General features: G+C 45.3%; 2 protein-coding genes across 2 annotated transcripts; one reads left to right on the forward strand and one right to left on the reverse strand.

Moving 5' to 3' along the window:
* The first annotated feature begins 8,604 nt into the window (after positions 1–8,604).
* TMPRSS6 (transmembrane serine protease 6) lies at positions 8,605–37,922 on the forward strand. The gene is made up of 18 exons (XM_083573934.1): positions 8,605–8,647; positions 10,568–10,725; positions 12,910–13,046; positions 13,714–13,781; positions 15,743–15,927; positions 22,782–22,823; positions 24,551–24,755; positions 25,884–26,020; positions 27,785–27,897; positions 28,534–28,643; positions 30,974–31,119; positions 31,648–31,746; positions 32,765–32,878; positions 33,937–34,053; positions 34,880–35,048; positions 35,662–35,933; positions 36,443–36,579; positions 36,765–37,922. The coding sequence occupies exons 2-18, from the start codon at positions 10,578–10,580 to the stop codon at positions 36,924–36,926; spliced, it is 2,361 nt and encodes a 786-aa protein (XP_083430060.1). The 5' UTR covers positions 8,605–8,647; positions 10,568–10,577; the 3' UTR covers positions 36,927–37,922.
* A 682-nt stretch (positions 37,923–38,604) lies between these two features.
* KCTD17 (potassium channel tetramerization domain containing 17) lies at positions 38,605–60,440 on the reverse strand. Its single transcript, XM_083573981.1, has 6 exons — positions 60,201–60,440; positions 56,943–57,051; positions 47,637–47,728; positions 45,698–45,793; positions 44,926–45,051; positions 38,605–42,292 (listed from the first exon to the last, which is right to left on the reverse strand). Exons 1-6 carry the CDS (start codon positions 60,414–60,416, stop codon positions 42,155–42,157), a joined length of 777 nt encoding a protein of 258 aa, XP_083430107.1. The 5' UTR covers positions 60,417–60,440; the 3' UTR covers positions 38,605–42,154.
* Between the last annotated feature and the right edge of the window lie 508 nt (positions 60,441–60,948).

Genomic DNA, 60,948 nt, shown 5'->3' on the forward strand with positions numbered 1-60,948 from the left:
GTGGTTCGCCTGTTAATATTGTGCTTGCTGCAGTGTGAGGCTAACCTCAGTTGTTTCCTATGCTCTTTGTTGTAAAAACAGGAAGTGTGTGTCAACACATTTAATTTTTGATGGTACTGATACAATAACAAGCACACACTGTGTACAGACAGGTCTGTTTGTTTGTTTGTTTGTTTGTTTGTTTGCTTGCTTGCTTGCTTGCTTGCTTGCTTGCTTGCTTGCATGTATGGGCATTCACAGGGCTGGATTTAGGTTTGATGAGGCTCTAAGCTACTGAAAGTAATGGGGCCCTTTATATATCCAGCTGTCCTTTGTCAACAACAAATTGTCACTGTTTTTTGTGTTGAATATATGCTATATGGTAATTTATGGACCTAATAGGCATCTAAAGCCATTTGCACATAACAAAATATGTATTTTATCCAAGTAATTATTGAACTGAAATACAATTAAGAAAAAGTATATTAATAGTGAAATGGGGGGGGGCAAGAGAGTGGGGCCCGTAGTAGTAGTAGTAGTAGTAGTAGTAGTAGTAGTAGTAGTAATTTATTATTTATACTCCGCCCATCTGGCTGGGTTTCCCCAGCCACTCTGGGCGGCTTCCAACAAAATATTAAAATACAATAGTCTATTAAACATTAAAAGCTTCCCTAAACAGGGCTGCCTTCAGATGTCTTCTGAAAGTCTGGTAGTTGTTGTTCTCTTTGACATCTGGTTCACTGTAACCTGGCTTCTTGCAATGAGGGAACCACCAGAAGGCCCTCGTCGCTGGACCTCAGTGTCTGGGCAGAACGATAGGGGTGGAGACGCTCCTTCAGGTATACTGGGCCGAGGCCATATTTCTCTAGCTTGTTTAGCTTATACGTAAATCCGGCACTGGGTGTTCATTTGCACACTAGAGATGATTAAAAGAACCATTGAAGATGTATGAAGAAGTAGAGAATTTACTGACAGGATGGCTACAGTACCACCAAATTAATGAGATACTAAAAGAAGATAAAAAGAGGCTGGGATTTGAGGACAAGAAATCAAAATTTCATGTAGACATTATAGAAGGTAAAAACAAATTACTGTAAAAAATGTATGATTTATTGTTGAACTGGTATACTAAAGATGAGGAGGTAAAAGAAGCCATGATTAAGTGGGCCATTGATTTTGGGCATAACATTGAATTAGAAGCATGGCATGAATTGTGGAATGTAAATTTGAAATTTACGGCCTGTACGACATTGCAAGAGAATATATGGAAAATGATATATAGGTGGCATCTTATACCGGTAAAACTGGCAAAGATGTCAGAAATCTTGGAAATGTGGAGAGGCGGAAGGAGACCTCTACCACATGTGGTGGGACTGTGGTAAAGTGAAGGGATTTGGGGAATTAATTTACAATGAACTTAAAAAAGTTTTTAAATATACATTTCCCAAAAAAACCCCAAAGCCTTTCTATTGGGATTGTTAGGGAAGGAAATTAAAAAGGAAGATAAAAATCTCTTTCTGTATGCCACGACGGCTGCAAGAACTATGTTGGCCCAAAATTGGAAAACGGATGTAATACCAACTATTATGGATTGGCAGGTTAAAATGATGAATTACGCAGAACTGGCTAGATTATCGGAGAGAATACGAGATCAGGATGAACAGAAGTTTTATGATACTTGGAGTAAATATTTGGTGTATATAAGAGACTACTGTAAAACCTTAAAGACACTGGCAGGGTTAGATTAACTCTAACAGCATATGGTTAACCAGATAAACAAACAAAATACGCGACGTAAGAAAATGTACGATACTTACCGAAGGGGTGGAGGGAAGTCTGAACCTCGGCAGAGCCAAAGATATATGTGAAATTTATTTGTATAATGAATGTACATTTAATGAAAATCAATAAAAATTTATTGGTAAAAAAAAGTGGAGTTCTTTAATAACCCTGTAGGGGGCTTACCTCTCTCTCAGCTGTAAAGTTGACTGTGATCTTGGGTCATTCAGTCTCTCAGAGATGTTGCATGGATAAAATGTGGGAGGGGGGATCAATGTGTGCTACCCTAAGCTCCTCAGAGGAACAATGGGATGCAAATGTAGCAAATAATAAAATTCCTGTATTCAAACAAAATTGCATTTATTGTGCTAATTTCAGAACGGTTGGTTAGAGGGCAGCTCTCCCATGTCACACTGTATCTGACGATGCTTGCGATATGTCTGCATTTCCATACTGGCTGGGAATTCATTTTGACTCTCTTGGCTCTCCTCAGAAAACCTCAAAGGGGAGCTACTACCCCCCTTCACAAAACAATTCCTTTCAGGATCCTTTGCTTGGGAGCCATGGAAGTGAAAGGGACTTGGCACTAGGGTTAAGTGAAGAGATTCACTTGGCTTCTCATTTTTCTCGTCTCTCCAAATTTCTACATCAGTTTGCAATTTTCTAAAAAACACACCCTCATAAAAATTCATCATCTGTCCTAATGTACACATTTTTTAAAAGCAATTTCCCCTAACATAAAGCATTTCTGTGGTATTTTCACTAATATGTTCCATTTTCATGCACACTCTCCCTTGGGATGGGTGTTTTTGTACGCATTACTTGGCTGAAGAACTGCTTTGCAAAATTCAGATACGTGTGAATTTCAACGGAAGCCTGGGTTCCGATTTGCATATTGTTTCAGAAAATGTGAGTTTGGTAAGTTTGTATTTAATTGCAGACTGAATCAAATTTGTCCCCCATCCATACTTAGAACTGAATTAAAAGTGGCTGTGTCAACAGTCACAGTTTGGGAGATTTGTCATCACTTTGCTTCAGGGGAGGGGGACTTCAGGCCCTGGGACCAAAGTAGGTGGTGAGCCAGGGGACCTTTACAGATTATGCCTAATGACTGAATAATGCATTAAATTCAGTAAATATATGCACATTCCCTAAGGCCAGTTGGGGATTATGCACAAAGTGCATATGTACAAAGGTCAGCTGAGACATGCTCATCCCCCAAGGAGTATTGTAGGTTGTATATATTGACCGGGAAATGTGCACAATTCCCTCTTCATGGGAGGATGATGCATGCATTTTCCATGAGGCCTGGTGAATGTGCACAATGGCCAGTTTTTATGCACATTAACTGCTCAGCTTACATTCCCCTTAAGGCATAAACTCCTGCTGCAAGTAAGTGCTATGCTTCTGCTTGGTTAATAGTGTCCAATGCATCAGGGCGATGGGCCAAAACGCAACACTATACAGATCCCACAGAAGTAGAGTCAAGTGCCTGATGTTATCTACTCTTAATGCCAGTTTTGTCATCTAAACATGCCACAGCCTGAAACTTCTGCTTGAAAAAGGAATGATCTGTAGCTGGCCTTCCTTCCCAGGAAGCTGAAAGGTCTGGCATGGAAGATCTTGGGACTGTGGTGTTTCAGCACTGCCGTTTACTACACACAGTCTCCAAGGAAATGAGTGCTTGCAGAATGTCCATTAGCCCTCCTCAGGTGGGCGCCTTTGCGGGCGGGCACTGCGTCTCCTCTGTGAACTGGCCTATTGCTGGCCCAATCATACTCCTGCCGCCAAATTGGCCAATGGCAGCAGGAATCTAGGGGGCGTTCACCTGAGCGCAGTGCCAACTGATCTATAGCTGCGCTCAGCATCACGTCCAGAGGAAGGATAAATACCCGGTTGGCAGGGCCTTTCAGAGACATTGTTGGAGCAACAGGCCCGACCCTGCTAGCATGAATCAGGCATGGAAGCAGACCAATCGCACCATCGGTCGCAGAATGGAGCATTCCAATGGCCAGGTGATTCATCACCCAGACATCAATGTTAATCAGGAGGTGCTTTTCCACCGAGGTGGGGTCCACCTCTCGGATGCTGGCAATAATATTTGGCTATGCAATATAGTGGAGGGCACTGAGTGTTAGTTGCAGGCGTGAGTGCTTTGGCAGCAAGCCAAGAATGCCTCGATTGGTGGATACGCATTGGGTAAGCCAAGTCTTGGATGGAGGGGAGGTTGTAGCCTCTGCCTGCCCCTCCACAGGTAAGGGTATCCTGTTAAAAGGATCCAGGAGGAGTGGCTCCTGTCCGATGCCCAGGTGGGGGCTAGGGCCATTCCAGTCCTCCAACGTGGACCGCTTGGGGGATGCCCTGATTTGATGTAGGTCATAGGGCATTCCCTCCTCCCCCCCCCCCGGCTGGATTCACCCTTAGAAACACTCCCAGTGGACGGGCGGGAGTGATATGCGCTGTTGCTTACCTTAACGACTATGATCAAACCTTTCACATCTGTAACTGATAAAGTTGTGGCCTTATTTGATCCCCAAAGCCCAATACGCTGTGTGTTGTCTAGTTATTTGCACCTTAGGGAATAGGGTGGTCGCAGGGCCATGCGAGTAACATAAGCAAAGCTGCAAAGAGGAGTTGACAGAGCACAGCGCCTCACCAGCCATAGCAGAGAGGAGGCATTTTAATGGCTACTAGCCACAAAGTCTATGTTCTGTTTCCATGGCTGAAGGCAGTAGGCCCAGTTTACAAGAACCACAAGTATGGGAGAGTGCTGTTGTCCTCAGGTCCTGCTTTCAAGCTTCCCATCAGAGTCTGATTGGACACTGTGAGAACAGGATGCTAGACTAGAGGGGCTTCTGTAAGCAAGGCTCTTCTAATGTTCTCATCTTATTGTTTATCTTGTGGAGCAGGTGCAGCATGGGCAGGTGTGGTTTGGCATTCCCATTCAGCAACACCTTGACATCCTTGCCAGCGTGCCCTTCGCTTGTGGTGTACCCAGTGACGCACAACATTCCCATGGAAACATGGCTGTCGAGAAGCAAATTCAGCTCCGGTGGGTGGGTACAATTCCATTGCAACCGGGTCTAATTTTGGCCTGCTGTGTCCTTGTCTTATTCAGACATTTGGATACCATGGCGATGAGCAAGCTATGAACGTCTGCATAGATTCACATTTGCTTCATTTTTCTTTGATGATCAAAGGCCCAAGAAGAATGCATTCCATAAGAGCACAAGGTTTTGCAGTGGCTGACATGCAAGCCTGGTGTCAAGGGAATCTAGATCTTTTTCTACTCCCCAGGATAAGTTTTTTTAAATCTCATTTTGGTAGTTACGCCAGGGATGGCAAACTGCATCCTCTGGACTATGAATCATTTTCAGCAACAGAATATTCTTAAAATTTTACCCTACCTATTGCCTGATGCGCATCATTATCATCATCCATCTTATTCTATCCACAAAGCACCTAAGCTTATTTAAAACTTAATGTCATTTCCTCAATCGTTCCAACTGGTTGCTGCAGTTAGGGTTAGGCTTCCCCCAGCCCACAAAATATTATCAATGGCATTTTTTGTTTCACTAGTCATCCAAATTGCTCTGGGCAGTGCTTCTCCCTGTAAAGGACCACTTCTCTTCACATGAACCTATCCAGACAGTGAGATTATCATCTGCGTTTGTTCTCTATGTGCCACCTACAAATGAGATCAAGAAAGAAACCACAAAAGCCAACGACAGAGAGTGTGTCATGAGTCCCAATGAGACCTCTTGGAGGGGTTGGTCAGATCAAGATGAGGGATGAAAGGAACTGATGGAGTTATCAGTTTATGACCCTGGACATCACGCTTGCCATACTAAAATCATACCCACTCCTATATAAGGGGAACCTAGGGGCAATATTGACCATTGGACCAATGTCTTAGCTTGTGTAGTCATGCCTTGCACCTGCTGCACTCCTGGTACAGGCACTCCTGATTCGAGTGCCACAGAAGTGTGGCACTCAAATCAGAAGTTTAACACTCAAAACAGAGCACGTTCAGCTTCTGAAAAAAGTTTGCCAGCCAGAACACTTAATTCTGGGTTTGCAGTGTTTGGGTTCCAAGTTGTTTGAGTACCAAGGTGTTTGAGAACCAAGGTACCACTGTACTTTGCTGAAGTACCATGCTTATTTGAGTATTAAAAGTTTTTGGCAGGAAATGTAGCCTGAGTCCTTTGTCCAGAGGGAGCCAGGACACAGGGTCCATTCATTCTGGTTTTGTTTTCCCGAGAGCAAATTGAGGTTGATGGGGCAGTGCCACATTTGCCTTTATGGGCCAGTCTTCAATCAGCCAAAGGGGATGGCAACTTATGCATTCCCCAAAAGGAGAAAATGCATCACACCCCACCAAAGAAAAACAGGACACAGATGTGTAGAAAAGATGGCACTCAATGCTAGTCCTACCTGCTGAAGTTAATGGATGTGATTCACTTAGGTCCGTTAATAACAATGGGTCTCCCTTGAACAGCTGAAAATAGCCCCAGATTTGCCAATGTATATGAATAGACACACATTTTAAAACTATGATTACACCTTAATTAGAAATACAGTATGTGTCACTGCAGTGTATGATCTGTGTGCCTGCTCAGTCTTCTCTCCAGGTGCTAACTGCTGGTGGGCAACTTTGGTTCATCTGCAGCTCTCCTAAGAGTTCTTCATCTTTAAGCCAGACTTACTGGATAGCCCTTCAAATAAAGGACACATGCAGATAGATGAATGTCATTTGCAAAGTAGGACACATGGCCACCCTGCCTCTTTGCCTGTGATTAAACAGGTCTTGAAAGCCTATTTCTTCTATATAGGTCGCCGGTGACTGTTTCTACAGTGACGTCCTGCTGTTTTTACCTGTCATTGTGTTTCAATGGTTCTTTTATTGTTTTAAATTATTTTTGCAAGCCACTTTGCATAGATGTTATCCTGAAAGCTGGGGTAAAGGTATACACAATTTTAAAAATGCATTAAAGAAAGAATGATCGAAAGAGAAATTTATCAGCTGTGTGGCAAGTAGAAATGCAATTGGCATGGCCTGCAGATGCACAAAGGGGAAAAGATTCACTTGTTGGATTTCTGTCAGGGAAAAATAAATGTTGGCAACTCTAGTTATGAACCTCGGGGAATTTTCACAGGGCTCCAAAATAATTGCACCCAGTAGGCACTCTGACTGTATCTAAGTTGGTTAGTGGACCTATGGACCAGACATCAGTATATAGCCATAGTGGCCCACAGGGGGCAGACATCCAGTTTGCTAGAGAAATTATTTGGGGTGATCCAAAGGTTGTTTTTGGGTGAACTTTTGCTTATAGCCCAGTTCCTTTTTCAGTCAGTACCTTTTGAATGAGTAATGCACCAGGAACTGCAAATAAGGAACGAGAAACAAACACCAGCCTCATACAGAGCTATAATGAGTAAATGCGATTTTGTCTTCAAAACAGAAAGTGAGGATGAGGGAAGCAGAGACTCAAAGGGGTTCAGAATGTCAGGGCTGGTTGTCTGAGACAGACTTTTGCTTGAGCTTATCAGTGCTCTCTGTTTGGCTAGGACTCTGCCAGCCTATCGCTGCTGAGCCCATTTCATCACTCTCTCTGCTGCTCACTTCCCCTCCTTTATCCCCTCTGCTGACAGCCCTCTAGCAAGGCAGCAGAGATTTGACTGCCCCTACTCACCCCTGACTGTGCCTTTTACCAGCTGTGCAAGGTGCAGATATTTAAGGAACAAAAAGCACACTCCAGCATCTTCTTGAGGGGGAAGCTGCACCTGTTTGATTTGTGTCTGTTGCACAGCTATTGAAAGTGCAAAAGCTCTTCCAAGGGGGGAGAAACATAGCAACTCTAAGATGGACATATAGGCATTAGTTCCTAGCAGAAGGCTTCCCCTACCCACCCATTCAGCCATATTTTGACTTTATCCCCTTGGAGCAAATGAGTGTAACTAAGACAGGGAAAAGTTGCCAGGCAACTATTCAGCAGCCCTCTAGAGGGGGGACCAGAGGGAGGAGGAGGAGATGGTTGGGAGCAAGCAGTGCGTTACCTTGGCTCTTCAGAGCATCATTCATTCCACATCTTGCAAGCTGTTGTCCTCCAAACTGCCCTTCCCCACTCTCCCCAAGTGCTCTCCTCTGGCACTCCCCCATTTGAAAAGCTACAATGTCTTCCGCTTTTTGTAAGAAGAATTGCTGCAAGATTCTCATGGAATGAAAGATATCAAATAGGTAAGGGGATGGCTTTTCATTGGGAAAAACATTGTTGTTATTGTTATTATTGTTATTATTAAGATTTTTTAACTGTCCTCCACCACAAAGTCATATTTGCGCACACTCACACACACACAAACACAATTTACAATCAAAAGTCTAGAGTAGGTCCCAAAGCATCTTGCACAGGTGTCAAAAGCCCAGGTAAGGAGGTGTGTCTTCAGCATGTAATGAAAGCTATCCAGCCAAGATGCCAGATTTAGGGGCTGCCACAGAGAATGTCTTCTGCTGAGACGCCACACTGCTGAATTTCCCAGGGTGGTGAAACTACCGAGAAGGTCTCCCCACTGCCATTCTTAACACCCAAGAGGATTTTTAGGGCACTAGCCTCACATAGCTATTGAGCGACACAGAACACTTTGTGAGGAAGAATGATGTGGCATGAGAACATTTAAGCACAGCTTTCAGTGCTGATCTGGAATAGGGCAAAGGCCGAAAACAGAGGACAAAAAGCATTGGACGACAGACCGGTCACAAGGAAGACCTTGGGCTTAAGTAAATATTCAATCCTGCACAGTATTTACATTCGTGCATGTGTGTGTGTGTGTGTGTGTGTGTGATTTCAGATGAGACTGCACCAGGCCACAACCACAACGGGAAGCTGCAAAGGTAGGCCTGTCACTTTGGGGTCACACTGGTATGTAGAATTTCTCTTCCCAGTGAGGAAGAAGAGGCTTGGAGTTCTGATGCTGGGTTACAGGTGGCTATAGAGTGCAGCCCAAGTCTTCTCCTTATGGATGTGTTGGTGCAGGGCCTGCAGGAAAAAACTACAGAGGCAAAACAGGAGGCTTCACATAATGGGCGTTCCTAGGAATTTTTCTGGGGGAATGTGGCAATCGGCAAAGTAAAAGCACTGAAAGGAGGAAAGAGGCTAGTTTCTATCAAAAAGTGGTAAGAATAGAGTCTGTACATTTTGTCACATATCTCAGGTCCTACAATTGCTAGAAACTTACTCTTACTTTTAAAATGAAAGCTGGGAATTTGGAGGCTATGGTTCATTACTGGGGAGCAATTGCCCCCTTGCCTCCATGGATATCCATTCTTTTTATTCTGACTTTGCTGGCCATGAATGTGAGGAGTGAGTGATTAGTGCTGTGATTTATCAGGAACAACTGCATTATTGTGTCAGAAATAGGTTTATATCCTTGTTCTATGCCCTTTGGCAGGGGTAGGCAATGTGGACTACAACATTATCATTGACTATGCTGTGATGGGAGTTGTGGTCCACAACATCTGAAAGGCACCACACTGGCCTTCCCCGATCTGGTGCTTTCCAGATGTTTTAGGCCACAGCTCCCATTATCTGCCAACCAATGGTTGTGCCAGCTAGGGCTGATGGGAGTCATAATCAAAGCCATATGGAGGTCACCGGGTTGGGAAGGGGCTGGTATGCACATATATTTGTGTTCTGTTGCTTCTTTTCACCCTTGGTCTACCACATTTAACTCAAAACTCAAGGCTGGTTCTGTCATTGGGCAGAATGAGACAGACACCTCAGGCGGCAGATACTAGGGGGCAGGGAGCCGGACAGAAGAATTGTGCATGCCATATGCATCCCCTAGTCTAGCCTGCTACCCTCTGGTGGGATGGATGACGTTTTCTGTACAGGCAACAAAATGTATTGGGCCATCCCTGAGAAGCCTCAAATGGAGGTCAGATGTTGCTGTTTTGCCCCACTGACATCTTACGTGCTTATTAGTGACACTTGTGACAGTTACCTCCTGATTGGATCGGAGCAGGATTTTAGTCCAACAAAAGGCCACATATCCTGTGTCGCAGAGGCTGTTTTAAGGGGTTTTCGGGTGGCACTGTGGGTTAAACCACAGAGCCTAGGACTTGCCGATCAGAAGGTTGGCGGTTTGAATCCCCGTGACGGGATAAGCTCCCGTTGCTCGGTCCCTGCTCCTGCCAACCTAGCAGTTCAAAAGCACATCAAAGTGCAAGTAGATAAATAGGTACCGCTCTGGCGGGAAGGTAAACGGAGTTTCCGTGCACTGCTCTGGTTTGCCAGAAGTGGCTTAGCCATGCTGGCCACATGATCCAGAAGCTGTACGCCGGCTCCCTCGGCCAATAAAGCGAGATGAGTGCCGCAACCCCTGAGTCAGCCACGACTGGACCTAATGGTCAGGGGTCCCTTTACCTTTACCTATTTGAATGGCTGTTGGGTCCAAGTCCAATTTAAAGATAAATGGCCTAGGAAGGGGACAGCAGGGGCCTGAAGTCCCCCATCAGCTGTTAGACCTGGGCAGCAGACTGGGCAGGAGCACAGGTCCCCTGATCACAGTCTTCCCCACTATGGTAAGATGTACGACTATTATTTAAAAATGCACTCATTCTAGTGGTGGCTGCAGATTGGGATGGGAATGTGTGGGATATACAGCTGTGAACCTATGGAGATGGCATAAAATAGAGGAAGCTTGAACCCACCTTTCCACTAAGTTATCATGGTTTTATTGTGATGATTCTGACATAGAACCTCAGCTATGGAGAATGGAGAGGAGGCTGATCCTTGCTTTGCTTGTTTGGTAGGTTGTCCACAATGGAGGGAGAGGAGCAGGAGGACCATTCAGAGGTGCAGCCTCACCGAGGACACAAGCGTGGACTCTGTAACTGCCAGCAGTGCATCCCACTCTGGGTAGTCTTGGTGCTGCTGGGCTGCGCTGGAGCGCTAACTTGGTATTTCATAGGTAACTGTTTGAGTCTTTTGTTGTTCTTCTCTGGGATGGTTGGTGATCTGGGATGGGGGGAGAAATCCCATTTGGTTCACATTTAAATGTGAACTTGCCTGATTCGCACTTTCCAAAACAATTCAGGAAGCGAAACACAATGATTCTTCGAAATTCACACTTATCCCAATTTTGCATCTCTCCAGCCAAGCAATGTATAAAAACACACATATATTGAGGTGTGCATCTAAATGCATGTCTTAGTGCAAATAACATGCAAGATTGTGTATAGTAGCACTTCACACAAAACTCTGAACAGTTTTTTCTGAGGACTGTAAATAACAACAACAATAACACACACAAAAAATGTGGAGAACTGAACTCCACTAATGTGGAGAACTGAACTCCACTAATGTGGAGAACTGAACATATGAATGGGAAAATGGGAAACTGAGAGAGAGAAACCACATCCCTGTTACTGACACAGCATGGTGGGGGAATGAGGCCAGTTGAAGTATCTCAAAGACACTTCCATCTGTACCTGACCTCCTGTTTGCCGCTCACTTTTGACATGGTGAAGTCAACTCCTCTTTCATGTGGTTGAATGGTGAAGTGATTGTATGTCCCTTAAAAATGGTTTGAGGGAGAATCTGCAGCTGAGATGCAGGTCAGTTTCATGGGAAGGTTGAAACAGTCACACAATCAGTTCACCGCACCATCATGGAAGCATCTAGGTCCAGCATTATCACAAAATATGCTAATTTAACTTAATTATAGATAGCTGGCTAGAGGAAGAATCTGATATATATCCTGTTGGGATGGCTACATTTTAATTTGCTTAGGTAAGCATCAAGAGAAGTTGCCCCAAGCATTTTTCCCAAGAAGCACTGAAAGATACAAGTTTTGAATTTTATTATACATGAAAGAAGGGAGATTCTAAGTAAGTTACACTTGACATATTATGACAATGAGTTTAAAGATTTCAGGAATTAAACAGTTACATGTGGTTTAATTAAATACAGTATGCTGAAGTCTTATTTCTATTATAGCTAACTACTGCAGAATTTGTTCAATATAGCACAGTAATGATGGGGGCTGACTTTTTAGAGTGGGGGAGGGACAAGACTTGGTGCTAGAGCATCTGCCTTGCATGCAGAAGGTCCCATTCTTAATCCCCAGCATCTCCAGGTAGGATTGCAAGCCCCAACAATCAGCTGATGAGCAGTGCCTGCAAATTCCCTTTTGGCCCAGCCATGTCCTTACCTGCCCTTCGCCTGATGTCAGGTATAGGGCGGCTCCAAGAGCCAACATGGGCCTAAGGTTGCTTACAGGACAATGGTTCACCATTATTGCTGTAGACAATACAGAGTTAGGCAAGGAGTTAGGCAATATGAGGCAGCTACCTGTGTTCCTATGCTCGCTATACAATTCCGTAATCTGGCATTTATTGAATATATAATTTTGTATTTTTGATTTAAAAAAAACAACCTTGAAAAACAGACTGATGTTCTTGAAATGCATAGGGATTAAAAAAATTATGTGTCTTCCTTCCTTCCTTCCTTCCTTCCTTCCTTCCTTCCTTCCTTCCTTCCTTGGCTTTCTCTTCATTTGTTTTTCATCCTCCTTGGCGTTCATTTTTCCTCTCGTTTCTCCTTCCCAGCAGAGGATCCTGTTGCACCATAGTGTGCAGGAAGCCCTGCAACAAGAATGGGCTGGGCACCAGATTCTTTGGATCCACTGGTTCAAAAGCCCCACAGCCCCTTAGCTATTCACCAGGCAGGAGGTGTAACAGGAAGGAAGGAAGGAAGGAAGGAAGGAAGGAAGGAAGGAAGGAAGGAAGGAAGAATTGGCTTTCTCCCCCCACCTGCTCAATTTAGCACCCTGGCCAGCGCAAGCCAGCCCAGCTTAGAATGTGGCAGGGGACCTGATGTGCCACTCCCCCACCTACAGTCTGAAGTGGTACTGTCCATTCTAATACTACTTCATTCTGCAGGTTTCATTACGGTGGCCATACAGCCTGCTTTGCAGATGAGGGCCTGCCATTTATTTATTTTACTTGGATCTCACCGTTCCCCACCAGCATGGCTCCTTTGACGGAGTTGTCTGAGTGAAGTCTACCCATTTTAAGTGTGGTGCAGTGAGAGCCTCTGTGGTATCTTGGTTCCACTGTATGGAACTCATCCATGTGTCTCATCTTCCTGGCAGACTACAGACCACGCCACACAGCATCCCTGCACTTCTACTCAGGCAGCCTGAGGATCCTTAATCGACAGTTTTCCCTAGATCACGGGCGGATGGAATCCAGAGGCTTCTGGACAGAGACAACAAAGACTCAGAAGATGGTAGGGGCATGACTTCATGAGCTACAGACGGTGTTAGTGTGAGGCATTAGTACAGAGGTTATTAGTGTGCAGAATTGCTAGCTTCTCTATGGGTCCTCCTCCAGTATCTTTCAAAGCAGTTTAAGTTGTGACTTCCCCTGAGTCATTATTGGGTTTCCCCAGCAGGAAAAGCCTTGTCTGCTAAATTTCTACATTTCAGTCTGCAACAAAAGGCACATAAGCAGCCATAGGTAGTCAAGCGCCCAACTTTACAGAGGACAGTCCTCTGTTTTAAGGTGTCCTCTATTTGAAACGCCCAAGTCCAGTTTACAGATAAAGACCCGTAAGAAGGGAAAGCAGCAGACATGGCTTATTGACACGGTTAGCACCTAAACAGCAGACTGAGCAGGCCAGGCACACAGCTCACCTGGTCACAATCTTCCCCGCTATGGCAAAATGCATTGCATTGCTGCTTACATTATAGCAATTGTTTCTTTTTCATGATGCATTTCCACGTTTGGGGCAATTCAGAAGCGGCACCCTAGAGCAGAGATGGTAAAAATAAATATGGCAATACTGGTTCATGCCTGAATGCTGAATGATAGGTGAATTATATTGTGAGAGAGACTGGGTATTATTTTCTGATGACACCATTGTCTGGTAATGACTAGAGAGCATTCTTTTGCAGCTGAAAGACCTCATTCATGCCACCGATTTGGCTCCTTACTACAACTCCAGCACTGTCTATGCCTTTGGGTGAGTGAAGCATTATTAGCCTGTTTGAAAGCTGCCCTTAGAAGCTGCAGTCTGTTTATTTTACAGAGATGAAGAATCTGCCATACTTGCCCCCAAATGATTATCGGTCGTGACTTTGGGTTAATACACCTTAAAGCTGGAAATGTTTAGCTAGCTGCAGTAGCAGTGGCATGATCGCCACTATTGAAGCTGGGATAGCTCAGCTGGTAAAGCATGAGACTCTTAACCTCAGGGTCGTGGGTTTGAGCCCCATGTTGGTCAAAAGGATACCTGCATTGCATTGGACTAGATGACTCTTGTGGGTCCCATCTAACTCTATGAATTTAAGATGCGCAAATGGAAAGGGAGAAGCTTTATTCTCATTGCTATTTAATATTTATTTGAAGCTGCGGAGGGCGCTCATTGGGAGTTCTGGCGCAAGGTGCCCTCAATATGCTGGTAACATTCAGCTCCATTTCTCCATAACATCTGAATCAAGAAATGCTGTGTAGGCCCCGGACCTGTGTCTGGACAGAGCAGTGGGATGGATGAGGGAAAATAAACAGGGCTTGAATCCTAACTGGTCCACTGCCTGCCCTGGATGGGGTTGCACTTTCTGTGAAGGAGCTCTTTGGGCAAGGTAGCCATAGTTGCTAGAAGTGTCTTTTCCAGCTGAGCCTGAACTTTGACTGTTTCTAACGCAGGAGAGGCTGGCCACAATAGTCCAGGCATTGGTGACATCAAGACTGGATGACTGCAGTGCACTTTATGTGGGCTTCCCTTGAGCTTGACCCAGAAAAAGCAGTTAGTGCAAAATGTTGCAGCACAATTGCTGACAGAAGGGAGGCCTTGTCAGCATGTAACACCTCTGTTCAGAAATCTGTACTGGCTGACGATATGCTACTGGGTGCAGAGGTGGAACTAGCTCCTCCGGCACCCACAGCGGCCCACGGGGGCAGGGCTAGCCGCCCACGCGGTGCATCTGCGGCGGCACGAGTCCCAGGAGTTGTGCTGGTAGTGGGGAGCATCCCAGGGGGGGTGCTGTCCGTGGCGATGTCACCCCCCTATGGCACCCGGGGCGGACCACCCCCACTGCCCCCACCGCCCTCATCTTTTTCCACTACTGACTGTGTCAAGTTCAGGATGTTACCATTGCTATGTAAAGCCTTTAATGTATTGGGAACAGTTTACTTGCAGGAATACCTCACCCTACATGTGCCCATTTGACCGCTTTGATCTACAGAACTGGCGCTGTCACATGTGCCGCATGAGACTCGTTCTGCAGTTGTAAGAAATTGATCTTTAGGTGTGGAAGCACCTGCTCTTGGAACTCCCCACCAATTGAAATCAGGCAGGCCCTTCACTGAACATTTTTCAGCACCTGCTTAAATTATCTTTTTGTTTAGCAAGCCTATCCAGGCATGTAGATGTTTCCACATTTTAATTTCTTCTATTGTTAATTTTAATTATTTTAAATGTTTTTTGGTGGGGGGGATTATCAATGCTTTTAATCACATAGAGGTTTATTGCACTCAGGTAAAGGTAAAGGTACCCCTGACCGTTAGGTCCAGTCGCGTATGATTCTGGGGTTGCGCCCTCATCTCACTCTATAGGCCGAGGGAGCCGACGTTTGTCCGCAGACAGCTTCCGGGTCATGTGGCCAGAATGACTAAGCTGCTTCTGGCGAACCAGAGCAGTGCACAGAAACACTGTTTACCTTCACACCGGAGCGGTACCTATTTATCTACTTGCACTTTGACCTGCTTTTGTACTGCTAGGTGGGCAGGAGCTGGGACCAAGCAACAGGAGCTCACCCCATCGCGGGGATTCGAACTGCCGACCTTCCTATCGGCAAGCCCTAGGCTCTGTGGTTTAGACCACAGCGCCACCCGCGTCCCCTTTATTGTACTCAAACCTTATATAAATTTTGTTAAATGAATTAAAATAAATTAAAAAATCCATTTGTTTTCTCCATTTGCTAGGGAGGGATCTCTGACATGTTTCTTCTGGTTCGCCCTTCAAGTCCCCAAAGGGCAGCACAAGGAGATGACTGCAGAGAAAGTGAATGCCACGCTCTACAAAGAGCTTCTTGGCAGCATCGATGGAACAGGACACCTCTCATACCAGACGGAATACAAGGTTGACCCAGAATCCTTGGTTTTGCTAGGTGAGTACTAATCGCATATGTGCAGTTTCTACTCCCAAGAAGGAAGAGCTGCCTATGATACCTATATAGTCTGAAAAAAAGATTGCCTGACTCCACAGAAGAAAAAGATGAGAAGAAACACAGGGTGGAGTGAGTGTGTCTGTAAACAGCATAGGATGCTGACAATATAAGACCAAGAAAGGAAAGTTGCAGTGAGATGGATCCAGACTTAGTCATGCTTGGATTAGAGCAGATGAAATCATGAGTAACTTAAATCCCATTTATTTCAGTGGGTCTACTCTAGGGATAAGGGAGAAATTCAGTTTGTATTTTAATGTAGTCCTATCGAATGTGCACTTCCCAAAACAATGCTTGAACTGAAACACAACTATCCGTCAAAGTTTCCACTTTTCCAAATTTGGCTTTGTACTTCTCCAACCAAATAACTGTGAGCAATAATGTGTATGTTGCCGGGGGGGGGAGGAGTGTGAATTAAAATGTACCAAAAAAGCATTATATGAAGGGGAAATGCTTGCAAATTTGTATCGTAGGAGATATGCACACTAAAATGCTGGTGGACTTCCGTGAGGATTCTTAACAAATTTGCAAATGGATGTGGAAATGTGGCAAAACTGAACTTAAAACTGGAAATATGAGAAAGCAGATTTGACAAATTCTTCAATTTCTCATCTAAGCATAACTGAGTCTACATCCAACCCAATGTCTCCCCTTTTCGAAAGGAATGCTTTCTGAAGATTTATAAATCTTCCTCAAAAAAAGCATGTAATAGAAGTCCTAATTTTTATAACAACCACCACCAATGGTGTCACAGTGCTTAAAACTAATAGTATACATTCCAGCCAAAAATGACTCTTCAAAGTTCCATTGACCCAAGTGGCAAAGTTATGTAAGTTTTCCTTCTTTATCTGAACAGCTGATTATCTGGCTGCATCCTGGGCCACTTGGAAAAATGCAGATGTACTATATATTTCATACCTTATCCAGCAGAAGTATCCCCTCTTTGCTGGAGATAGTATCCCATTCCCAGATCTTTGCATGCTAAAATCTTAACCCTCCAAACAGATGGTCAGCATTGTCCGCTTCTCAGTGATCAGCTGGCTGTCACATCTGATCAGCCATCTTTTAGAGGCATGAGTAGGAAACTTGTAGCCCTCCAGATGCAGTAGGATTCCAAATCCCATCAGTCCCAGGCAACAGGGACAGTCTGCAGGGATGGTGGGAGCTGTAGCTCAACAACATCTGGAAAGCCACAAGTTCTGTTACTTAGAGGATATGCACAGGACCTAATCTATCATGGATAATGGCAGGTGCAGATCAGCTTGCTAGATGTAGCAATTAAAAAGAACAAGTACCACCCACAATGGAAACCTGTTCCCAAGACTAAATCGCACTTGCTGGCAGATAGACTTTAAACATCCCCATAAACATTCCCCCCCTCCACTGCATTGCATTGCACCTGACAGCAAACTTACGTCTCAAACTCTCTTTCAACAGTTTTGCCTTCCTCTTGTTACAGTATACCTTGCAATGTTCCCTGTGGAAAAGTTGGCTGTGTTTTTCCAGTATGTGTTTATTCACTCTCACTTCTACACTGCTGGTGAAACACTTATTCCCTCTTTTCAGAGAATGCAGAAAATTCCAGGGAGTTTTAGTATTTAGCGGTGGGAAGAGTTGGGATTTGAACAAAATATTCTCGGAATCATCTTGAATTAAAACTTGGCTTGTTTGCAAAAACAAAACAAAAGCCCATGACAAACAGTTAAATGAAATAAAGCTGATGCATTTGCACTACAACTCTAATATTTGCCTGTTTTTACAGTCTTTCCTATTTCAGTGCATTGTGCCTGCCCATAAAACTGGCCGTATTATTAGCTCTTTGTATATTAGATGCTTGCCCCTTTTGCCATTGAACATGTCAATGAATGGATTTTGGTTTCTAATTTCTCTACCTCACCGCTGGCAAAAATGTTAAATGAGACCAACTCTATATGCTTCCGAAAATCTCCCTGCTAAGAAATTGCCATCATTCATCATTACCTTTTATTTACAGTTTTTTCCATTCCTGAGGCATTCTGCGTGACGCTGCTCAGCTCTAAGTAATTTGTGTATTATAATTTTGCAAATTACACTTAGCAAAGAGCGGAAGGACACATTTCAACCTATCTAAATGACAAAGGCTATGCCCTGGCATCATCAAGTCTCAAACCCACTGTCAAATCTCGGTGGGATTACAATAGATTATGTTATCTGGAGCTTCTGAATAATCTTCAGTTTCCATCACATAGCTACCTGCCATATTGGGCTCAGACTTACTGGTGCATCCATTTTGCACAATACACTGAACGCAAAATGTTTTATATTAAAAAGTGAGGCAAAATAATTGCGCACGGGCAACAGAAAATGCGTAAGGCTGTAATGCCCCCCCCCCCGCAACACTTTTAGGATGAACCATATAAAGCCTTTAAAGCCAAATTACCCTGCATCTTTTGCCTGACAGTATGTTTCTGCATTCGTTATACTCGTTCTTTATATCTTTCTGTTCAAGTGCTTCAATCCAGCTTCTTATAAAAGCAGAAGTGAGTAAGACATAGATGTACTTTCCTTTGTTCCGTATGTCTGTGGCTTTTACATAAGAATCCCATGCAAGCCACTTGGATGTTTCAGTGCTGCTGAGAATTTAATATGTTCAAGGCTGAACATGTCAGCCTTCCACCTAAGCTGCTTCCCTCTGTTCTCTATAGCGTAAAGATGCCTGCCGTTTCAGGCCAGTCGCCCATCTAGTCAAGTTTCCTGTTCTCACAGTGGCAAACTGGATCCCTATGGGAAGTCCACAAGCAGGGGCCAAGCATGCTCTCCCTTCCAGTGGTTTCCTGCAACTGATTCTCACATCGGTGTAGCGCGGGAAGGGAGCAGAGGGGCAGTGGCCCTGGGCACAAAAGTATGAGAGGCATACAACCAGGCTGAGCTCCTACCGCCTTCCAGAGCCATGGGAGGGCAAGCCACACCCGGCCTGGGCCTTCGGGGCTGGGGCGGTGCCTCCTTCTCCACATGGCCAGTCAAGGGACTCTGACTTGCGACCTCCTCCTGGGCTGGCCAATGAGGTTAGACCAGCTCGCCCTTTCCTCCACACTGGCTCCTCCACCGCCATGCCTCCACCCCAGCTTCCCAGTCCACCAGAGGGGCATAACACTTGCCCCACCCTGGGTGCTGGCAACCCATACTTTCAGAGTCAGGTGCATGCACACAGAAGCTTATACCAAGAACAAACTTAGTTGGTCCCTAAGGTGCTACTGGACAATTATTTTATTCTTTTATATATTTCCACTTTCAGAGTATACAAGCTTACCGTATTGGCCCGAATATAAGCTGCACCTGAATATAAGCTGCAGCTTTAAAATTCGGGGGGGGGGGGGGAGAGAGAAAAAAGAAGACAATATCCAAATACAAGCCGCTCCCTTAAAATTCTGCAGGCACTCACACCTGTTTCGTTTTACCATATGTCTATTTCAGCAGCGATATTGTAAAAGCCACTTTAGGTAAGGTCACAAATTTAAGCCGTGCTTTAACTTTTCACAGACAGAGTTTGGAAAAAAAATCAGGCCAATACGGTACTTATAAAGCACATTCCCCACCCCCTAAAGAATCATGGGAGCTGTGGTTTACCCCTCACAGAGCTGCGATTCCCATAACCCTTAATAAACTACAATTTCCAGGATTCTTGGGGTGTGTACCTTAAATACATGGTGTATACACAGTCATTTTCTGCTTTGCTACCTGTATTAAGGCCATCAGTTTGCTTGGTGCCGTGCACACTGGTGGTACTGTATAAATAACAACAATAATACTTCCCTCTAATTGGAGATAATCATTGCTTTCCTTCCATGCTAAGTGCAGAGAGGCGTGATTCATTATTTAATGGGTAACTGTAAAGACTTTTGTACCTCAGAAGGAAGCCTCGCTATGATAATTGTCGTATTACATGGTATGGTGACAAATTCTTTTAAAGCTTTTAAGAGCTTCTTAACTGGAGGGATTTGTCCTGCATTAACTCTCCTGATTTTGTTTGATTTGTTAAAAATCAAGATCAGATTGTCTTTTTTAAAAAAATACTAACTAGGTTCTGAAATAAATTCTAACCATATAAATGTTGGTTCAAAAAAAATTCTTTGAGACAAAATAGGTTTAGGAATGAACCTATTAAAAGGAAATAGATTCAGAAATATATATTTAAGTGAAAAGTTTTGTAGACTTTTTGTTGCTATTTATTTTGTGTTTGGTTTAAGGAGAGAATTGCTTTAGATAAGATAAATGAATTCTCTGGATTCCCAGATCCATGTGTGAGGCAAGTACTCTTTGCTGGGGGACACGGGTGGTGCTGTGGGTTAAACCACAGAGCCTAGGACTTGCCGATCAGAAGGTCAGTGGTTTGAATCCCTACGACGGGGTAAGCTCCCTGCTCCTGCCAACCTAGCAGCTCAAAAGGACGTCAAAGTCCAAATAGATAAATAGGTACCACTCCAGCGGGAAGGTAAACGGCATTTCTGTGTGCTGCTCTGGTTTGCCAGAAGCGGCTTAGTCATGCTGGCCACATGACCCGGAAGCTGTACGCCGGCTCCCTTGGCCAATAAAGCGAGATGAGCACCGCAACCCCAGAGTCAGCCACGACTGGACCTAATGGTCAGGGGTCCCTTTACCTTTACTCTTTGCTGAAAGAGCCCCAGCAAAGATTTAAAATCATGAAACATGCAGCAAAAGTGGAAATGTAGGCTTAGACTTTTAAAATATCCCCTTTTAAGTTGCTTCCAAAGTTCCCCACTTCCCTTATCATAGAAAGAGACCTCACGCTTGATGAGTTAAAAATGGTTTACTTACAAACTCTTCAAAGGTCAGATTCATGTGCTTTCCCATACAGCAGCAAGAAAAGACAGGCAGTTTAACTTAGTTTCAAAATAGTAAGAATTTCTAAATTATTTGTATAAAAACACAAAGATGGCTGCAGCATCCAGCTTAGAACTCCTTTACTGGTAGGGTTCACATCATGGTGGAAGAAAAAAGAACGAAGTGTTTGGTAACCCTTGCTCCCAAGGTGTGGGGTTGTGGCCTGGCTAAGCCTGGCAGACAGCTTACTCTATGGTCTTAAGCCCTTAATGTGTTTATTAGAGTTAAGCATGTTGGTTACAGGAATCTGATTTATCCCAGTTTTTTTAAAAAAATTATTTTAATCAGTTTAATGTGCAAATGGGATGGAACACATGTGAAAGTGACTTGGACTGAGATTAGTCGGCTCCATCTAGCCCTAGACTGAAGGCTACCAGTTTAAAGTGCACTTTTGTGGATGTAGGATTGATTGGAAAGAATGAATTATTAATATATTTAGGACTGCCAATTCCAGCTCTGTAATCCCTTTGACTTTCATATGGAAATGGAGCGTTGTGAGACTGCAATTAGGATAAAGCACTGTGTTGGGTGCAATGTGGGATCACAATGGCCTTTCCACTTCCACTTCTTTGCACAAGTGGAATAATTCAGCATTGCTAAAGTGTTCTAGTCTGGAAGCACCTACAAAGTACAAGAATATTTCCTCTCCATTTCCTCCCCTCTAAAGACTGATATCTGGGTGTATTCCCACCCACCATTCCACTTCTTTTGACTCATCTCTATTCTTACAAAGCTGTAAAGGGGGAAAACAAAACCCAACAGCTTAATTGTCTTTTGCTTTGCTTTCCCTTGTCAAAGCCATCTGACATTAAAGAACAGCTCAGTGTCTCTTCCATTGTACATCACTCCCCCCAGCTTGTTTTTCTTCCCACATCCTCCCCGCCTCTTGTTTCCTCCCCTGCATATTCAGTTCAGTGGGAATACTTGTAGTAGAGATTTCTGAAAAAGGCATTCGATAGCTTAAAGCGTCCTCTTGATGACTGATCCCTTTGAATGACAGCATCCCCACCCACACCCACCCCAATTTTGATACCATTTAGCCCTGATTCAGGAAATGTCTATAGTTCAGTGGCAGAGCTTTGCATGCACAAGGTCCCAGGTTCAATCCCTGGTGTCTCTATGTAGGACTGGGATAGACCTTTGCCTGAAGCCCTGGAAAGCTGCTGCTAGTCAATGTAAACAATCAGTAGCGTTTCCAGGGGGGGACAGTGGCCCCAGGTGCATTTGGGGGAGGGGAGGACATTTTGCTCCTTGCCTCCCTGCCTGTCCCATGCCATTGGGTTGGAACCAGAAGCCTTGAATCTCCTTTTCTGGTGCATGCAGGAGGAGAGAAAAAGGGGGTGCTTGAGCAGGCAGACTCATACATATAGTGCTGAACCAGTGCCAGATTTACGTATACGCTAAACAAGCTATAGCTTAGGGGCCCACTCTCTTGGGGGCCCCAAAAAATATACTTCTTCTTAATTGTATTTCACTATTAATATACTTCCTTTTAATTGTATTTCAGTTCAATAATTACTTTGATAAAATACATGTTTTTTTATGTGCAAATGGCTTTAGATACCTATTAGGTCCATAAATTACCATATAGCATATATTCAACACAAAAAACAGTGACAATTTTTTTGTTGACAAAGGACAGCTGGACATATAAAGGTCCCCATTACCTTCAGTAGCTTAGGGCCTCATCAAATCTAAATCTGGCCCTGTGCTGAACTATGGTTTGGCATTCTATTCAACCAATTATTGATAATGGGAAGGGGGGAACGATTTATGGTGTGTATGGTGCAACATGAAAAATGGAAGCTGGGCATGAATGGAGTGGATCTTTCTAGCCTTTTTAAGTTTTTAGTTTTTGGTCTTGCCCGATCTCATGTGGTTTTGTTTTTTTTCTTTGTGTGTGTTTTTTCTAACAGAATCCAGTGTGAAAGACATAAAAGTCCTGAAATCCACATTGGGTAGGCTGTTTATTTCTCCCTTATTTTATGTTTCTTGCATTGAAGTGTGTGAGAGGAGTTTATTTTAAAAAATCCATAAACCAATGTGACATTTTATCTCTTGAATTTATATCCCGCCCTTCTTCTCAAAGGAGCTCAGGGTGGCAAACAAGTGATTAAACAATAAAAATATTTTGAAAACAGCAGGAACTAATAGCACTCGGCCTCATTTTCGTAGGTTGCATTCTTATATATTGTTATTGTCCTTTGTTTTGTGGGTGGATTTTTAATCTGATTCTTCTGAGCATCTTTGGGTTTACCTTCAGTAGGGAAAGGTATCATTGTGGTTGGTCCTTGTCCTCATGCATTGATTCTGTTTTTAATACCTCTAACATCAGCATAGACTTGGAGTTTGCTGTGGGTATGCAATGTGTGAAATACACATGCCTTTTTTAAAAAGCAAATGAGGAACGTCTACTTGTCTTAAAGAATATTTTTATGAGCACTTGTCATTTGTGTGTATGCATGTGGATGTTGGATGTCACACTAAACCATAGTTTAGCGTAGTGTAAATTGATCTAGCCTTCTTCCAGGCTTCTGAGCTCCTCACTCCCCTTCCCATCTCTTGCAGGACTGAGAGAAAGAGCTCAGAAGCTTTCATTTCCACTTTTGCTGAACCACAACTTACCATGTTGTCCAAGCTGGGAACCATGGTTAATAATAAATATAGCTAGTTTAAACAAGCCTGCTTCAGAAACTACCCTTCAAAGTGGTCTTGTTTTAAACTAACAATTGTTAATGCTAACCACAGTTTCACTCCAGATTACACAACAGAACCATGGTTAATTAAAAGGAAAATCTCCCCAAAGGAGGAGGGAGCATCCAAACCTGGGAGGAGGCTAGGCTTGTTAACATCATGCTAAACCATGGTTAAGCTGACATCCACAGGTTGTCTTTGCCCATGTATATGTATATGTCTTCGGGGGTTTTTAACATTTGTGCTTATACTCCAGAGTGGGGAACTGGATCTAGCTGCTGGCCAAGATTCCTAAATCCCCCAGCCTGGTGGGTGGGAGCAGCCACCTGTCTCTCACCTGATCATAATGACATAAAGTATAATACATATGCTTTGAAATAGCTACTTATTACTTTTACTATCTTGTAATTTTATTCTCCCTGTTCCTATGACTGTTTTATTAGTGCTTTAAACTTAAAAAATGTAAAATGCAAAAGATGTTTAAAAAATACTTTTGACAGTGCACTTTTAAAATGTCATTTTGTAATGAAACAGTTCGGAAATGAGCAGAAATGAAGAGCACCATTGGGTCAAAGCAAAGCATTTTTTTAATAACAATTCTGTTGATTTCAATCAGAGATTTAAGCATATCTTTCACCTTTTTCCATTGGGACAAAAGGACTTGAGCACAGTTTTTGGGGTGACAAGGACTGAGATGGCTAGCAATGCTTTAAAGAGAGAGAGTGGTGCCACTGAAGAACCAGACTGGTTACTAAATTTTGATCGCATCAAAAGAACCTGGAGGAATGCAGAATGCAAACCCCTCCTATGTTACTTCACAGGCTGCAATCCTACAGAACACTCACTTTCTTCAGAGTGAGCACCATTGAACTCAATGGGGCTTAATTCTGAGTAGGCATGTCAGTGGTGGTGCTGTAAGACCCCTTTTCTACAAGACAACTCCCCCCCTTCAGTCTAGTGGGACGCTCTGCAGTTTTGTTTCTCTTTGTAGGTTGCTACAGGTACAGCTACATCAGGGAAGATGCTGTGCTCAAGCTGAGGGGCCCGGACTACCTTGCCTCTAGCTGCCTCTGGCATCTCCATGGCCCCAAAGGCCACATGATCAAGCTGCGCCTGGAATGGACCCTCTCCGAATGCAGAGACCGACTGGCCATGTATGACGCAGCAGGACCTCTGGAAAAGCGACTCATCACTTCGTAGGTAGCTTTGATGCCATAGAAGCGTGAATGGCAAAAGATGGGGCCACGGGGCTGCTTTGCGCATCACAGTAAAGCCGTGTTTAATGGCTTATACTGAATGAGCACATAGCAACGTGGCACGACCGTCTTGGCTTGGGGCTCATCCACACTTCTGCAAAACATGGGTCCAAGAGATTTTCCAGTTGCCCGATGCTTTCTAGCCATGGATCCAAGCGGGGTTTTGTTTTGTTTTTTGTCCCACTGCTTTTCTCAGGAAAACTCACTATGTATTGCTGAATCGGAACAATCACCAATCTACAGAGAAACTGATTTGTTCCAATTCAGCAGTGAACTGAGAGTGGGACAAGCAGAAGTGTGTATGAGCCCTTGGCTGGTGTAATGTTTGAGTGGGAAATGGTGGTTCATTTCGCTGAAACATGCCAGAGTTGGGAAGCCCAAAACAATGGCTTTTTTGGAGCAAAAGGAATCACAATTTCTGCATTAGACATAACAGTAAGCCAAGGGTCATGGCCTGGTTTCCACATTAGCACTAGGGTAATATGACCAGAACTTTTGGAAAACATTCAGGAAAACTTTCTGACAGCAAGAGCTGTTCGGCAGTGGAACAGACTCCCACAAGAGGTTGTGGACTCTCCTTCCCTGGAGGTTTTTAAGCGGAAGTTGGATGGCCATCTGTCATGGATGCTTTAGCTGAGAGCCCTGCATTGCAGGGGGTTGAACTAGATGCCCCTTGGGGTCCCATCAATCTCTATGATTCTGCAAATACAAAACCCACTTTAAAAAAAACACATACACAGGCATGTTCTTTAAAAAACGTTTCTAGCCGTCCTGGTGATTAAGGGCTTATCCATACTTCCTCTTGTACCACTGCTTTCCCCCACAGAAAGCTGCTCTTTAGTGCTCAATCAGAGCAAACAGCAATTGGGGGTTTTCCCCAAAGTGGGTTTTCCCTTGGAAAGGAGCTAGGCAAGGGAGAAACTGCTCAGACCCATGCTTTCTAGCCACAGCACAAGTGGAAATGTAGATGAGTCCTCATCTCCCCCCTTCGAAGTCCCTTCGTTTTCTCTCTGCCCTTTCCCACCTTGTCAATACACTCATCTCCTCTGTTTTCACCCTCTGCCCCAGGCTGTATGGCTGCAGCCGCCAGGAGCCTGTGGTGGAGGTCCTGTCTTCAGGCCCCGTCATGTCTGTGGTGTGGAAGAAGGGGATGTACAGCTACTATGATCCTTTCATACTCTCTGCACAGGCTGTGCCCTTTGAAGGTGAGGAAGGATCCCAAGAGGTCTGGAAAGAAAAAAGAAGATGCAAACCCTTCACTTCCTTTGCCAAACATCACTCATCATAGATATAGATATTTATTACAATTTCAGCAGCCAACACCATATCTGAGATGTAGAGTAATTGCTATCTATTATGGAATGGAAGCTTTGCACAATAATTTGGCCCAATAATTCACTGATGTTTGGAAAGTAACTTAGACACTAAGATAAGAGCAACCTTTATATAAGAAGATGTAAGACAAATTTCCACCTTATACTAAAGCCAGAATCTGGGACAGAAGATTGCGCAGTAATTATCCATGCTGGCCTCTGGACAGGAGAAAGCTTAATACTTAGCACCACATCTACATAGTTCTAACACAGATGAGCCACAGAAAAGCATATCTCCTTCACATGCAAAAATATTCCAGGTTCATCTCCTGGCATTTCCAGTTAAAGTGATTTCACTTTAGGGCTGGGGAAGATCTGTGTGTGAGGAGCCAGTCATCACAGACGATACAAGGCTACATGACCCAGTGATCTGACTCTATATAAGGCAGCTTTGGGTGTTTACGCCATCACCACAGGGATTCTCTATCAAAGTTAGTATTAGGATATCCAAACAGCAACCTCTTAAATTATGGAGCGGGGAACTTGTGGCTCTCCAGATGTTGTTGGACTCCAATTCCCACCAGCCCCAACCAGTATGAGGGCCAGGTGTTGTCCACTGCTGTTCTAAGTAAAACTGCTCTGAGTGGTTCTCTATTTGCTAAAAAGAAAGTAAATGGACTTGAAGGTCCATAGCTTCTGATTTGCAAAGAAGTGAAAATGCCTCAGTCAAATGCACAGGCATGCTTCCCTGCCACACACAAACACATGTGCACATACACTGGCTATACAGAAAGGACTGTGTTAGCCAAAGAATTCCCTTATACCATGTCCAAACCATTGATCCAAGTTCCTCAATATTGTCTTCACTAACTGGCAGTGGCTCTCAAGTGTATCAGACAAGAGTCTTCCCTCAGGGCTACCAGGAGATCCCAGGGTCTGAATCTTCACCACTTCCTCTTGTTCATTGGATTGGACATCAGGGTCTGGAAATTGACAAGGTGCCTATAGGCAGTCCAAAAACACAATCAAGCATATATTTCCTCAGTATATATTCAATGTCAACATGAGGAAGCTCCTTGACATCTCCGAGATCTGTTATCAGTCTGCCATGCACAACTGCAGATTTGCTAAAAGGTAAAGGTAAAGGGACCCCTAACCATTAGGTCCAGTCGTGGCCGACTCTGGGGTTGCGGTGCTCACCTCGCTTTGTTGGCCGAGGGAGCCGGCGTACAGCTTCCGGGTCATGCTTCTGGCGAACCAGAGAGCGCACGGAAACGCCGTTTACCTTCCCGCCAAAGCGGTACCTATTTATCTACTTGCACTTTGACATGCTTTCGAACTGCTAGATAGGCAGGAGCAGGGACCGAGCAACGGGAGCTCAGCCCGTCGCAGGGATTCAAACCACCGACCTTCTGATCATCAAGCCCTAGGCTCTGTGGTTTAACCCACAGCGCCACTCGCATCCTGCAGATTTGCTAGCAACGGTTAAATCATTGCATCAACAGAAGAACTATAACTCATTTCTCCCTGAGACAAAGGACTGTCTAGTTTTATAGTGTTTCTATGAGCAGTCCCTTCCTCTGAGTGGGAAGTATAAACACGAGCAACATTTTTTTGAGTGACTCAGCTGGTGTCAGAATATTTCTGTCTTTTCAGCCTGCCAGATGAATCTAACGCTACGGGGAAGCCAGGAGATACAAGGGAACATCAGGACTCCGTATTACCCTAGTTACTATGCGCCCAATACGCAGTGCACTTGGCACATGACGGTGAGGTCTCCTTGTCCTTTGCTAGATGAAGATGGGCTGTGTGTGTTCTTCTGCAACAAAGCAATCAATTAAATTCTGTACCAAAAGAATTGCATTATGCACTTATTATTGTTATTGTTGTTACATTTGCACCGGGGTCCCTATCTTGAAGGATCGCACTCAGGGGAGTGTGCATGGCTCTCTTCCTGCAGGCTCAGATTTCATTCTCACAACCACCCTGTGAGGTTGTTTAGACTGAAAACTAGTGTGGCTGGCCAAAGGTCACTAGGTAAATGTAGATCTGAACCCAGATCTCCCTGCTTGCAGCCCTAATGTGTTCTCTTATTTTGCACACTTTAAAAAAAACAAAAAACTGAGCCTCTTGTTGAGGATACTATGTCTGCATGTGCTCATCTCTCTCCCCTTCTTCCCCTCATGCTTTGCTGATTCGATTCTGTATTCAAAGCCCCTTTACCTAGCGTTATGCAATTACGATAGTTAACGTCAGAGACGGGGAAGCTGTGGACCTACAGATGCTGCTGGACTCCAACTCCCATCAGCTCCAGCCAGCATGGCAAATGGTGGGGGATGATGGGAGTTGTAGTCCAACAAGTTCCCCATCCCTGGTTAACATGGACAACATCTCCATCTTTGCAGGTCCCATCTCTGGAATATGGAGTCGTCCTTTGGTTTGATGCTTACACTCTGAGGAGACAGAAGCATGACCTCCCATGTACCCAAGGGCAATGGACCATCCAGAACAGAAAGTAAGGAGATTGTGACGCTTTGCTATGGCTGTTTATGTCCCTTTCTTTGTGGACGCTCCAGCTCACTTTTTATTGGGTTGGAGTTATCTCCCGGACTTCTGCTTTTGTTCTTCCTGCTGCCCAACATTCAAAGAGGAATCTGCTGGGAAAGGTTCTCTCCACCTGTTCCTGCGACATCATATCCTCTGTGCTTTCACTTCTTCTAGCTCTGCGCTTTGAACACCCACCTGACAGGCAGAAATTCAAGAGGTGCAGCTCCCCCCCCCCATTTTCCCCACTATATCTCCATATCACTTGTTGTATTTCTGCCATAGTGTGGCTTTTAAGAGCCCTGGTCCTCTGGTTGCTTCTATATGAAGTGCATATGGAACAACCGTCCTGATTTGTTTTCACAAAGTTTGCATGGCAGTCATACGCAATCACCATCAACGGGTTGTTATCTTGAATTTTCCACTGTAGTTTCTGGTCACTTTTCTTACAGTAAAAAGTTATTTTTTTTGGGGGGGGAGAGGATTTATTGTGCAAGAAAACCTTGTTTAGCAGTTCCTATCTATTGCAATGTATTTGCTTTCTTTGTGGTGGGTTATAAAGGCACATTCTTATCGTGCAAGGAGCACATACTAGCAACTAGCCTGTGCAAAAGTGTGAGAGCCTGGAAGTGTCAGAAGAAAAGGTGGCATTCCTAATTTACTTGCAATCATAGCTGGAAAAAGGAGGTGCACCTACCCCAAGCATTTCCAGTTCCCTTGCTTTGGTAGGTGCATAAAGTAACTTGAGGACTCCTTCCATGTGGCTCAGTCCTAAAAGTTATCCAAACTTGAGATTTTATCCAAACTTGAGTTTAGACTCCCCAGCTTGTAATTCCTTCCTTCTATATTTTCAGAGGTATCATCACAATGAATATCCGTAGGGCACTCCTTTTTTCAGGGCTTCAGTTTCAAACCCACCTCCTGTTTTTGTTAAGCTGGCTACAACTAGTATCTGGCATCCTTGGCTAGTAATCAGGGTTCAAGTGCCCTGGCAGAGAACACTGCTAATGGCGTACCTCATCCTGCCCTCCTGCACCAGCTGGGTAGCTGGGTCTTAGAGATACACACTATTTTATTTCCCACAATGCCCTGGAACCTAAGGATCTGCCTTATACTGAATCAGACCATTGGTCTATCTAGTTCAATGTTGCATTGTCCGGCAGTGGCTCCCCAAAGTTTCACACAGGGAGTTTTCCCCAGCCCGAGCTGGAGATTGAACCTGCGACCTTCTGCATGCAAAGCAGATGCTCTCCTGCTGAGCTGCGGCCCTAGAACAATTCTTTATAGGGAATCAAAACAGCAAGCAGTTCAGTCGCCTGCTGCTGCCCACTGTGCCTGCCATTGGCTGCAACTATGCCTGCCCTACTAGGTTGGTGGTTCTACTGGAGCCAGTAGCAGATGGCATGGAGGGGCAGAGGTGCTCACCTGACCTCTGGCCAGTGATGTCATTGCTGCTTACTGGAAGGTAGAGGGGGGAGAACAAGAGGGAGGCAGTAGCAGTGATGAGGTCGATGCAGTGCAGTCCAGGATTCCTGCTGGTGCTTGCACCATGCTGACCTAGCTGACCTAGTGTCAGACTTGGGGAATCAGCTTCCTCCCCTGTGGCTGTAGATTAAACAAAAGGAACGAAAGGAACGCCTTACCAGTTAGAATCTTTAATAATCACAGTGAGAGAACAAAGGACACATCTCCAGGAATGGCGGTGCTCCCAATTAAGTGTCACCCTCCTCCTCCTCTCTGTCCCTATTAATCTACGTCACTCCTACGTCCTGCAATCTGAGCTTGTAGCCTCTGCGCTTTCTGTTCTGACACTTTCTGAGCTCTCTGTGATTTTGGAGAAGCGGGGTGGATACTACCCAGAGACTGTGAATCTGTTAACTCTCTCTTCTAGTGTTTCTTCTGCTAGCTGTTCCCCATCCAGTATGTTCCAGCTTCTGAACTATGCCCTTCTGCAAACCACTGTTCCAAATCTATACTGTCCTCCTGCTTCTGGGAAGATTCAGGATCAGGATCGGGGGTGGGGGGTGGCTCCCACCATTTTCCCTCAGTGCAGCCCTCCTCAGCACGGTCCCTGACACCTAGCTGCTCCCTTGTCCCTTCCCCTCTACCTCCCGGTAAGCAGCAGCACTGCAGATGAGCACTGCCGTCCCATTGCAGTGTCCACTGCTGACCAGCAAACTTAACTGGGGTGGGAGGCTCAAGCATGGACTCAGCCTTGAATGACCACTTTGCCAATGTCATAAGGCAGCACTATGGACTTTAGGATATTCTTCTGCCTGCTCTTCTTTTCATTTTAACCAGGTTGTGTGGCTTGCGGACTTTGCAGGCCTATGCTGAAAGGATCCCTGTCGTGTCCAGTGCTGGGGTCACCATCAACTTCACTTCTCAGAACTCCCTAACGGGGCCTGGAGTGCAAGCGGCTTACAGCCTATACAATCAGTCAGACCGTGAGTTCAAAACAAGCAGTTTAGCAGCTGATCAAAGTATTAGGGAGAAATGCCATCATACCCTGCTGTTGGATCTTTGCTGTCTTGAGGGGTGTGCATGCCTTACACTCAATGAGTGTTGCAATCTGTGTACCAGGCTGGGTACACAAATAATTCAGCTTTGAGGATTTGGCGAGCGCCCTGTTGCTATAAACATGCAATGCAGATAGAATTCAGAAAGGCTGCAGTCCTACCTTTCCTTCTCATGTCCCAGAACTTTATAACACTGATTTTGAAAACCTATACTCTGCCTGCCTCCAAATGGAACTTGAGGTGAGTTAGGAGCAGTAAAATAGAAAAATAATGCATGCAATATTTGAACTGACCTCTAACTTAGCATGCGGACAGCACAGTCCTATGCGTCTCTACTCAGAAGGTAGTCCCATTAAGTTCAGTGGGGCTGACTTACTCCCCAGGTAAGTGTGTAGGGTATTGTAGACTGAATGAACTAACATTATTTATTTTATTCATTTATTTTGTTTTAAAAAGCATGCCCCAGAGAGTTCCTTTGTTCTGTGAATGGGCTTTGTGTGCCAGCTTGTGACGGGATCAACGATTGCCCCAATGGATTAGATGAGAGAAACTGTGGTGCGTGGCTATTTACCTTTTTCATTCTCCTCCATTCACACTGTTAACTGCCCTTCCTTAGCAAATACCCCTCCAATCCGTCCTTGGCCAGTACTGTTGGTCAGCTAAACCCAAGATGGAACACTGGAGAAGGGAAGAAAGTTTCTAAGGCAGCCTTCCTGAACCTGGTATTCACCAGTTCTTTTTCACTCAAACTTCCATCTGGCCCAGTCAGCACAATGAATTTGTTCTAAGGAGTTAATCTACTCTGTTCAGAAAGCCTCTGTTTGTCATTTGTTCTCATTCATAGATTCAATCAGCATTAGAGATATTCCCTTGAATTTTCATTCTGTAACATTCTATTTGTTGAGGGAATATTTATTTATTGTTAAAGTATTGATACCCCGACTTTCAGCTTCTCAGTGGGGCTATGAGCACTAGTGCAAAGTGATTTCAAAAACTGATAATAAAAAACACACGCAAAAAATATACAAGCTGAAGCAGAGAGCAGCAGCAGGAACATTATTAAAAACAGCAAGTAACCATTGTAACACTAATAAAGGGCCCCTCCAGACTGGGGGTTCTGCAGTGTGGTATTGATGCAATCAAAGTGGCATAGTGGTGGGTTTATACTGGACTGCCAATGCATCATTCTGCTTTATTAGTTGTTCTGCAAGGCTTCCCCAAACTTGCTACATTATTTCACTATGGAGCAACAAAAGCAGGACAAAAAATAAACCAGAACATTTGCGATATAAAAAAGTTACAGAATTTCAGCAGGAAGTTATGAGACGTGCACTGATTGTAAATGTAGCCATATGTCCAAGTTGGAATTTTTGCAGGCACAAACAGTATTCAAAGTGGGATCGTGTATAACTGCCATCATGAGCACAGACCATCATGAATGCACAACAAAAAGCACAATGGGAGGGCCCCAAAATAAAATAATAATCTGCCCCACCTCTGCCCTTCTTCAGCTTGAAGACTCCCAACGCCCATCTCAGTCCCACTTCTCTTCTTGTGTTTTGAAATTTGCCAGTATGCCCTGCAAAATTCCAGTGTCAGGAAGACAGCACGTGTATCGAGTTCTCCAAGGTCTGTGATAAACACCTGGACTGCATCAATGGGAGTGATGAGCAACAATGTGATGAAGGTAATGGAGTCAGGCACCTACATTAAAATACCATTGGCGTCAACAGGGCAGTGTTAACACAGGATACTTATTTATCCTTCTGAATGTTATGTCAATGTCACTGCATTGTCAATAGTGATCTTCCTGCAGCAAATAGCTTCTTTGGGGATAAACAGCAGTTTCAGTGGGAAGATGACATGAGGATAACAAGTTAACCCTTTCCCTCCTGGATTGGGGGTTTCTCCCAGCTGCTTTTTTATAAAAACACATGGCCACTTCTAAGCATTTTAGTGTTTAGCTTTAAAAAAAAAAGTTTATAACATAACATATAGTTTGATCATACATTGTCCATAATGTCTCTGTAGTGTCTCCGTCATATCACTTGGCCAACCCCACCAACCCCAGTATTTACACCACCCATCATTTTGCTTCCCCCTGCCCCCCTACAGCTACCTATTCTGGCCAGAGAATTTTTGATTGGGCAAATTGGGGAGGGGGAGAAGTCAGGCATGTTGGCCTGTGCCTGAGGTCAAGGAGGGCTGTACCCCATTCCCCCCCTGAAAATATAGGCCACTTCACTATTTAATATTATGGGCCAATTGACCATGTAATTTCCAGTAGCAGTCAGGGGCCTGGGGCAATGCTGTTTATCTGACCTCATGTCACTGCTGTTACCATGGTGTGTGGTGAAGAGGAGGGGTAAGGTGGCAGTGAGGTCAGCATGGCGTAAGCAGAGCAGCAGGAGCACCATATAGGCTCCACCAATATAACCTCACCATTTCATCCTTCCTAATGATGGCAGTGGCGGGAGGTCAGGCAAGCAGTGCTGCATGCTAACCACTAACAGTCCGTATAGCACACTGCTGGTACCAGGCAAGCATTTTGGGCATAGAGAAAGTAGTTTTAGCAGTGGGTGGTATTCAGTGCTAGGCCTACTCAAAGTAGACCCATGGCATTTATATACACAACTTAGATCCATTAATTTTAATGGGTCTACTCTGTTTTAAACTTAGTTGAATACAACCCAGTAGAAATAACACTTCCCATTCCTTTCTACTTCCACAAATCTCTCCTTCCAGGAGTTCCCTGTGGACTTTTTACTTACCTGTGTGCCGATGGGAGCTGCGTGAAGAAACCCAACCCTCAGTGTGACTCAGTCCCTGACTGCAAAGATCGCTCTGATGAGATGCACTGTGGTGAGATGTTAATAGGAGAAGATCTGCTCTAGTTTAGTGTGGGTAGCCAAATCAGAGGAGACCCTTCTATTTATAGTGGTATTGGCAGAGGGGCTCTAAAAAAGATGATTCTGTCATGAGCTGAGCCTATGGGGCCTCTGCCCATACACACTAATCTGCAAATAAGTCCTATTGAACTTAATTGGGCAGGGATGGGGAACCTGTGGTTCTCCAGGTACTGTTGGACTACAGCTCCCATCATTCCTGACAACTGACCATGGTGTCTGGGGTTGATAGGAGTTGTAGTCCAATTATCTCTAGAGGTTCCCCCACCCCTGTAACAGGACTTACATTTGAATAGACATGCTTAGGACTATGCTGTTAAAGCAAGTATGACGAGCCTGTGTCCCTCCAGATGTTGATGTGCCAGGACTCTCGCTATCTCTGACCAGTGGCCATGCTGACTGGGCCTGATGAGAGCTGGAGTCCAGCAACATCTGGAGGGACACAGCTTTCCCATCCCTGTTAGCATCTCAGATGGTAATAATGATGTCTTGCTAATAGCGCTGTCAGGGTGGGCCTTCAGGGATGCGGCATATGCACTGCAGTTAAATACTCAGCTTGGAGATGATCCAAAATGCTTGGTTCACATTATGCTGAGGAACCATCCTTGGCTTTCTGCATCAATAGTATTTGTTTATAATAAGCACAAGGCGAACATGTTTGTCTGTCTTCTGAGGTGATGATTTACAGGAGGTGCCAAAAAAGATGGAGATGGCTGAACACAGAGAGCTCCAGTACTTGTTTTTTAAGGACTTCATTTTAAGTTGTTTCCCTCTTTCCTCAGACTGTGGATTGCAACCTGCACTGAACCGCATTGTGGGTGGTGCCCATTCTGTGGAAGGGGAGTGGCCATGGCAAGCTAGTCTCCAGGTGCGGGGTCACCATGTTTGTGGTGGGACACTGATTGCAGATCGCTGGGTGATCACCGCCGCTCACTGCTTCCTGGATGACAGGTGAATGGGGGTGATGGGGAAGGAGAGCTGGAACCTCTAGAAAGGATACAATCCAGGTAGTTCATTAGCCACCACTCAGATAAGCCTCCCATCTCTACCTGATGATGTTTGGGTCTACGTCTACTATGTTATTCTGTGCCTCCTTTATTTGACTCCAACATCCCCCAGGGTGAACCAGTCAGCTCAGAGTGCAACAGAATTCTCCAGCTAAGGAATTGTAATTGTAGACCTCTGCAGATAGGGGGCACACTGTTAATGGAAAAGGGCCACAGCCCAAAGGGACTCAAAGTTCACAGGTTCAATCCAGGGCATCTCCAGGTGAAAGGCTCAGGTAGCAAGTAAGGGGAATGGTCTTGAATCACTGCTGCCAGTCAGAACTGGTCGCCCACACTGTGAGAACTGGATGCCGGACTAGATGGGCCATTGGTGTGATCCAACAGGCTCGTCTTATCTTCTCAGTAGCAATGCTGAGCTAGGTGGATAATAGTGTGACCTGGTGTGAGGCAAGATCCTCAACCCTGTCCCCGTGAGCAGTCTTTAGGGAGCTGGAGAACAGGAGTTGCATGCGTGCAAAGATCTTGCCGAAACCCTTCCCTCCCCTTTTGCTTTCCAGGCAGGCTTCCCCCACTGTCTGGACAGTCTACCTTGGCAAGCAGCTTCTGAATGTCAGCAGCCAAAACGAGGTCTCCTTCAAGGTGATTCGTATCCTGCAGCACCCGTACTATGAAGAGGACAGCCATGACTACGATGTGGCGCTGCTGCAGCTCGACCACCCAGTCATCTATTCAGCCTTCATCCAGCCTATATGTCTGCCTGCCAGCTCCCATCTCTTTGAGGCAGGCCTCCTGTGCTGGATCACAGGCTGGGGTGCAACTAAGGAAGGAGGTAATCCGCAGTATATATATATCACATCCTTTCCAAGAGTCCCCTTTCTGCAGCTTTTAAAAATAAGAATCTAACCGAAGCCATGCAATCGGCAGCAACCTTGCGAGAACACCTCTTGAGTTTTGCAGAAAAGGTGCGTGTACGATGCTTAGGTGTGTCCTGTCCTGTCAAAAACCCAACTCACCATCATAAAGTAGTATGACAAGCTAAGGCAGAATGTCATCGCTGCAACCTGCTTTGCAGCAAGATGCTCCCAAGCTCCCCCTAGCGAATCTTTCCAGAAAATCATGCAAGCGTATGGATGGTATTTCAAAGTATCGGGTTTGCCAATAAGCTTGTTTGGGGGGGTGGATATATGGGGAGGATTTCACTGCTTCTCCTGCCTAAGGCCTACTGAATGGGTAGGAAATGCAAATGTGGAATAAAATATGTGTTGTGGAGAATTTCATGAGGAGGTAGATTTCTTTTTCCTTCAGTCAATCTTGCTGACCTTTGTACCCGACATGCAGGTCCCAGCAGTAAGATTTTGCAAAGGGTGAGTGTGCCGCTAGTGCAGCAGGACATGTGCAATGAAGCCTATCACTACCAGGTTACGTCCAAGATGCTCTGCGCTGGCTACCACGATGGAAAGAAGGACTCTTGCCAGGTAACTGGGTGCACCACATCCCACGGCACAGAAAGGTCTTCTCAGGCCCTTGTCAACAAACTTTCTTGTTTCCATGCAACTCATTGCATGGCCAGTTTCAAAGCACATTTCTCCGATTTGTCTCCTTCTCTTCCCCCTTTTCCCCCTGACCTGACTGGTGTTTTTTCCTTCTCCTTTCTTCCTAGGGCGACTCTGGGGGACCCCTTGCCTGTCAGGAGCCGAGCGGCAGGTGGTTTCTAGCTGGCCTGGTGAGCTGGGGAATGGGATGTGCACGTCCGAATTACTATGGGGTCTACACCAGGATCACGAGTGTAATGGAATGGATTAAGCAAGCCACGAGGAGCTGAGCAAATGCCCAGCCCGTTTTCTCTTTCGAGGCAATGCAGGCTGTGTGGAGGAGCCACCTGCATGCCTCACCCCTCTCTCTCCTATGTCCTATATTTGTTGGGACATCCCACATCTGCTCATGTCCCACTTAATATTCAGCTGTTGCTAGTCAAGGATACAATGCTGGGTAGCAGAAAGCATCTGCAAGGACCACGTGAGGTGGGACTGATATGAAACCCAAAATATGAGGTGTCCCCGACTTATGAGGAACTGCAAGTTATGCTCCCCTGCCATTTGGTCAGTTGCGTCTATGGTGCTACCAAAGGTAGTGTCTGTCGTTGGTTTGTTTTCTAAGATAACCAGAGATGGGTAATCTAAGAACAAGAATGGGGAACCTTTGGCTCTTCGGTTGTTGCTAGATTCCAACTCCCATCCTTCCTGTTAGCTGGAGCTGATGGGAGCTGGAGAAATGCTTAGGCCTTCACCTTAAGCACCCCAAAAACTTGGGCATGCTCAATTACTAACTAGCTACATTTCAAACATTAAATTTGGCCAGAGCAAAGCAAGCAAACAACAGAAAGCATATTGGAGCTGCTCACAAGACTATAACTCTGTGGAACTCTGCCGAGAGCGGGACGCAGCTCCCCCACAAAGAAAAATCAGTGGAGGTGACCGAAGAGTTTGTAGAAACACCCAAATGCAGTGGGGAGATAACCTGAGGGCCCCCAGTTGCTGCTGGACTCAGTCTGCCACCATCCGTAACAAGAGATGTACACTTTCTGGAAATCTTGAGGACTGGGGCAGGGCGGGGAGTGGAGGGAGAGAAACAGAAACCAAATATATGCAATACTAAGCTTCTTATCAAACCCATTTTTACTGCTTTACCAGCATACATAGTTTTATAACTTAAATATAAAATTGTAGCATTTGACATACAGTGTATTTATGAAATTCGAAATGATCAACACCTTAGCTTTGTACAAGCAATATTGCAAATGTAGCCAATTGTGGCCTAATTCGTTTTCTGGGTCTTTGTCAGGATTCTGTTCCCATCCAAACCTTTTGATCCTCCAGTAAGGCAGGATGGCAAGTGCCTTGTTTCCTAGTTTGCAGCAGTGTGTTATCTGAGGCTGGAGATAGAAAGGTCAACCAGAAGGTAGGACCAGGTGAAAACAACAGAAGTAGCAGGGTGTTTGCTTCTGGTATCTCCAAAGGTTGTCAGAAGACAGCAAGCAGCAATTCGCAAGCAAAGAAGACACTGTACGCTTCTCTCAGAATGGCAGCACGTCAGGGATGAGAGAACCTGTAGCCCTCCATATGCCACTGGAGGACAACTCTCATCATTCTTGACTGTTGGCCATACTGGCTGGGGCTGATAGTGGTTGGGGGCCCAACAATCACCAGGAGGGACCCATACCTGCCTCAACCCATCAGAGAAGGTTAAGTCCCAAGTTTCAAAAAAAAAAGTTTTATTGCCCTAGATTTCATCTCTAGATTCTATTCCTTTGTCTTTTAAGCTCGAAGGGAATTATCTATCCTACGACCATTTTCAAATACTATGACAAGCAGAAACTGGTGACGTGCTCCTGAAGATATCAACATGTTTGGGCTGAAGGACTGCAGCCACTCCTATTCCAAAACACACAAACCGAGTGTGGAGTTTTGCCTCCTGGAGAGAAAAAAACGTAAGACAGCTGGCAGAGTTCAAATGCCTTTATGGAGAAAACGGTTCTATACATAAAAGAGCACCCAGCTCACATACGGTGAGATGACGCAAGACAGTAGTAATAGTCTGTGGAATTTATTCAGGAGTTATTACACAGCAATCTCAGGCACTGTTTTGTGGCTACCATCCAATCTTAACAGAATTAGTGGCAGAGCCTGCTGTAGTAAAATGGGACTGGCTTTCTGTTAAAGGTGTTCTCTTCCTGACCTAACACTCCAGGAAGTATCCTCCTGTCATTCCCATTTATTGAAATAAAGCAGAACCAGTGGCCCTACAGTTGTTGTTGGGACTCCCAACTTGCATCAATCCCAGCCCGCAGGGTCAGTGGCCTGGAATGATGGGAGTTAAGAGTCCAACACCACCTTGGAGGACCACAGATCCCCTGTCTCTGATACAGTGTTCTATTCAGGGGTGAGTGTATTTGTGAGTTCAAGCCTATCAAGAAACTGTCTCCCTACAGAGCAAACATGGGAATTTGGAATGGGAGACAAAAAAGCTGTAAGGCTGTGCTCTGCTGTTCCCCATAGGGGTCGCTGTGACTGTGGGTCCAGTTCACATGCCACACTAAGTCAAACCATGGCTGAGAGTGAAGCCATGAGGGTCCAGACTCCAGGAGAGGGGATTGTGACTGCTTTGCTCACCAGTCGCTCCACTGATACAAGCCATGACTTTGCCTAGCCTATCATCCAAACCTACACTCGTGATTTACCTCTCTCCAGACTAGCCATGAACTCTAAACAAGATTTGTGGCTTATGGCTCATGGTGTCTCTGCAAAAGTTAAACCATGAGCCTGGGTTCAAATTACAGTCATACCTTGGAAGTCGGACGGAATCCGTTCCAGAAGTCCATTTGACTTCCAAAACGTCTAGAAACCAAATCGCGTCTTCTGATTCGCAGCCAACTGGAAGCTGCGGAAGCCCCGTCGGACGTTTGGGTTCCAAAGAAAGTTTGCAAACTGGAACACTCACTTCTGGGTTTGCGGCGTTCGGGATCCAAGGTACGACTGTACTTTAAATCTAGGCTTGGCACTGCTCAGAACAAAAAGGGGGAATGCAAAGCAGCAGCAGCATCCTCTCCTGTAGGCCAGGTGCTCGCCCATCTGCGCTAAGCCATGGTTTGGCTGTGTGTGGCCTGTGAACCAGGTCAGCATGAAATGCCAACCCTAGGGCTTGTGGGGCAGGGGAGCAGAGAGATCTGCTGAAGGCAAACCACACACCTCTTCCATCCGTGTAAGAGTGGCTCATAATTTGTGACAAACGTAAAATGCTGTGTAAAAAGGTCCACAATGCAATATTATTCTAACTCCACCCACCCGCAACCCCCCCCCCCGGCTGTTGTTGTTGTTTTTTTGAAAAAAGTACAGTACAAAAATAAAGACTTTAAAATTAACATTAAAAAAAAAAACATTGATCAGCATCATATCCTGAGACATCTGGTTTGTAACAGCTTAAAGTGACAAGAACAAGCAAAGCCAGAGAAGCCAAGTGAAAAGGAGAAAGCCGGAATAAGACAGAGGAAGAGGAGGCAGAAGAGGGGCAAGTGGAGGGAGGAAGGTGGAGAGAGAGAGAGAGAGAGAGAGAGAGAGAGAGAGAGAGAGAGAGAGAAAAGGGCAGGGGTCATGCACATAAAAGCACTAGTAGCCTGAAGGGCGGTGTGATATTCAGGCCACAGTGGATTGCAGAGGTTCCTGCACAGAAGGAGAAAGGAGAAGCCTGCACTCCTAGAACCAAATTCTCCAGCTCTCATTGCAGAGGACAATGAGGGCTTCTTCGTAATGGAAAAGACAGCCCTTCTGCTAAATCCTGAGTTCTAATTCTGAGGAAGAGGCAAGTGCATCTGAGGGAACGCTTCTCATGGGCCAGGAGCTACAGTGCAATATCTGTTCCTGCCAAGAAAACCTAAGTTTTTACAATTATCGGAAGGAAGGCAGATGTGGGAACTTGCAAGCAAAGTACCAGCAAGATCCACACCTCCCCTCCAAAGGATTAGATAGCTGCTTCTAGGAATAGAGCTTGTACGAAGATACTGAAAATGATTGCTACACTCTTCTGTTTCCACCTTCAGTTGAAATCAGTATCCTTAAGAGCACTTAACTCTGTATTGGATTGTGGACAATGCCTGGCCACAGAATCTGGCTTCTTGCGAATCCAAATTTTCAGTTTCTAGGCTTAAAGGTTGTGAGCTTGTTGAAGGGAGGCGGATGCGCTAGGAGAGAGGATGGGCAACAATGAGCAGCCCCTGCGGAAAACGAGTAACCAAGACTATTAGGGGAAGGGAGGTGGACATGGAGCAGATCTGCCGTGTGTTGCCTCGATTCCTGCCCCTCCCCATCCTGCACCTAGGCCCCAATTTCTCCTCCTGCTAGTTTTCCCAGACCACGCCGCTTGCCCTCCGCAATAGTTCTTAAGCACCATAACGAGAAATCTGCATTGATTTATTCTGAGCACAGATACATGGATTCCTGCAGTACAGGATGTGGGTTTCTCTGGTTTAGCACCAAGTGCCTGCCCTGCTGCTGAATGGAGAGAAGCATGTTTTGCACACAGAAGGCTCCAGGCTCAATCTCAGGCTTCTCCAGCTATGAGGATCAAGGAATAGCGCTTGGACTCCAGATAGAGACCCTGGAGACCTGTTGCCCATCAAAACATAGACAGCAGTAGACTGGGTGGGCTATTGGCCTACTCTACCATAGAACAGTGTGGGGAACCTGTGAACCTCCCACTGTTATTGGACTCCAACTCCCATCAGCCCCAGCTGGCATAGCCAATCATCCAGGATGATGGGAGTTGGAGTCTAACAACAGCTAGGAGGGCAACAGGTTTCACATTCTTGCTATAAAGGCAGCTTCAGAGGTTCACTGCAGGCAGCTATCTCTCCCCTGCTCCCTGGCCGAATTGCATTTCTCTTCTGCCCCAAGTTTCTTCATCCCACTCTGGGGCTGCAAGGGCTACCCTGGAAGACAAATTCAGGACAAGGGTGCACTAAGCCCACCCAAATGTCCGAGCAAAGGGAAGGGAGTGGGAGTCACTCGTCCAAATCTGGGAGTGCAGACCAGGGCTGGGCTGGCAGAGGAGGAGGAAGAGATCTAGGCTGGGAAAGAATAAAAGATCTTTGCTGGCTCAGGGAGAGAAGAAAGAAGGTGAGGAGAGAAGGATTGGCAAGGCAGGGAGAAATGTGCACGAGCTGAAAAAGCCAAAGTGAAAAGGAACCCAAAAGGGAAGAAGACAGGGAGGGAATTGGAGGAATCCTGGGGTAGACACAATTCCAATCTGCAACAAATTCAGAAGTAAGAAAAAGAAAAACACCACTACACACACGTGGTTTAGACCTAAATGCAGTGGCTTCCGAAATGAACTGATGTCCCCCCTCCCTCCCTGAGCCTTTGGCCACCAGGTATTGCTTCCTCCCTGCGTAAGCATCACCTGCAGAAGCACCCCTTTCGTGCTTCCCCCCACCTGCTCCCGCCAGAAAAGGGAGCATGCGGCTTTAAGGTTCGGTATTGGTTTTGTTCCTGGCTGTCTTCAGAGGTTGGCTGCACCTTTCTCCTCCTCTTCCACTCCGGCTTCCTCTCGCTCCTGCTCCACCACCTTCTCCTCTTCCTCCTCCTCCTGCAGCTCCGCTTCCTTCTGCTCTTCCTCCTCTAGGTCCTCCTCTGTGCTCTGTATCCCAGCATGCAGTACAAAAAAGGAAGGTGGAGCACAAATACTTGCAAGTCTAGCTACTAGATTGAACCTGTGACTTTCTGCACACAAGGCAGGTGCTCTGTAGGCGAGGATTTGGGTTCTCGAGAGGTTCACGAAAGGCCAAATTTATCAAGGGAGTGGAGAGACTCTCCTATGGGGAATGACTGAAGTCTTTGGGACTTTTCAGTTTAGAGAACAGGCAAGTAAGAGGGGGCATGATAGAAGTTTATAAAAAAAAAAAAGCATGGCATGGAGAAAGCGGATACAGAATAGTTTTTCTCACTCTTTCCTAACCCTCATGGACATCCAATGAAGCCAAATGTTGGAAGATTCGGGACAGATAAAAGAAACTAGTTAAACTATGGAACTCACTCCCACAAGAGGCCGTGATGACCACCAACACTGATGGCTGTAAGAGAGGACTGGAGGATGAACGGACCAATGGCTACTAATCAGGATAATAAAATTAATAATAATAATTCATTATGTATACCCTGCCCATCTGGCTGGATTTTCCCCAGCCACTCTGGGCAGCTTCCAACAGAATATTAAAAACACAATAAAACATCAAACATTAAAAACTTCCCTAAACAGGGCTGCCTTCAGATGTCTTCTAAAAGTCAGATATTTGTTTATTTCCTTGACATGTGATGAGAAGGCGTTCCACAGGGTGGGCGCTACTACCAAGAAGGCCCTCTGCCTGGTTCCCTGTAATCTCACTTCTCGCAGTGAGGGAACTGCCAGAAGGCCCTTGGAGATGGACCTCAGTGTTCGAGCTGAACGATGGGGGTGGAGATGCTCCTTCAGGTATACTGGGCCGAGGCCGTTTAGGGTTTTAAAGGTCAGCATCAACACTTTGAATTGTGCTCAGAAATGTACTGGGAGCCAATGTAGGGCTTTCAGGACTGGTGTTATATGGTTTCGGCAGCCACTCCCAGTCACCAGTCTAGCTGCCGCATTCTGGATTAGTTGTAGTTTCTGGGTCACCTTCAGAGGTAGCCCCACGTAGAGCACATTGCAGTAGTCCAAGCGGGAGATGGTTACGCTCTTTCTCCACGGACAGGGGCAACAATGCTTCTGAGTATCAGCTGCTGGAAATAACGGAGGAGGGCTCATGGGCTCAGAGTCTGCTTGTAGGGGTCCCACTGTCATCTGGCTGGCCACTGTGTGAACAGGATGCTGGACTTGATGGGCTATTGGCCTGATCCAGCAAAGCTCTTCTTACGATCTTATGAAATAATTGCAGTTCCCGGTTCAAAGAACTGGTATAATATGGCAGCTAAGAGGCTCAGTGATGAATCAAAGCCTCCAGTTCGAATCCCACCTCTGCTGCGAACTCACTAGGTTAGGGGTGGGGAACCTTGGACAGCAGAGTGTGTGCTGAGCAACAGACCCAGTTCCTGCCTGTATTCATTAGGCACAAACGTGCCATCTCTCCCTCGTGCACACAGGCAAGCAAGAGGCATTTTCACAGAACCAGAATGGCAAAGGCTTTTGAGGTAAAGCTGGAACAGATATGGGAATGGTGTGACTTGGGAGATGGGCTGCAGCCTGAGAATCAAGGGCCAGGTAAGAGGGCTTTGGAGAGCTGTATTTGCCCCCCCAGTCCTGGGCTTCCCCACCACTGCATGAGATGGACCTAAGCAAACCACCGTCTCTCAGCTTCAAACCTCGCAATGGCAATACTGGGGATAATACTGATTTTCCTGACAAGAGTACTATAAAGATTGCAACTAGATAATGCCTGCAAAAAGCTCTGGACACTTGACAGCACTACACAAACATTAGGGATTCTTATATTCGTCAAGTCAGGCCTCCTGGGAAATTCAACTTGTTCTAGAATAGCAAGCAAAGGACCACATAAGGCAGGTATGAGATGCTTGCTCTCTGGTGGGGTTCTGCCACATTTCCATGTTTAGCAAAGAAAGTGGGTATGAAATTATGTGTGGTTTGATTTCCCCTCCCCTTCTCATAATCCAAGAACTTGAAGGTCATCACCCAATGAAGCTAAACAGTCCAAGATTCAGGACAGACCAAAGGACATATTACTTCACAAAGCACATAGTTAAAACTATGGAACTTGCGGCCATGGGATGTGGTGATGGCCATCAACTTAGAGAGCTTTAAAGGGGAATCAGGCAAATTCATGGACAATGCAGCCATCAACAGCCACTAGCCACAATGGCTAGATGTTACATCCAGTATCAGAGGATGCATGTCTCCCAGTACCAGATGCTGAGGATCTTGAGTGGGAGAGGATGACTGAACTCATGTCCTACTTGCAGGTTTCCCATGGGATCTAGTTGGCCATTGTGAAAGATGCCCCTGTGCCTTCCATTTGACGTGAAAGGGTGCCTCATGGCCCAAAGCAAAGTAGTGTAGTCTTAACCAGCTTGTCATTTAGATTCTTCGCAGCTCAGCTGGTTAGAGTGTGGGGCTGATTACGGTTGCAGGTTTGATCCCCGTATGGGACAGCTGCATATTCCTGCACTGCAGGGGGTTGAATTAGATGATCCTCAGGGTCCCTTTCACAACTCTACAATTCTATAATTCTGTATCTGAAAACATGGAACTGGTAAAAATTCGAGATGCTAGTGATTTGCTCTCACCTTGGCTTTCCGGCTGGGCTCAGTGCACAGGCCGCTGGGCGAGCTGAGGAGCTCTTTGGAGACCACGCACAGGAACTCCGACTGGTCCTCATTCCCATAATTATAGGACGACCCAATATTCACCAGCTGAGAAGTGGAAAAGGAGAGAATGCCTTTTATTGCAAAGTAAGCCAAGTGAGGAACATTCAGTGCTCCTCTGAAACAAAATTCAGTAAAAATGGGAAGCTCCAAGGCTCTGTAGGCCACCTTTGAGCAAACTGCTTTTGAAAGCAGTGAAGGAATGCTAAAAATGAAGCAGTAAATGTGTACACTTCCTGTCTTTGTTGGTTGGTAAAGATTTGGGCATGCGGCCACTTTAAAAGCATGCATGATCAAAAGGAGCAGGGATGGGGAAGTTGTTGAAGTCTAACTCCCAACAGTCCCAGCCAGGGGGTTCTGGGAGAGGTGGTCCAACACACCCTGCATGGCCACAGGTTTCCCATCCCTGAAATACAGAGAAAGGACACAACACAAACAAGCAAGTAATGGGGAGAGATGGGGGGAAATAGACACCAATTCTTAAGTTACAAGGTTCTGAGAAGGACCAGCATGAATGGAAACAGTTGAGGGAGAGAAGCCCAACATAGCTGGTCTCTCAATGGGTAAGATCTGCTTCCCATATCCCCCTCTGTTGCAGCCAAGTGGCGCTTGTCTGGGTGTCTGAGATTCTGCAGAAGCTAAACCCTGGCAAAATCAATTTCCTTTTTATATAACCCCACCTCTTCCTGCATACCTGTTCAAAACGCCATCCATCTGACATAGTAGAAACCATTTGCGTGAGTTCTTCCTCCTGACACTGCAGAACCCTGTACACGTGTTTCGGAGGCACCTAGGAAAAAAGCAGGAAACACCGGTATGAGATGTAAAAGCAGACCCCTTTGTCCATGCAGATTCTCATTAGGAGACCAAGCCAGATGGGGCTATCAACATCACTGGGCATCAGATAGTTCTGCCTGCACTATCTACTTGTTGCAGAAAATCAAAGCGAGGGGCAACTGGTGGCTGTGAGCATTTACATCTATATCTGGGGAGCAGCTGTAAGCTCAGTAGTAGATCAAATGATCTACCTGTGAAAGGGCCCAGGTTCAAGCCCTGGTATCTCCAGGTACAGCAGGGGAAAACTGTGGAGATCCACTGCTGGTCAGCGGAGACAAAACTGAGGTGGTTGGACCAATAATAGCCTGGCTTGGTATAAGGCCCCTTCTGATGCACCTATGCAAATAATTCTTTGAGGCCTTCCTCATCAATTCAATTGGCTGCCAGCTCCTGACTCAAAGGCCTCCTCTGCCCCTCTCACATGGCAGGGAAACAGTCAGTAGACTGGATGCGTTCAGAACAGGGATGAGATAGACCACAGTTCGCAAACAGAAGGTCCCAGGTTTCAAGCCTGGGCATCTTCAGTTAAAAGGATTCAGCAGCCCATGCCGTGAAAAGACTTCAGCCTTCCAGCCACTGCCAATCAAAACAGACACCACTGAGCAAGATGAGCAGAGTGCCTGGCCTGCCCTAAGGCAGGTTGCTAGAGCCTTTCCTTGAAAGCCGTGCTAGAAATTCCCCCGACACATTTTGCAACTGGTGCAGGTCCAACGGCAACCACATGGAGACCTCTGCATGCCAAGTTGGTGACAGACATCTCCACCTGGCTGGCCTCTCCTCTCCAGCTTTCTTAAGTAGGTAAGCAGAAGCACTTATTTATACCCCACCTTTTCCTCCAAGGAATCCCTCTCCTCAGTTAATTACAACAACGACCCTGTGAAGTAGGTTAAGATGGGGTTGCCATATTTCAAAAAGTGAAAATCCGGACAGGTCCTAGTCCTCCACTCCAACAACTACACTACACTGGCTTCTGCTATGCAGCAGCTATATAAATTAAGCAGCTAAAAAAATATGGGGGAAGCAAAATGTCACTTAGAGAAGGATCAGAGAGATTCCCCTTGAAGCCTGAATTTGTTCTATTGAATGTTTTAATGTGTTGTAAACCGCTTTTGAGATTCGCCCCCTCTTTAAAATGTAAAGTGGTATGGAAACGAAATGAAATAATAATATATTTCATTGGGTGGAGGGAATGGAGCCTAGCTGTCCTGCTGTGGTGACCGCAACCTAGGTTCTAGGTGCCATTTGGCAATTGCCTTATATATCTGAGCTTCTTACGCTGCTTGAAAGGTGTGCTGGCTTCTTGTCATGCTGCTACCATGAGGGACAAGAGCCCAGGAGTCTGGAACGCCCCCATTCCATTGAGCGTCCACAGATCTCCCTCTGCTTCTCAAACAATTTATTTTCTCCAATATTCTTTCTGTTCCTGCCTCCCCGTATCTCCAATCCATGCAGAGAAGCAGAATCTCGGGAGTATCCCTCCCAGCAATGATTCACCACCCTTTTCTACTTTGCAATTAAAACTGTAATCTGAGATCCAGGCTAGGGAGTGCTCAGAAATTAAAACAACCAGATTCATTCACTTCCTCCTCTGGGGGGATGAAAGATTGGCCTTCTTTCTTCTACCAGTTCTGCAAGATTTCCTGCTTGCACATCCCCAGAAGGTGGAATTTAAGATTTTCTGCCGTTCTGGGGAGGTGCAAAGCCCCCTGGTTTTCATCTCATACATGAAGGCTCCCTGTTATTGTTAGTATTTTTCTTTTCTTGCCAAAGGCTTTCTGGGGCCATTCAGTTCACACCTGTGTTATAGTGTAGTCCTTTTCTTCCAGTCTATCCTTGATTAGCCTGATTAGAGACCCGATGTTGTAGAATTCGGCTTCTTCCAGAACCCCTAGAAATAAAGGCAGAGCGCGCAAGAGATAAAATAATGAGCACCGAGCCACTGAGCTGACTCATTGTCAAGCAGCTCTCGATAAAAATACTCATCCTTTGTTACCATCATCTAGTCATTCTATAACCAGACAGCTGGTTAATTCTGGATCCCGAGCCAGAGTTATATTGCCGCAGAGGTTTAAAGATTACACAGATGAAATTTTGAAAAGCAGCCTACCCTAGGGTAGGGCTCATACCCTAAGGTCATGTAAAGCGAGGGAGGGTGAACTCACTGGGCGCTTGAGCTAACTGGGCACTTGAAAGACGAGCAGATTTATTGTGCCATACACACCTTGTGGAGCTAAAGGCTTTCATTATTATTATTATTATTGAATTGAATTTATTTATTAAAGTTCTTATATTACATCGGTAAACATTACCATATTACATGACAAGGCTTATTGTACTATAATTTTCAACTTGTATACAAAGTTTATATACAGTAAAAGAAAAGGGGGAAAAACAGGGCAAAAAACTATTCCAAAATCATATATATACTAACACTTTAGACTTCCGGTCTATCCCGTTGTATATTCCTTTTTTTCAAATGAATGTACTCTTATTATTGTATATTTCTTTACATTTTATCTAATACATTCCTGTATCAATATGTACCCTTGGTCTTATTTCTCAACTCAGTCTCTCTCCAACGTCAATCGAATACTTACCTGTCAGGGGAGACACCTTGATCATGGAGCTAAAGGCTTTCAATGGCTACTAGCCATGATGGATATGGTCTGCCTCCATGATTAGAGGCGACATGCTTTTGAATACCAGTTGCTCAAAACCACAGGAAGGGAGAGTGTTATTGCACCCAGGTCTTACTTAGTGGCTTCCCATGAGCATCTAGTTGGCCACTGTGAGAACAGGATGCTCCACTAGATGGACTCTGATCTAGCAGGCTCTTATTTTCTTATGTGTTCCTTTGTTGCTGGCTCCATAGGGATGCTTAGATCCCATGGGTAGGTTGAATCACATGTGTACTCCAAACCCATCAGAACCAACTAGCAAGGCCATCCTATTATTTACTTTCATATATTAAATATATATATACATTTTTTCCCCAAAATACAAGCATAACAAATAGAGAAATAAAAACAGGAAGGACATAAAAAATACAATTGACTTCCCATCCATCTTCCATGGTTTCTTTAAATTAATGGTTACTGCTGCATATTCTATTTTAAGCAAAGCCATTTTACCTCTATATTTCCCTCCATATAGTGAGTAGGATTGGAATATTACTTGTAGTTTAAGGCTGAATTCTGGACACAATAGAAATGTAAAGGATTTGGATTATCATAAAAGATGCGGGAGAAAATTATTAATAATAGGATCCACAAAGGGGAGAATGGAAGTCCAGGAGATTCCTTGGAATCTTGTTTTTATTAATTTTGTTTGATACATCTCTGTAAAATGTTACTTTGAAAAACCAAATAAATAAATTTATAATATTTCCCTCCCTATAATCTTAAACAGTTGAGCTTACTCCAAACCGACTAGTGCCTTAACATTTTTACAATAGTTTTTCAAATTATCTACAAATGCTTTCCAATCTTCTTTAAATATAGTCTCTTCTTGTTCTCTAACATTACTTGTTAGATTTGCTAATTCTGCATACCCCATCAGTTTCATTTGCCATTCTTCCTTTGTGGGTGAAGCACCCTGTTATGTACATGGCCATCCCATGTTTCCTGCAAGTTCAATGCACCATGCAAAGCTCTCCTCCACCCCTTCTATTTTTAAATCCTCACACCCGTGAGGCAGGTTGTTAGGCTTGAGAGCAATTAATCTCAAGGCCACCCAGTGTGCTCAGTGGGGCAGATGGGAGTTGTAGTACAATATCCGGAAGGCACTGGGTTGGCGAAGAGGAACTAAACTGATAGCTAAAGTGATGGGCAATGAAAAGAAACCTAGGTTTCATAACATAAGCAAAGGATTGTTGGCTCTTCTTTCGAAAATCATAGTGGTTCAATTGTGTCTGGGCAGAACTTTAAGAGATGAAGAAAACACTTTTAGTTTTAAAGCTTGTTTCTGTGCACGCTGCCTGAAGCCAAGACTTCCACAGCACTGTGGAGTCAAATGAGTCTAAATTTCCTAGAGGCAGGGAGTATACAAGTAACTGCCATCTACATACCAAGCACCAAGATACAACTTGCAACAGAAAAAGATTCCAAACCTAAGTAAGTTGATAACTATGTTCAAAGTAGGGGTTTTTCAAAGGGCGTGTAGTGAGGAACAGCTATCGGCTTAATGAATGCCGGACAGAGTTGATTCTTGCTATACAATGGACACCAGAAAGGAAATTCATAACTAACAAGAAAATACGGAGAGAAAAGAAAGCTACAGGGGTGGGGGGAAGGGAATGTTATTACTACTAATGTTTAAATAAATACTGAAAATTATTATTATTATTATACACCCTTCATCTGTGGATCACAGAGCAGTTTACAATATAAAAACACAAAAATTCATAATGTAGTAACGAACAAAAACAATAACACCCCCCCCCCCAGTTTAAAAGGTCAGATTCTTTCATTAGCCATGGCCTGGGACAGGCACCCCCAAACTTGGCCCTCCAGCTGTTTTGGGACTACAACTCCCATCATCCCTAACAGGACCAGTGGTCAGGGATGATAGGAATTGTAGTCCCAAAACAGCTAGAGAGCCGAGTTTGGGGATGCCTGGCCTGGGAGAAGGGGGATGTTTTTGCCTGGTGCCTACAGATATGTTATAAAGGCGCCAGGTGAGGCTCCTTAGGGAGAGCATCCCACAAACGGGGAACCACTGCAGAAAAGGCCCATCATTTTATTATAGTATTTATTTCTACCATTGGTATTTATGCCCTCTGCAAAGTAAAAAGACTTTGCAGAGATGCCACAATTATAAAGATGTCCCAGTTGACCTTAAGGATGGCAACCCCAGAGGGGCACTTGATGTAAATGAGAGCAAAGGAAGGAAAATGCTGCAGCTAATGTTGAAAATGCAATCCAGCACTCTTTTAACAGTGCTCAAAACTAAAACGGCAAATGGCCACTATACACACACACACGTATACAAATGTGGGAAGTGTACACATGCACAGCCACAGATAGCGAGAAGCTGGGTGGCACATATGACAGAAGTTGTAAATCTGAGTTGTTAAATTGGAAGCAGAACCTAGCACTTGAAAAACAAACAGCATGTCCACATATATTCAGGACAATACCAGTCTAGGTCCTGGAACACCTTTAGAGCACATTTACCTTCAATAATGCGAAAGCTGGATTTCAAAGGCCTTTGGGGGTGAAAACTATAACAAAATTAATTTTGTGCAAGAATGTATTTTCCCCCTATGTAAACACTGAAAAAAATGCTATGATTAGTCTATCCATATTGCAGGGGGGGCATTGTGCCTGAAAAAGCATAGCTCACATATTGCTATACTAACACTTGGGAGAGGGGCTCAGAGAGAGTGTTGTGTATGACAATCCTGCAGTGTTGCTATCCAGGGTGCTTTAGGGAAATGCCACTGGAAAAAGCTAGTAAGTTGACTGCAGCAGCAGCAGCAGCACAGGGGGAGAAGGGGAGTCTTTCTTTCTTTCTTTCTTTCTTGCATTTATTTCCTACTTTTCTCTCTCTCCAAGAAGCTCAAGGTAGCCTGCATGGTTCTCTCCTCATTTAATACACATACCAACCCTGTGAGATAGAGTAGGCTAAGAGGCCGCAACTGACCAGAGGTCAGAATGATTATTGGAAATGTGCTGTTGCTGCAAATATAAACACTTAGATTGGTATATATTTGCCTACCAAAGTCTCAAATCCTTTTGCTCAATAGAGATGGAGTTGCAGGGGAGGAGAGTGGCTGTTTCGACCTGTAACAAAAAAAAATGCTGAATCTATTACTAGGGAGGTATAAATTATTTAAATTATTAAATAACAAAAAGCATTATTAAAATGCACTGCTTTTTGAATTATCAACGCATGGGCTCCCAGACTTTGGTTGACATAAATATCTTCTGACAACTTTCTCCACCTGCAATCCAAAATGCCACGCCTACCATTACACAGAATGTAGCATCGATAGCCTAACAATTTCCGGTGAGCTTTAACAATCAATTCCTCTTCCCAGAGAACTCTGGGAATTGTGTCCCTTTGAGGAGAATAGGTGTCTCCTAACTCGCTACACCCTTAACAAACTACAGTTCCCAGGATTCTTTCCTTGGGGGGGGGGTGGAGCCATGACTGCTTAAAGTGGTATGAAAAGTGCTTTAAATGTATAGTATAGATGCATCCTACTTGTGTGACAACAGGTTAAACCTTCCCTAGCATGGAAACACAATTATGGGAGTAGCTCCTCTTGTCAGTTAGATATCTTCCTACATGGGTGTGCACACACAGAGAGATTTGTTTTTTTGGTCCTCCACTCCACCCACAAAAGATAGTACAAGTTTCCATGTGACACAGAGCATATGCAAAATGTGGTACAGATTTGTCTCCTCTTTTGCGAATGGAGCTGAGGGCCCAATCCACACCTTTACCAGGGCCCAGCAATCCTGTTGGCAGCCCTGTGCCCTCGTGTGTGGATAGCAGTTTCACATAAGGATGGAATTCTGTACCTATTGCATACTCTTAAGGGTGATGAAGAAATATATGAATAAATCAATAAGTACGGAGAACACTTTAAATGAATACAAGCACAGAGTGCCAAAGATAGAGGAGACGATAACCCATGAATACATGGAGCTGGTACTCAAATGAAGGCGACCCATTTAGGTTAAGCAGAGAGGAGGGAATAAATCAACTGTCCCATTATTCAGTTTGGGATTAATGCAGGTGAAATGGTTTCTACGCCCCTGAGCAGGGTTCTGGAACAGCCTCTCGTGAATAGTACTAAACAGAAGGGCAAGCTGTGCATCATGAAAAATGGAAAATAATTATTGAGCTCTCTGATGTCCTGCTGGAGCAAAGACTATTCCACCCCCCTCCTAAATTATGTTCTATCGCAGAAGAGAAATGGGACATGGAACGATGGGAGGTGCAAATGAGGTCAGCTTCAAGAAAATAAAGTCTCGGGGGGCCACTAGGTGGCGCATCGGAAGATGGCTGACAATAACATCTCTCCGACCCACACGAGGTAATTTGGAGGCTATGATGGGGGTAATTGGCCTCCTTAACCCCCCCAGGATTGTGGGGGGGACGGCCCTTGCCTGCTGTGCCCTATACCACCCCTGAATTTGTGGGGGTGGGGGCACTAGGCACAAAGCCCTCCTGTGGGATTCCGGCACTCCTGGACGCCGTCCCTGATTCGCGCCGCTAGTTGCAAGCATCTTCAAAAGAAACAATTTGGACGAGATAAATTGCACATGCTTCAAGGAAAAAGGGGAGTAAAGACTGCTGACAGAAGAGATCTCTGATAACAAGACAAGAATAAAATATGAGAAGATACGTCAAGATACGGTACTACAAATGACTGAGGGGGGAGGGGGGAAAAAACCTGCCTTCCTTTTTCTTATGTGATTTAACAAGAATCCCCTCCCCTAATGAGTCAGAAACTAAGGACTTAAGCTGTGGATTTAAGGCTGTGTGGAGATAAACTTTCGAACCAAAGCAATGTTTCAAGATGAAGCTGGAAAGCTAAGAGTTTTGGAATGATGCAGTTAAAAATGCCGTCGCCATTTTGGGAGGCATTGTTGGAGCTCTTGGGTCTGGGAGGAGAAAGAGAGAAATAGAGTTGTTTACATATCGTAGATCAACTTCTCGGTGGGACTTAAGAGCGACAAATGCCAAATTTATGATGGAAAGAGCGATGCTATCTACGAAGGAGATATATGGAAACCATCTGGACTTAGTGGAGGAACGGGAAATCCACACAGGATTATTATTTTGCTTATCGGCTTAAGGAGACTAACAGAAGAGATCGTAAAGGAAAAATAGAAATTATATGAACAAGATATGATGTGGAAACACCAAGATAAGACTGGATAGAATTATGAATTTTGTCTGGATTGATTGGGACTGATTTGGACATTAACGCAGTAATAAGAAGATGATCTGAATCCCCCTTTGGATCTTGAAGTATGGGTTCCCCCAACAAAATTTTAAAATTTGGCTTTGTAATTTGGAATTTATGTGATGTGATTTAATTTGATGTGATTGGCCAGTTAATAAAAAATATTTTTTTTAAAAAAGAAAATAAAGTCTTTGTACAATGAACCCCTTTTAGTCAACCAAGGAGAATCAACTAATCAACAAGTTTTGAACCCATGAAGAAGGCTACCCTCTCCAGAAAGACAAATTAGTGACCTCAGTAAGAGATATAGGGATATATATTGCCTTTCGATCGTTAACATGAGATGCTGCTTCTTGCAACATAGGCAAATAAGCATTTGTCATCTCCTATGCTAATCTCTGGTTATTTGCATCCATCACCTCCCCAGAGGCATGCACAACCTCCTCCCCTGCCTAGTTAGCAATAGCAATAGGCACTTAATGAATCCACAGTGGAAACAGAAGGATGCTTAGGAACCAGCATTCTGTTATTACCCAGAACCCGCTCAGACACACCATCTTATTTCAAACCCTGACCTTGCAATATCTTTGTTTCCTTCCGCAGAAGCAGATGAATAAAGAACTATGGCCACTGAAAGCTTCAATCCCAGGGGGCAGTGGGAGATGAGGGAGAGGACCTTCCTTTTTTGACATGACCACAGACGTTCTAGTCATCAATGTTTAAGAGGACCTTGATGAGCTTTCTGATTCCTGCCCATGCCCAATGTTCCAGCTCCCAGAGATGGGGTGAGGATAAAAGTAGAATACCAAAATTGCACCACGCCACCAGTCAGGGTCATCCATAACTGCTTGTCAGAGCAAGCATTTCTTCCACTGTGTTTACTCCTGGCTTGCGATGCAGAAAATGAATGAAAAGTGGAGCAGCTCAAAGACAACTCTTGCTCTTGACTTGTCTACCACCATTCCCCCGAGAAAGAGGTGGTTTATTAGGATATAGCTTAAGCTGGTAAAATAGCTACACCTGCTCTGGGTTTGAGATTAAGCCTGGGAGATGTATCACGGCTGAAATCACCACTGCTCCCAAGTCCCTCTGCCACCGCACAGGATGGGGGCTTTGTTAAACCTCTCTGCTGAGGCTCTGACAGCTATGCACCCCTCAGTGGAGCAGTTTAAAGAAGTCGCCCACCTATGTGAAGGTGGCATGGGAGCCCTGCAGACAAATCTGGGCAAGCTCCATCTGCAGAGCTATCTCTGCCACCTTCGCACGGGCAGGCAGCCTCTTCCTCCTGGCGCCCCACCCCACGAGGTGAAACCACTGCAAACTTCCTCAGCTTCACCCCGACACCTCGCAGGGCCGGGGCCAATGCAGCTTGTTCCTCCCTTTCAACATCACAATGTGCTGCCAGATCACGATGTTTGGCTGGTGATATATCACATTGTTGAAAACCTGACATTGCCCAGCCCAAGTCAAGACAGCTTGGCTGCAATTGCCCACACACTGGTAACCTCCAAGTTGGATTTACTGCAATGCGCTCGATATAAGTTGGTTTGGAGGTGCAGGTCAGCAGCTAGATTCTTTTTCTGTAGGAGCCAAGTGCCACAGGCACGCAACACCTTTGTCTGTGGGATGTGCACTACCTGCCAATCTGCTACTGTGCCAAGTTTGAGGTCTGGGCCCTATATACCACTAAGGACCAGGTTACATGAGAGACCTCCTTATTCCTTATGTACCCAGTAGGCCACAGCATTCTACAGGAAAGTGACCTCTTCAAGTTCCTACAATATCAGAGGCCCACTCCACAGTAACTTGGAGCAGGGCTTTCAATGCGGTTGGCGCTGTTCTGTGGAACATCATTCCTGTCAAGATAGGATAGGCACCCACTATCTGAACTTTCCAGAAACAGTGGAAGATATTCTTGTTCAAACCGGCTTTTCCAGCCGGATGAAAAGTTCTCCGCCTTAGATTTTCTTTTTGTATTGTTTTTAAACCTCTCTTCAGTTATGTTCGGTACGGTTTTTAAAACTATTTTCGCTGTTTCCATGATGTTTGTAAATTGCCTAGATACATACACAGAAGACGACATAAATTAATATAGTAAGAATGGAAGCGTGTGGATAAGCCAAGTCCAGAATCAAAAATAAGCCAAGGAACACAAAGATTTACATAGCACAGATGCAATTGAAGTAAGAGATGCAATTGGAATAAGAAGTCTCACTTCAGCTGCCAACTGATTCCAAAGGAATGGAGCTGCAAAACTTAAACGCCTGGTTTCTAGTGCATACTAAGTGCACCTCTGGAGCACATAGTGCTCTTAGCAGTGCACCATCTAAGGAGCACAGTTGCCTGGCAGGTATATATGGTGCTATGTGATCCCTTAGGTAATCTGTTCTGCTTGCCTCTGGCTCAGAAGGGAGGGAGGGCAAGCAAGTGATGGTGAAGTTCCCAGTGCCTACTTGTTTATTGACTATGTCTGGCAAACATGCAAGTGGTAACAATGAGGCGGCAGAGGAGAAACAACCTGTAAAAACAATGGCACTGGGGGCATAGACTCACTGATGGACCCCCCCTCCCAGTGAGGGCATCCTGCCCAAGCTCCCCTCCCCATTAAACCTGGATCTGGCACCTTATTCTTCATGGCCCTGGAACCAAGTGTTTTGCTTTGAATTCTCTCTTTGTACCAAGAAGACAAAACTTGAAACATTGAGGACACGAAAGCACAAGCGTATTCTCAAGGATCAAAACATTATCATCACAGGACAATATATTAGCTCCATTCCCTGTACTCCGTAAATGGAACTACGGTAAATGTTGACATTCCTTTTGCACACACGTCATGGATGCAGGGACAAAAAGTTGAGAGAGAGGATCTGTCATAGCACAACAAGAGCCGTGGCACCAGCACTCTATTTACAGTGGATGTTAGCAGAATTGTAAACAAAGCATTTCCTTGAAGACTGTTACTTTGCAGTTTAAGCCTTTTCCCCCAAAGTATCTCATGGGCCAAATGGGGAGGCCCGTGGATCAGAAGCTCCCTACCACTGGTTTATAGGCTAGTTCATCCACTTCTTACAGTCAGCTTAATTCATGCCTTGATGCACTCAGTTTGTTCCATTGGCCACGCCAAGCGACATCAGGCAGTCCTGTACTTGGGTGTGATAATTGCACAGGTCTGAAAACTTACCTTCCTCTGCCATATCTTTATCCAGTACTAGCTTCCCATGCCGGAGGAAATTCAGAATGGGTCCAAAATAAGTGGGATCCCGATCAATGAGATATGCACCCGTCTCATCCTAAACAAAAGAAGCAGACAACAAACAAGCGTAAATCTTGTCTCATGAACCACCCTTGAGAATGTTAATAAGCATCTGGATAGGGGTGATCCAATATACATTGTTGTGTAGACTTACCATTCATGAAATAAGAGGGGGGAAATCATCTTATGGGTCAGAACTTGACTAAAGGAGAGGAGGAATAAATGGGCAAATCTCACAATACAAGAGATGGGCTCCTCCAGTGATCTGTATAGAGACTGGTGCTTTCTAATTGTTTTGCATATGACCAAGAGTCAGGGGTGTGAAGCAAGGTGGCGAAATTTGCTGACGACAAACCAAATTATTCAGGATGTACAAACAAGAAGTGATTGTAAAGCAGTTCAAAACTGGGAGAATGGGCCGTACAATGACAAATACAGTTCAATGTAAGCAAGTGCAAAGTGAGCCACTGAACCAAAATCCTAACCACATTTATACAGGTGGAAGGCAAACTGGGAGTAACCAACCAAGAATTGGATCTTGGAAGTCATGGTGAAGAGCTTAAAGAAAATGTTGATCCAGTGTGCAGAAGTTGTGGAAACAGAAATTACGTGCTAGGGATTGTTTGTGCTCTAAAACAAAACTGTCAATACCAAAATGCCTTTAAACAAACCTATGGTGTGGATTATAATGAGTACAGCTCTAGTCACCATAGAATCGTACAGTTGGAAGCCACCACAAGGGTCACCTAGTCTAACCCAAGCCCCCCACCAATGCAGGAATCTCAACAAAAGCAACCAAGACCAACGGCCATCCAACCAACCAGATGGAAATAAAACTGCTAGTAGCATAATGCCTTTAGCTTACAGGTGGGGAACTGGAAGTAGCTGGTGGACTTGATCATTATCTTCTCCCAAGTTTTATAGGTGGGCAGGTCTGCCTGCCAAGTTTTATAGGTGGGCACATCTGCCCACATGATAGTCACCTGACAGCACTGCAATGTCAAGTGAGTCTTTTTAGGCATGTGTAGGTCTTGCAGAGCACTTTGCAAGGGACTTCAGAGGACGCTTGCAAAACACCGTCTTGCAGGGCCAGTTTTGGCTGAGCCAGATAATGATGACCTGCCACATACCTTGCACAGTGGTACCTCGGGTTACTTACACTTCAGGTTACATACACTTCAGGTTACAGACTCCGCTAACCCAGAAATAGTACCTCGGGTTAAGAACTTTGCTTCAGGATGAGAACAGAAATTGTGCTCTGGCAGCACGGCAGCAGTGGGAGGCCCCATTAGCTAAAGTGGTGCTTCAGGTTAAGAACAATTTCAGGTTAAGACGGACCTCCAGAACAAATTAAGTACTTAACCCGAGGTACCACTGTATTAGGTATAGGGCAGGTGGGCATGGCTTGACCAAAATGGATTTGTGGGTAAAATGAAGGTGCCTAGTGGGCCTTATTAGGCCCATGTGCCAGAGTTTCGTCACCCCTACTTTGGACAAACCTTGGAATATATTGTACAGCTCTGGTCACCAAATCTCAAAGGTAGTAAGTGTCCAAAGATGCTTGTGTCCAAACACAGCATCCAATTTGTCAACAGTCATCTGACTGATGGCTAGCTGTCAATAGTCCATGGTATGTCCCCTCTGTTGCTGTGATGTCACAGAATGCTCATAAATCTAACTACTGAGGAAGAGGGTGTCCTGGACTCTTAAGTCAGCATTACTACTGTGAAGGAAGTGAAACATTGGCTTGAATGGGAAAGAAGCTTCTCGCAAGCTGCTTAAGGATAGGGGAAATTGAATGCAACAGAATGCAGTGGCCAGAAAGTGCTGGGCTGGAAGGCAGGAGGCCAAGAACAGGAGCCAAGGCGGCAGGAAGCCTCAGAACAGGATGATGCTATTGAGAGAAAGGAATCGGGAGAGATTGGGAAGGCAGAAAATGTTGGCTATTGTAAGCCAAATTTGCAGGTTTGGCGTTACTTCTTTCTTCCATCTGCTCTCAGCAGCTATGACTTTTAAAACTGGGAAGCTGAAACTTTGAAATTGCATACAGTACTTCAAAAATTCGCTTACTCTCTGATAAAACATACTTTAAGTATTTATATCACTGCAAGAGCAATCAAGAGCCAAGATCAACTCTTGGTCTTCAACACTGATACATCCTACTCATCTCTACTCAAATACTCCCCACTGGATTCAACGGAACCAACTCCCACCTTGCAGCCGGAACGCCCCACCTTGGGCTCTGGGACACCTTGGATTCGCCGCCTGGAAGCAGTGGCGTAGCGTGGGTTGTCAGGACCCGGGGCAAGGCAAGTAATTTGCGCCCCCTAACCCTAACCCCCAGATGTTGCGCCCGGCCCCCCTGCACCCCCCACGCTACGCCACTGCCTGGAAGGCTGGCCAAAAGAGCCTTCATGGCGCACCACCCTGTCCTGACGACCAGCGTCCAGTGAGGGCTTGGCGGGGCATACCAGCAACGCGGGAGAGGAGAGGCAAACGCGGCGCTTACATCGCTTTGGGCGCTCGTATTTCTGAGGGTGCGCCCATCAGTGCGGTCTGTAAATCAGGCGCATCTCAGATCCAGAGCGCGCGCCCAAACACCCCAATTGCCTCCCCGGGGAAACTGATCATCACACAAGTAAACTAAGCGGGAGGCGGTGCTGCAGTTGCCCGGGCGCGCAGAGGGAAAACGCTACTGAGTAAACAGGCGTCGTTGCATTTTATTTTAATTCTGCGAGTACTGTATGCCTCAGACGAGGCTCCTTCCCGAATCAGGCTCCTCCTCCAGGACTTGATTCCTTCAGCGGCTGCGTTTCGTCGGCATGCCTCTTCCAAATCTCCCAGATGCCAGAAAGGAGGCGAGAGAGGCTTGTATATAACTGACCGGGGGTGGGTGCATGCATGGAAATCCAGCGGCCCAGCAACATTTGCAGTGCAAGCCTTATGACTTTGCAAAAATTAAAAATTAAAAAAATAAGCCAAGCCCGACTCCTTCCAGCGAGCGCGCCTTGCAAAGTGCACGGCTGAGCGAGGGACACAGGAGCGGCGGAGGGCGCTTCCTCCGGCGTCTCCTTTGTTCTCCCGAGCCGAAGGCGCAACCGATCCCCGCGGCAGGAGCAGGGCGCGCACGTGTCCCGCGAAAACACCGCGATCCTTTGCGCTGGCACGCCGGGCTCGCTCGCTTACCCGATCCGACTGCAGCTCCTCTCCCTGGCACAGGCGGCAGAGGAAGGATTTCTGCTCGCGGCACAGCGTTTGCCGGGTGGTGAGGAAGATGGTGCCGCCGACGTTGAGCCTCACCCACTTGCCTCGGCTGCTGGGGGGCAGAGGCTGCTGGGAGCTCTCCCACGCGCAAGGAGCCCTCCGCACGCCTCGCGTTGCCTCCCCTCGGTCCATCCTCATCTCCCTTCCTCGCCGCCGGTCCCTCCTACTTCCACGGGGAGGCGGGGCTCCGGAGGCAGGTGGGGGCGCCTGGAGGATTCTGGGGCTTGTAGTTCTCCTCGGGTGCAGCGCCACCACAAAGGAGGCTTTCCCAGTGGGCTGGAGCGGCGCAACGCACAGTTGGAGTGCATTGGAAGCGCGTTTCGTGGGTTCATGGAAAAATAATAGGTATGCTTGAAAAAGGAGATTCCCTGGATGCCAAGATCCAGGTTTGGGGCAAGTACTGGGTGAGAGATTCAAAATCACAAACTATCAAGCCAGTCAAGCATGGAAATAGAGGCTATTAGACCTTTAAAAATGTGCACTTCTAAGTTCCTTCCAAAGTTTTCCTCTTCCTCCAGCACAGGAAAAGACCACACATTTAGTACATTAGAAATGGTTTACTTACAAACACGCCCAAGGTCAGATTCATGTGCTTTTCCATACAGCATTCTGAAAAGTTACCCAATAAGCATAAAAGTTGGCTTAGCTACAAAGTGGTGAAGGTTCCTAG

The sequence above is a fragment of the Podarcis filfolensis genome, assembly GCF_964270895.1.
Source record: "Podarcis filfolensis genome assembly, chromosome: 10".
NCBI classification, from domain to species: domain Eukaryota; kingdom Metazoa; phylum Chordata; class Lepidosauria; order Squamata; family Lacertidae; genus Podarcis; species Podarcis filfolensis.

What these genes read in the sequence shown, in the direction of transcription:
- TMPRSS6 (XM_083573934.1), top strand. Translation starts at nt 10,578, where the DNA reads ATGGAGGGAGAGGAGCAGGAGGACCATTCAGAGGTGCAGCCTCACCGA. An exon ending in AGCACTGTCTATGCCTTTGG is followed by an intron (nt 13,782 to 15,742) that starts GTGAGTGAAGCA and finishes TCCATTTGCTAG; the next exon opens with GGAGGGATCTCTGACATGTT. An exon ending in GGGTGCAACTAAGGAAGGAG is followed by an intron (nt 35,934 to 36,442) that starts GTAATCCGCAGT and finishes CCCGACATGCAG; the next exon opens with GTCCCAGCAGTAAGATTTTG.
- KCTD17 (XM_083573981.1), bottom strand. Translation starts at nt 60,416, where the DNA reads ATGAGGATGGACCGAGGGGAGGCAACGCGAGGCGTGCGGAGGGCTCCT. An exon ending in AGGAGCTGCAGTCGGATCGG is followed by an intron (nt 57,052 to 60,200) that starts GTAAGCGAGCGA and finishes TCTTTTGTTTAG; the next exon opens with GATGAGACGGGTGCATATCT. An exon ending in ATGGATGGCGTTTTGAACAG is followed by an intron (nt 45,052 to 45,697) that starts GTATGCAGGAAG and finishes TCCACTTCTCAG; the next exon opens with CTGGTGAATATTGGGTCGTC.